General features: G+C 39.9%; 1 protein-coding gene across 1 annotated transcript; it reads right to left on the reverse strand.

Moving 5' to 3' along the window:
* Window positions 1–1,612: 1,612 nt before the first annotated feature.
* NLRP9 (NLR family pyrin domain containing 9) lies at window positions 1,613–28,811 on the reverse strand. The gene is made up of 9 exons (XM_059905391.1): window positions 28,532–28,811; window positions 24,370–25,933; window positions 21,364–21,525; window positions 10,029–10,196; window positions 7,900–8,070; window positions 5,384–5,554; window positions 3,489–3,659; window positions 2,911–3,081; window positions 1,613–1,814 (listed from the first exon to the last, which is right to left on the reverse strand). Exons 1-9 carry the CDS (start codon window positions 28,809–28,811, stop codon window positions 1,613–1,615), a joined length of 3,060 nt encoding a protein of 1,019 aa, XP_059761374.1.
* Between the last annotated feature and the right edge of the window lie 23,239 nt (window positions 28,812–52,050).

The following is a 52,050-nucleotide window of genomic DNA, read 5'->3' on the forward strand; positions in this document are numbered from 1 at the left end:
AGCCATAAATAAATAAATAAATAAATAAAATATTTAAAAAAAAAAAAAAAAAAAAAAAAATCTACAAACAATAAATGCTGGAGAGGGTGTGGAGAAAAGGGAACCCTCTTGCACTGTTAGTGGGAATGTAAATTGATACAGCCTCTATGGAGAACAGTATGGAGGTCCCTTTAAAAACTAAAAAGAGAACTACCATACGATCCAGCAATCCCACTACTGGGCATATACCCTGAGAAAACCATAATTCAAAAAGAGTCATGTACCACAATGTTCATTGCAGCACTATTTACAATAGCCAGGACATGGAAGCAACCTAAGTGTCCATTGATAGATGAATGGATAAAGAAGGTGTGGCACATATATACAATGGAATATTGCTCAGCCATAAAAAGAAACGAAATTGAGTTATTTGTAGTGAGGTGGATGGACCTAGAGTCTGTCCTACAGAGTGAAGTAAGTCAGAAAGACAAAAACAAATACCGTATGCTAACACATATATATGGAGTCTAAAAAAAAAATGGTTCTGAGGAACCTAGGGGCAGGACAGGAATAAAGACACAGACCTAATAGAGAATGGACTTGAGGACACGGGGAGGGGGAAGGGGAAGCTGGGACGAAGTGAGAGAGTGGCATGGACATATATACACTACCAGATGTAAAATAGATAGCTAGTGGGAAGCAGCTGCATAGCACAGGGAGATCAGCTCTGTGCTTTGTGACCACCTAGAGGGGTGGGATAAGGAAGCTGGGAGGGAGATGCAAGAGGGAGGGGATATGAGGATACATGTATACATATAGCTGATTCACTTTGTTATACAGCAGAAACTAGCAGAACACTATAAAGCAATTATACTCCAATAAAGGTGTTTAAAAAAAAGAATGTATATATATGTATAACTGAGTCATTTGCTGGACAGCAGAAATTAATACAACATTGTAAATCAACTACACTTCAATAAAATAAATCTTTAAAATGTATTATACTCAACAAAAATAAAACTCTATATAGGGCCAGTAAGGTATTAATAATTTATTGTAGAGGCAATAGAGAATTAGGTAATGTTTGATTATGACAGTGAGGTATTGATGTGTATTTGAAAAAGAAAACATTGAATTAAACTGTGTAGATACATTTGAAAAATACCAAATTTTTAAAAAAATGGGGTAGCATATGGTAAAGGATAAGTAGAGATCTGGAAATACACTTTTTTACTATACCAGAAAACTGATGAAAACTAAATTTGGACAAACTAAAAATGAAAGGTCCTGTTGGGATGTTAGATGTAGTGAATAAATTCTAAAATCTATAGATACATTCTAGCAGCAGTTCTATGTCAGAAGTGTCAGAGGATCGTGGTTCCTTCAAATCCAAGTTCCTACATCCCCAGACATCCGGTAAGAAAATAAAGTCATGCTTTCCCAAGTGTTTACCCATTTAATGTATTTGTTCTTCTAAACATTGTGAGGCAGGATGGGAACTTTCAAGATGGGGCATAGAGGACTTAGGCACAGACGGCACATCCCACAATCATGTTGCTAGAATACTGTGAAGGAAGAGCTCTGAAATCACCGTCCCCACTGCCCTGGCGAACAATTTACAGGACAGGGTGTGTCAGGGGGAGAAATGCCCATTGCGACCCAGGGGAAGCCTTTGTGAGAAGGTTACTTCAGGACATTCCCCGTCAGCCAAGCACACCCCGATCCTGTGCTCGTAATCAATCCAGAGACTGTGTGAAATGGTCAGCTGGGGGTTCGTCTCTTCTACCTCTGTCAGCAGCATCTGAATTTCCTCATCATATGAAGATTTATTCAGGCTGGGAAAATACAAAAAAAAAAAAAAAAGAGTTTTCTTGACTTGACCCATGATTGTTGGCCTCTCTACACCCCAGTGGCTACTTCCTCTCCACTCTTTCCTAGAAATGGCTGGGAGAGTTGTACTGACTGTGCAAAGAATGCACGAAACTTTCCTAGAGACTAGGAAAGTGGTGAAGAGGGATGTGAACCATTTTGTTTATCCTCTGCAGGTCATCGGGGTCCTGGCAAACGGAAGGCATTCAAATATTCATTCTACGGACATCAGCTACACACACTCTAAATGCAAACATAATGTTCCAAACAATATTAACTGCTACTCTTGCGGAAATGTACTTCTGGGTCAAGACTCCGCTCAGTCCTTTACGGAACCCCTTCCAGCTCTGAGTTAGGGTTACATCTTTGCGGGCAAGGTAAGTAGGAGATGGTGTTTATAGGAAAGCAGTCATTCTTGCCTGGGGGTGATTTTGCCTCTCAGGGGACATTTGACAATGCCAGGAGCCTTTTAAAAAATTTCAGGGAATAGATGTGATAGGCGTTCTTTTTAAAAGTTAGTTAATTAAAATTTCATTGAGTTATAATTGACATACAACATTGTGTTAGGTTAAGGTGTGCAATGCATTGGTTTGATACGTTTACATATTGCAAAATGATTACCACCATAGCGTTAACTAACACATCTTTCATATTGCACAATCTCTCTCTTTTGATTGAACAATTAAAATCTTGCCTATCATCAATTTTGAAGTTTTTTGTTTTGTTTTGTTTTGTTTTTATTGGCCGCGTGGCTTGCAGGATCTCGGTTCCCCGACCAGGGATTGAACCAGTGAAAGCGCAGAGTCCCAACCACTAGACCACCAGGGAAGTCCCTGAAGTTTCCATTTTTGATCATCCATGACTGGAGGGAGGTGTCCCGGGGAATGGAACGTGTGGGCAGAGACCAGAGATACTACCCAACCTCCTGTGATGCACAGCACAGCTCCATATAGCAAAGAAATCTCCAGCCCAAATGTGAACCGTGCCCACGCTGGGCAAACCTATGGCAGTCCAACCTCCCTCTGAGGTCACTCACCACCGGGGGAAACAATGTCCACTCACCCAAGCATCTGCAGGCCACATTCCAGACTGATCAAGGCTTCACACAGCACCACCGCCCCATCACGGTCCAAGCTAATCCATTCCAAGTTCATGCACCTCAGTGATTTGCAGAGAGTGAAAGCCAAGGCCAGGTCCTCACAACAGGCAGAGGTGAGCTCACACATCTCCAACCTGCACGGGGAAACACCACCTTGAAATGCGGATTCCACGCCTCTGAGAGGAGACTTTACAATCTAGACAAGTCCTTCTCCACTGGGGCACATGTGGCAGTGTCTGGAGACATCTGACACACATGAGGATTGCTACTAGCATCTCATGGGTGGAGAGAGGCCAGAGATGCAGCTAAACATCCCACAATGCACGGGACAGCCCGCTTCCCCACACAGCAAAGAACCACCCCGTCCCAGATATCAGCCGTGCCAAGCGTGAGCAAACCCTGGATTCACAGCTGGCATTTTACTTATCAGATTGTTCCAGACACACTTGTTTTTAAACATGCTTCCCCTTCATCCCTTTAATTCTCTAGCTTTTCCTCTTCTTGAAGTAGGTAAGCTTTCCCAACATCAGTGGACACTCACCCAAGAGTCTCTAATTTACACTTAGGATGCTTCAAAGCTTCACATAACTGTTTGACACCAGCATCATATATCTTATTGTTCCCTAGTTTCAGGGTTTTTAGTTTTTCACTGTGAATAAGAACAGCAGCAAGGTCCACACAGCAAACAGAAGTGAAGTAACAGCCTATCAACCTGGAGGAAAAAAAAATACACAAAATTCTCCTAGACACACAAATATATACGATCATGAGGTCCAATCTGGAATGGCTTCACTTATGTTCACTTATTCCTGTAAAGGTAGAAATACTCAAGTACTCCTATGATGATGATGATGGTAGAGATGAAACAACGTCTCCATTTCTCCACTTTCTTCACTCTGCCCAACACCCTGCAGTTCTGCTGCGCTGCCTGGTCTCTCCCCCCAGGGTCTCTGCCCTTGCTGGTTGTAATACTCTTGGTCCAAATATCAGCGGGGCTACCCCCTTACTCCCTCCGAGTCTCTGTACAAATGTCACCTCGCCGAGGACTTCACTGAATATTTCATATAATATCTCCTGTGTATCTCCTGCCCCCAAGCTCATGATGTAGAGCTTCCATATGACCCAGCAATCCCACTCCTGGGCTTATATCTGGAGAAAACCATAGTTCAAAAAGATACATGCAACCCTATGTTCATCTCAGCAACATGGATGGACCTAGAGATTGTCATATTGAGTGAAGTTAGTCAGACAGAGAAAGACAAATAGCATATGATATCGCTTATATGTGGAATCTCAAAAAAGGGTATAAATGAACTTATCTACAAAACAGAAATAGAGTTACAGTTGTAGAAAACTTATGGTTACCAGGGGGAAAAGAGGGGTGAGGGATAAAATGGGAGATTGGGATTGACATATACACACTACTATATATAAAATAGATAACTAATAAGGACCTACTGTCTAGCATAGGACCTCTACTCAATACTCTGTAATGACCTCCATGGGAATAGAATATAAAAAAGAGTGAATATATGTATATGTATAACTGATTCACTTTGCTGTACAGTGGAAACTAGCACAACATTGTAAATCAACTATACTCCAATAAAAATTAATTTAAAATAGTCAGTAGTGCTGATTGAGAAACCATGATAGACACACATATGCACACATACTGGCAACTTCACACTCACAGGTGTGTGCGTGCACGTGTGTGTATGTGTATCTACGTGTGTGCATGCCACTCCATGGAAACAGGGATGACGGAGGGTTTCATTTACCGATTTACCTTATCTGCCCGGTAAAAGGAACGATTGATCCTCATGTTGTGTCTGTCATTCATTGCGTGTTTCGATGGGCCAGCCATTGATAATAGTACTTTATGTGCATTATTCCCAGTGGTTGCCTCCATCTTTTTTTTTTTTAATTGAGGTATAGTTGTTTTACAGTGTTAGTTTTTACTGTACAGAGAAGTGGAGTTCCCTGTGCTCTACAGCAGGTTTTCATTAGTTATCTATTTTATACATAGTAGTGTGTATATGTCAATCCCAATCTCCCAGTTCATCCCGCCACCCCCACCTCCATCTTTTGAGGTGGGAACTATAATTATCCTCATGTTACACTTGGGGAGAGGTGAGGAACCCTCACAAGTTCACACAGCTAGTTTAGGGCACTTGGGACTCCATTTCCACTCTTTCCAAGGACAGAGACCCAACTCCAGAGTAGCAGACCCTACCAAGTCCTGACGAGCCCTATAGTCAAGACACACACCCATCAGCGAGCCCCAGAAATATCACGTGGGGTAAACATGTAGCCTAGTTGTTTTTTTTTTTCTTCAGCAGACTCCATGCTTTTCCCCCCTTCCTGTTTCCTTCCCAGGATGCCAACAGCCAAAAAGGAAACGCTGGCATTCAAGCAAATCACAGCCAGACCTACCACAACTCCTGTAGGTTGCAGTTTGGGTGCTTCAGTGATTCACATAGAGTTATCACTCCATCATCTTCCAGGAAATTTAGCCCCAGATCGAGAAAAGACAGGGATTTGTTGCACAGAAGGACTTGGGAGATGTAGTCGCAGGCTACAGAGGTGAGGCAACAGTACATCAACCTGCAAAGACACACATACTTCATCCGTCAACCTACTTAAGCTCTATAGGGTAATATTTTCATGAAACTCCATGTAAAAACTTTCTTGTACTCTGTGGTCACTTAGAAAAATAGGAGGATTAAAATGTGCAGCAGGTGTGGAAATACAGAAGGATGTGGACCACAGGGTCCCAAACTGGAGAACGGAATCTCGGATCCCAGTTCCAAGTCAGATCACCACCAGCTGGATGAACTTGGACAAAATCATCCCTTCTCTGTGACACAGTGTGCTTATCATTTATAATAGCTGGACAACATCCTATTTCACATTTTTCTTTTAAAATGTTATTTAAAAAAATTTGTGGTTATGAGTTCTTGTCTACTCACTATTGGGAATTTAGAAAATAGAGGGAAGCATACGATACAAGTTGCAACCGGGCAGATCAAGACTGAATGTGACCTCTGAATATAGTTGGTTTAGCTGACATTTCATGCAGAATTCTACACTTCAAGCTATCACACACAAGCCAGATACCTGGAACTCCACAGCAGATGGTTACATGGCAAATAACAGGTGGAAGGGATTAGAAACCCACCTTGGGTGGGGCAGACACGGTCCAGTTCACCTCACTCCCCCAGCTCCCCCATCCACCCACCGACTCCCGTTACCTCCCTGGCCCCTTCAGGGGCATCTCAGAATGTCACCTTTTGCAGGAAGAATGCTCAAGTCTTTGATTAGCAAACACTACTCACTCATGGTGGGTTTTCCCTTTCAGTTTTTGAATTTTTGAAATCAGACAATAGGCAGCTGATTCATACTTTTTTTGATGAAATATGCTTTCTCCAACATTTAAAAAAAATTAAGACTTTATTGGTTGCATAATATAATCTCTGATGGTTCCATGACCCTACAATTATACATTCCCTGAATCTCTGCGTTTGTATTTTTATACTTTCTGCCATTTTCATTTATATGGAATTAACACCCTGCATCAAAAATTTTTGGAAGTTCTGAGGTTTATTATTAATAGACTTTTCATTTGTTTCTTGATTTATTAGCCAACTTATTTTGCAAAAAAAACCTTAGTGCTTTCGATCATACTATAAATTTGCCCATTTTGCAGAATTCTGGCCAAGTGGAATATATTTTTAAAATTTGTACTTTTGTTTAAAAGGGTATTGAACATTTAAATATTAAAAATTTTAACTACTAAAAATAGGTTGAACATTAGGGGATTGGGGTAAGGGCTATAAGAGAATTTTTGTGCTATTTTTCCAACTTTTCTGCAAGTCTAGTTTTTATTTCGAAACTAGTTCAAAATAAAAAGTTTAAAAAAATGGGTTGAACATTTTTTTATTTTAAAACTACTAGTGACTTTCTTGCATCTTTAGTAGTCTTTCATTTTTAAGGAATAAAGATTCAAGTTCAAAAACAAAAATAAAAGTTAAATGATGTATTTTAAAGAACTCTTAGATAAACACAGCCTGTTTAAGTGACCAGTTATTGAATACACTTTAATTCTACTTATTGTATAATATCACGCAGGATTTAATAGCCAAATCCTTTCATCTTCCAATATGTCATTTCTTTTGTACCTCTAAAGATTTTTCGGTCTAATCTTTATAGTGCAGAGTTTCTTCCTTATTTTTTTAATAGTTTGGTTTTAATGTTTAATGTTCCTGGACCTTATTTTAGTTTTGATTTTCTTTGACAGTCTAAAAAGTCATCTCAGTAATAATATTCTCACCTTCTATGGTAAATACCACTTTGGGTGTGTATGTAATACATAGGTCTATATACACATACACACCTGTGCATGCACATACACACAAATAAATGTTTTGTTTCTAGACTATTTACTCGCTTCCATAGACTTAGGTGTTCTTGCACCTGTCCCCTACTTTAAGGCATTTTTAAATTTAGCACTAAGTTTCTCCTGTGGCCTCACTGGGTAAATAGAAAACCCTTTCTCTTGCCCTTAAGAAGGAAGCAGTTTGTTTTATATCTTAGCAACAAGAAAGAAGTGGAGACATGGTTCCCAGCGATAACCTAGAACCTATGCAACCCCACACCGGCAAGTAATCAAGTGAATTCCTTTTTCTTCATTATTTATACTGTCCCCCTCCCCAGCCCCCAGTACACCTACAGAGACATCGTCCTTCTTCATGATAACCAAGATTTATTGGGCTCCAAATTAGATGCCAGGCATCTAAGGGCTAGTCTTACATCTCTTGAATTCAACCTCATGGCTCCTCTGTGGGGCAAATATTTGTATCTGCTCCATTTTGCTGGACCGTTCGGGGTCCATGGGCATGCTCTGCCATCTCCCCCCTCCCCCAGGGCTCCCCTCCCCCACGCTGACTCACAGCAGCGCCTCCAGGGCACAGGCTGGATCCTTCAGGGCGTCACACAACACCCTCACTCCTTCGTCCTTCAGGGGATTATCTACCAAGGAGAGAAGCTTCAGCTTCTTGTTATGGACGAGAACAGAGGCGATGTCTTCGCAGGCTTCATCCGTGATGTCACATTTTCCCAACCTACACGAGAGACAAGTGTGGTGGGATGGTGTATGCACAACCGACCCTGGACCACGTCCTGGCTTCTAATCCCGCACCTGGCAGTTCCAGACTTTGTAAAAGCACGAATGTCATTATATGACTTTCCTCACGAATCCCTTATTGCTTTAGGAAAGCAGTAAGTTAGGAAAACGTCTGAGCCCGTGCTTCTCAACAATGTTTTGGACACAGCAAAGAATGATCTGGACCTCAATAAGTCTGATTATCTGATTATTCATCATCAGTAGTTATAAGGTTGAGAAACCCTGGTCTGAGCCTTAATGCAGCTCAAAAGAACATCTCATGGGCTAGAGCAGGCTTCTCAACCTCAGCACTGTCGACATTGTGGGCTAGATCATTCCTTATTGTGGGGGCTTCCTGTGTGTTGTAGGATGTTGAAGGGAATCCCTGACCTCTACCCACCAGATGTCTAGAGCATCCTTCCCATGTAATCATGACCATCAAAACTGTCTCCACGATTAACAAACACTAGTGACCTAATCATTTAGAACAACTTCCTCCCTAAAGTGCTTTTTCCATTAACTCATCCTTTTTTTGTTTCAGCAGAGTGAGTTCAACTTTCTTTCCTATTGCAATAGTCTTAACTCTCTCCTACTGCAAAATCTTTTTTTTTAATTAAAAAAAATTTTTTTTGATGTGGACCATCTTTAAAGTCTTTATTGAATCTGTTACAATATTACCCCTGTTTTTTATGTTTTTTTGGCTTTTTGGAGCAAGGTATGTGGGATCTTAGCTCCCCAACTAGGGATCGAGCCCACACCCCCCGCATTGGAAGGCGAAGTCTCAACCACTGGACCGCCAGGGAAGTCCCGCGATAATCTTAAATGAAATCTTCCTTGCTATTAAAAAAAAAAAAGTCTCTAGGTATGGACACCTCCTAACAGAGGATGAAACTATCCTCTGTAGAGAATTATTGGGCTGGAGAGAACCTGATTTTGAGGACTTTCTACTCCCAATACCAACTGAAGTCAAGAGCACAGTTGGTCTGCCCCAAAGAAACAAAGATTCTACCTATAAACTGTGTACAACTGACTCCTGGTTTCCTAGATCTGTTACCCAAGTCTTATGCTACCATGTAAAATGAAACACTCTATGCCAATGGCATAATGTGAAACAGGGCAAATACTAAGGAATTTTGTAAGCTCCCCCTGAGTAGAGAGAGCTAGTGTAGAAGAAAAGAATCGTTATGATACGGAAACAGCTAGAACGATAAATAGGGTCAATAGCAAGCCTGTATGTTCAAACAACTCTTATGCATGGACCCTGTCTCTCCTGATGAATCTTGACAGGTGAAATTAACCAAGTGTATGTGACCTATCTATCATATTACTGGTGGTGAGAAGAGTGTATTCTCCTGGTCGGTTTAATGAGTTGTTTTTGTTTATTGCTACTTCTATTACTCCCCTTTGTTCTTCCTGCTGAAAAACGGATTGAACCTGTTTAAGAAATCACCCAATGATGCTAAGCGCATCCCAGATAATTTTCAAGAGGAAGAAATGACTTTGGGCGAATCACTTTCCCTCCAACCTCACGTTATCATCTGCCAGATTACAAGATCACACTTGTGATCATCCATAAGCTTTCTCATTTTAAGTTTCTCTGACTATCTTCAGGAAAAAGAAATTGGAGTTATGGTTTTGGCATGGTCGGTTGAGAGCAGAGCCAAGGAGAATCAGATAAGGTGTCCATGAGAAGTAATTCAACTGAGTACCAAAGAAGGGAAAGATGGGACAGATCTTCTGAGAGGAAGCCTTGCCCTTTAGAATCCATCCATCCTCATCTTACTAGGAGGTCTACCGATACTGAGATGGAAGTGGTGAAATAAGTAAGAGACAAAGACAGGAAAGAAAATGGGCATATTCGAACTGCAAAGTTCACATTGGAAAAAAATATATATCGTGGACAACCCCGAGACTTACAGCAGTGCTTCTATGTTACACACTGGGTGTTTCAGCGTCTCACACAACTGCTTGATGTCCATATTGGAGAGGCCAGTGCCATAGAGGTTCAGGTATTTCAAATGAGGGTTATGAAGAATGGCCTTAAAGAAGTCTAGGCTATTTGCAAGGTTCGAAGCAAAGTTATACCTGCAAAAGATGAGGAAATAAGGTAACTCATGCAATGAAGTCCAAGCACAAAGCAAAATACCTGTTGCACAATTCTTCCTACTTTCCATGCTTAGGCTCCCAAAATTTTTTTTTGGATATCTGGTTACTGCTGCCTATAAATTCTCTCTGGGATCTTCAGACTCCAGATGCTTAGATGTCGCCTGTTTCTGAGAAGCCTTTCCACTTCTGAATACTACCACAGATATTATGAGGGAAGAGAATCAAACTTACCCCATATTAACCTCTAAGCACCATGAGGGGAGAAATACCATGTTTGTACCTCCTTGCATCCTAGGCCTGGCTCGGTGCTTCCCATCCAACAGAGACACACATATTCAAATTACTGTGTGCCAAGCCAGACTCTTCCCCAAGGAAAGGCTCCACTCCTGTTTAAAAACTGAGATTGTTTTTAAAAGGAGACAATTTTTAAAAGCTAAAATAAAAAATAAAATAAATAAAAAGGAGGCAATATATTGGGTCGGCCAAAAAGTTTGCTTGGGTTTTCTGTAAGATGTCCATCAACAGAGGAATGGATAAAGAAGATGTGGTACATATATACAATGGGATATTCCTCAGCCATAAAAAGGAACAAAATAGGGGACTTCCCTGGTGGCACAGTGGTTAAGAATCCACCTGCCAATGCAGGGGACATGAGTTCGAGCCCTGGTCCGGGAAGATCCCACATGCCGCGGAGCAACTAAGCCAGGGCACCACAACTACTGAGCCTGCGCTCTAGAGCCCGTGAGCCACAACTACTGAGCCTGTGCACCACAACTACTGAAGCCCAGGTGCCTAGAGCCTGTGCTCCGCAACAAGAGAAGCCACCGCAATGAGGAGCCCACACACCGCAAAGAAGAGTAGCCCCCGCTCACCGCAACTAGAGAAAGCCCACGAGCAGCAACAAAGACCCAATGCAGCCATAAATAAATAAATAAATAAATAAATTTATTAAAAAAAGAAAAGGAACAAAATAGTGCCATTTGCAGAGACGTGGACAGACCTAGAGACTGTCATACAGAGTGAAGTCAGTCAGAGAGAGAAAAACAAATATTGTATAATATCGCTTGTATGTGGAATCTAGAAAAATGGTACAGATTAACCTATCTGCAAAGCAGAAATAGAGACAGAGATGTAGAGAACAAACATGGTTACCAAGGGGGGAAGTGGGGGTGGGATGAATTGGGAGATTGGGATTGACGTATATACACTAATATGTATAAAATAGATAACTAATAAGAACCTGCTGTAGAGCACAGGGAACTCTACCCAGTGCTCTGTGATGAGCTAAATGGGAAGGAATCCCAAAAAAGAGGGGATATATGTATACGTATGGTTGATACACTTTGCTGTGCGGTAGAAACTAACACAACATTGTAAAGCAACTATACTCCAATACAAATCTTAAAAAATAAATAAATAGAATTACTAGTAGCTAAAAATAGAAAGTAAAAACTTGGGTTGAATTTATATTGAACATATGATCTTACTATTGAAATTCATACTGGAATAAAATTTCTGAGTTTAAAAAAAACCGATTTTTTTTAAAGGAGACAATTTTTAAAAGTTAAAATAAAAAATGAAATAAATAAAAAGGAGACAATATATTGGGTCAGCCAAAAAGTTCGTTCAGGTTTTCTGTAAGATGTTATGGGAGCACCCAAACAAAATTTTTAACCAACCCAATATGTCATGGTTCAAGACTCGGGCTCCTGAGATAGAGAAGACTGCATTAGAATACTTGCTTTTCTCCTGGATATTTTGCAAGGTTGGGCAAATTAACTTAATGGTGGAGTTTCTTCATGAAACAAGTAGACAGGGTCATGATGGTTAAGAAATTACAATTTATTATAGTGCCTCCAACATGATCGGGCTTTGAGTTTTTAGTTTTTCTTTTTTTTTAAAGATTTTTTTTGGACGTGGACCATTTTTTTTCATTATTTTTTATTTGCACTTACTTTATTGATTTACTTATATATGTTTTCACCCATTTGTTTAGTAGGTTGTTTATTATTATCTATTTTTTTAACATCTTTATTGGAGTATAATTGCTTTACAATGCTGTGTTAGTTTCTGCTTTATAACAAAGTGAATCAGCTATACATATACATATGTTCCCATATCTCTTCCCTCTTGCGTCTCCCTCCCTCCCACCCTCCCTATCCCACATTTGTTACAATACTCCTTCTTTTTTATGTTTTGGTTTTTTGGCCGTGAGGCATGTGGGACCTTAGCTCCCTGACCAGGGATAGAACCTGCACCCGCACCCCCTTCACTGGAAGAAGTCTTAACCACTGGACTGCCAGGGAAGTCCCAGGTTTTGATTTTTTTTAATAACATATATTAAATGTATAATATATATATATACTTTTTATAAATTTATATATGATTTATAAATACATGCCACACAGTGTGGCTCTCGGTGTCATGATTTAAGTGTACCCTGACTTCTCCCCTCCTAATCGACTTTGAGAAATAACAAAGTAAATATTCTGCCATGTTCAAACACTAAAATGTGGCCCCCACCTGCCGCAACTAGAGAAAGCCCTCGCACAGAAACGAAGACCCAACACAGCCAGAAATAAATAAATAAAATTAAAATGCGAATTATGCATTGGTCAGAAATAAAAGACAGATGTGAGGGACACAACAGCCTGGAAGACTTGTGGGAATTCCTGGCAGAGTGATGCCCTAAACGTATGAGCAATACCCCAGGCACTTCCTGCCCAGAGATGGATGGAGCCCAGGACAGCAGGGTGGGACTTGTAGGGATTTGATGGAGGGGGTTAGTACAGTCAGGAGAAGACAGGCTGGCCCAGCGAACAAGGAGAAGTGCTACCACGGAAAGACAGGGAATGCCCTTGATATGCTGGCGACACCTGTGAGAAATGGGGACGTCAGCAGGTCCTCTGAGCCACCTCACCACTGAACACACCGTGATCCACAGACCGGGCAGCTGCAGTGAACTCCAACACCAGGCCGGCAGTAAGCGCTGAGTCAGCAGACAAACGGTGGGAAAACAATCACAAGGGTGAACATCTAATCAATAATTGTCACCATCTACATCATCAGCGTGGATCCTCAACCTCCTGGAAAGGAGACAGACTAAAATGGAAGTGTTGACAGGAACGCAGTTTGTTGGGGTGTTTTTGCTTTCCTTAGAGTTAAGGAAAAAGTTAACAAAGCAAAAAGGGGGGTAAGGAGGGGAGGGACAAATGGGAAGATTGGGACTGACACACACACACTACTATATATAAAACAGATAACTAATAAGGACCTACCGTCTAGCACAGGGAACTCTACTCAATACTCTGTAATGGCCTATATGGGAAAAGAATCTAAAAAAAGTGGATATATGTATATATATAACTGATTCACTTTGCTGTACACCTGAAACTAATACAATACTGTAAATCAACTATATGCCAATAAAAATTAAAAAAAAAAAAAAGCAAGAAGAGCAGGATCTCAACCATCAGCAACTTATAATGTTGGTGAACTAAGAACCATGCATCCTTAGAGCCAGGCTGATGGGTTCAACTCCTGGCTCCACCCCTTGCCAATCTGTGTGACCTTGGGCATGTTTCTGAATCCTCCCAGGTGGTGGTTTTCTAGTGTGTACCTGGAGGTACTGAGACTGCCCACCTCATTAAGTAATTAAAGGCATATAATGAGCTAATACTGTGATATACCTGTAATAGTTGCCGGACATGGTGAGTGCTATAGTTAGAGCTAAGTGGACATTTAATCTCTTTGCCTGAGATTTAAAGAGCTCTTATTTTGATGGAGTAAGTGAATCAAACAATGGTTAGTGTAAAAACCTGACGCAATGAATAATCATTGATATAAAAATATTTTATAAGCTTGCTAATCTTCTCCTCACATTTTGTGTCCTAACTCTATAAAAGTCTTAAGTTTATCTTGTTGATGTTAAAAAGGATGGTTTCAAGTTTTACCTCCCTACTGTAACAGAGATAAGCAATCCTGATAGTTTTCCTAAACTTAAACACAAGCCTTCCCCCAAATTATTTTCTTTATTAATCATTTGTCAGTTCTAAGATTGAAAGGGCCCCAGTGAGAACCAGTAAAATTAGGTTAAACAAAATTCCCACAGGGACCCATAATATCGAAATTTGTAAACTATTATGGATAAAGAAGAAACTTAAGCACTACCAAAACCGAGGATTTTTTTAAAAAGATGATCTATAACTGAAGAATGGAAATGATCAATCTCTACATCTGCGAGTGAAATAATTCAGAGAAAGACACTATATGATCTCACTTCTATATGGGATCTTAGAAAAACACTAAACATAAATACTTGGTGGTTGCCAGAGATTGTGGGTTGGGAGGATGAAATGGTAGAAAGTGGTCAAAAGTTATAAGCTTCCAATTATAAGATAAATAAGTCCTGGGGGTCTAATGGTGACTATTGTTAACAACACTGTATTATATATTTGAAAGTTCCTAAGAGAGTAGATCTTAAAAGTTCTCATCCCAAGAAAAAAAAAATTAACTACATATGTAGGGCAATACATGTTAACTAAATAAACTTCTTGTGGTGATCACTGCAATATATACATGTATCAAATCATCACATTGTACCCCTAAAATGAATACAATGTTCTATGTCAATTACCCCTAAAATGAATACAATGTTCTATGTCAATTACACCTTGATAAAAACTGGGAAAAAAATCTACATCTGCAAAGCTGAATTTAAGGAAATTCCCTGGCGGTCCAGTGGTTAGGATTCTGTGCTTTCACTGATGAGGGCCTGGGTTCTATCCCTGGTTGGGGAACTAAAATCCCACAAGCCACATGGTGTGTCCCCCCCAAAAAAATTGTTTTTTTAAAAGAGCTGATAGTTGGAAGCAGCTGCATTGCACGGGGAGATCAGCTTGGTGCTTTGTGACCACCTAGAGGGGTGGGATAGAGAGGGTGGGAGGGAGATGCAAGAGGGAGCGATATGGGGATATATGTATACATATAGCTGATGCACTTTGTTATAGAGCAGAAACTAACACAACATTGTAAAGCAATTATACTCCAATAAAGATGTTCAAAAAAAAGCTGAATTTAAGAAATAAATCAATAGAATTCAAAGAAACAAGGAAAAAAAGGTTTAATATTCAACATGTATTCTCATCATTAAAGGATACAGTTGCAAGGGAGATGTTTTTAGACTCAAGTTTACTCAAACTTTTGACTCAAATTTGCTCCTAGTAGAGACTCTTGGTATAGTGACATAGGATGAACAATGAATTCAGCTGGAAACAATGAGTCACAGAAGCAAGAATAAGCTAAGAAATTAGCAAATGTGTCTAAAAGAGGTACACACTTTTCAGTAACAACCTGATACCACATGGTATCTACATGGGAGATAGATGGTACAAGGTGGGAAGCGGGTAGCAAAAGAAAGGAAAGGCATTCCAAGGGTGCTCCAGGTGAAAGATAGAGCTACTTACTAACTCAAGATCTTCTCACTTCAAAGAGCAATCCTTAATCTCTGCAATCACGCCAAACTACCTGTTCATTCTCTTCGCTGGACAAATACTTAAGTTCCAACTAGATGCCAGGGTGCTGGGTGTATATAGACACGAATATGACAGTCCAGGACCCAGAACCCAGAGCTTACCTTCTGCTTGGACGCAATTACAACAGAAGAGTGGCAATTTCATAACTGATACTGAAATCAAACATAGGATGAGGTTCTAGAGTGGCTGGGCTGGGGGTCCGGGCTGCTTAACTGGGGGGAGGGGTGGTCAGAGAAGGCATTTGGAAGAGCTTGCCTGGTGAAAGTCTAGGCAAAGACTGACCAGAAAGGAAAGCAGCTGGAACAAACATTCTGAGTCAGGAATGAGCTCGGTCAGGGGTTTGAAAGAAAGTTAAGGTCCGTGGGCCACAGCATACGATGGGGAAGCAGATGAAGGATAAACCAGAGAGAAGGAAGGGAAAAGCTCAGATTCTGAATATTATCCTAATGATAGGAAATCATGAAAAAGACTTCAAGGCATAATTTATTATTTAAAAAAAATTTCTCCACCTCCTAGAGTCATGAAAATAAAAACAAAAATAAACAAATGGGATCTAATTAAACTTGAAAGCTTTTGCCCAGCAAAGGAAACCATAAACAAAAAGACAACCCTCAGAATGGGAGAAAATATTTGCAAACGAAGCAACCAACACAGGATTAATCTGCAAAATATACAAACAGCTATACAGCTCAATATCAAAAAAACAAACCACCCAATCAAAAAATGGGTGGAAGATCAAAATAGACATTTCTCCAAAGAAGGCATACAGATGGCCAAGAAACACACGAAAAGATGCTCAACATCACTAATTATTAGAGAAATGCAAATCATAACTACAATGAGGTATCACCTTACACCAGTCAGAATGGCCATCATCAAAAAATCTACAAACAATAAATGCTGGAGATGGTGTGGAGAAAAAGGAACCCTCCTGCACTGTTGGTGGGAATGTAAATTGGTACAGCCACTATGGAGAAGAGTATGGAGGTTCCTTAAAAAACTAAAAATAGATTTACCATATGATCCAGCAATCCCACTACTGGGCATATACCCAGAGAAAACCATAATTCAAAAAGACACATGCACCCCAATGTTCATTGCAGCACTATTTACAATAGCCTGGACATGGAAGCAACCAAAATGTCGATTGAAAGAGGAATGGATAAAGAAGATGTGGTACATATATACAATGGAATATTACTCAGCAATAAAAAAGAACAAAATAATGTCATTTGCAGCAACATGGATGGACCTAGAGATAGTCATATTGAGTGAAGTAAGTCAGACACAGAAAGACAAATATCATATGATATCACTTATATGTGGAATCTTTAAAAAATGATACAAATGAACTTATTTACAAAACAGAAACACAGACTTAGAGAATGAATTTATGGTGACTGGGGGAAAATGTGGGAGTGAGAGATAGATTGGGAGTTTGGGATTGACATGTACACACTACTATGTATAAAATAGATAACTAATAAGAACCTACTGTATAGCACAGGGAGCTCTACTCAATACTCTGTAATGACCTATATGGGAAAATAATCTAAAACAAGAGTGGGTACATGTATATGTATAACTGATTCACTTTGCAGTACACCTGAAACTAACACAGCATTGTGGATTAACTATACCCCAATAAAAATTTTTTAGAACAAAATCTGGTTTGTCTATGGAAAAATGTTTTGACAGAAGGCAAAACAGGATCCAAGGAACAGAGAGGGAGGCTATTAGGAGTAGCAATTCCAGTGGAGTGATGATGGTTTCTGGAAGAAGAGTGGTGGTATGTAGAGATGCAGAAGTCGACTGACTCCCTGGCTCAGGTCGGGGTTGTGACCCAAGGACTCACAGAAATTGGTAGGTTCCCCAATACTACCACTGCCAACATGCCCTAAACCTTAAGCTTAGAGAAGGATTGGAACTGAAGTGGAGGGAATGACCCCAGGCCTCTTGTTCTGTATTCAGCTCAGCAATTACACTTTCATTTTATTTTTTTCTTTATTTTTTTAATGAGTTTTCACTGGAGTCTAGCTGCTTTACAATGTTGTGTTAGTTTCTGCTGTACAGCAAAGTGAATCAGAGATACATATACGTATACCCACTCTTTTTAAGATTTCCTTTCCATTTAGGTCACGACAGAGCATTGAGGAGAGTTCCTTGTGCTACACAGAAGGTTCTCATTCATTATCTGTTTTATACATAGTAATGTATATATGTCAATCCCAATCTCCCAGTTTGTCCCACCCCCCCATCCCCCCTTGGTAACCATAAGTTTGTTCTCTACATCCGTGACTCTATTTCTGCTTTGCAAATAAGTTCATCTGTACCATTTTTCTCTTTTTAATGATTTCCTTTTTTAAAAATTAACGTTTATTTACTTTGGCTGCACCGCACAGCATGTGGGATCTTAGTTCCCCAACCAGAGATCGAACCCTCACCCCTGCAGTGGAAGTGTGGAGTCTTAACCACTGGAGCACCAGAGAAGTCCCAGCACTTACACTTTTTAAAAATCTCATGTGCAAAAAAGAAAAGGAATAATAGTTCCCGATTCTAAGACATATGGCTAGACATCTTGGGGGGATAAATGACTAAATTTACCATCTCTATCTCATCTGGCCAGTTACAAATGAGCCTAATGATTCTTACTAGACACTGAGCTAAAGAACTCTAGATATGATAACAGTGACTGATTTCCATGCACACTGTGAAGAGGAACTGTTTTCCTCATTTTGCAACCTCAAGTTCCTGGGACGGATGTGCACATTTTAACTCATACCTTCACCCAGGTGTCTTGGATACCTGTTCTCCTTTATGCGGTCATCCACCTCATCTAAAATCAATGACAGACCTCTCAATTGTGAGACCGTTGGTCCTCATTTTTCAATAAAATGTATATACTGAGCTCACTTATTAGCTTTATCTTTCACCGAGTTTCCAGAAGACTTTAAAAAAACAAGAGTGCAGTGAGGTCCATTTTTTACTATCCATGTAGGATCTAGAGCAGTTCATTTATGAGTCAGTTTCTTCATGTGAAATGAATAAACCATTTCCAGAATGCAAGGAACCCTTCATTCATTCGACATCAGTTTGACGAGCCCCTGCAAAGCTCTGTATTTTGCTGGCCGGAGATATGGGGGTAAACAAGGGAGATGTCTTTTCTCTCCTCATGGGGGTTAGTCAGAGAAACACTGTGTCCCAAGACCTCTCCCAGCTTTGGTGACTTCCTAGGCTCACAAGTTCTGGTACATAGCCAAGAAGTGACATTTAAGGTGAAGGAGGAGTTAAATTTAACTTGAAATTGACAAGCTTGCGGGATTGAAGACAACAGGATGGCCCAGGGCAAACCAAGGTAATCAAAGTATCAGAGAAGACCATCCTCAAAAAGTCTACAAACAATAAATGCTGGAGAAGGTGTGGAGAGAAGGGAACCCTCCGGCACTGTTGGTGGGAATGTAAATTGATACAGCCACTGTGGAGAACAGTATGGAGGTTCCTTAAAAAACTAAAAACAGAGCTACCATATGACTCAGCAGTCCCACTCCTGGGCATATATTTGGAGAAAACCATAATTCGAAAAGATACATGCACCCCAATGTTCACAGCAGCACTATTTACAATAGCCAAGACATGGAAGCAACCTAAATGTCTATCAACAGAAGAATGGATAAAGAAAATGTAGAACACATATACAGTGGAATATTCCTCAGCCATAAAAAAGAATGAAATAATGCCATTTGCAGCAACATGGATGGACCTAGAGATGATCATACTAAGTGAAGTAAGTCAGATAGAGAAAGACAAATATTATATGTGGAATCTTAAAAAAAATGATACAAATGAACTTATTTACAAAACAGAAACAGACTCACAGATTTCGAAAACAAACTTATGGTTACCAAAGGGGAAAGGTGGTGGGGGGAGGGATAAGTTAAGAGTTTGGGATTAACATATACACACTACTATATATAAAATAGATAACCAACAAGGACCTACTCTATAGCACAGGGAAATCTACTCAGTATTCTGTAATAATCTATATGGGAAAAGAATCTGAAAAAGAATGACTATATGTATATGTATAACAGAATGACTTTGCTGTACACCTGAAACTAACAAAACATTGTGAATCAACTATACTCAAATATAAAATAAAAATTAAATTAAAAAAATTTACATAGAAAAAAAAAAGTATTTCTGTACATAAATGCAGTCTCTCCACTAGAGGAACACCTCCTTTCCCTGACTACCTACCTTTAATAAAAAGCATTCTTTTTACCCTAAAAAAAAAAAAGTATCAGATGTGGTGCTCCAAGGACAATGGTGCTTCAAGGACAAAGCATGACGCTGTCTGAAAAAGTTTCAGCGTTACACCCCCTACTGGACTCTTAATCGCCCTCCCCACCATGTTGCGATGGTTATGAAATTCCTGAGCCCAGCTGGGTGACGCCCACCTGGGCAACAGGACCTGTCCCAAATAAGGAAAGGTATCTGGCCTGTCCCACTCCCACCCTATAGAAGGAAGCTATATGTGCCTCGACCAATCCGTAAACAAAATTTTCACCTCAGACCATTCCTTTGTTTTCTGGCTATAAAAACTGATCAATAGCACATGTTCGGGCTTGACTCTCCCAGACTACTGGGAAGTCCGCCTGCTGTTCTGGTAGCGACCCTTCCCTCTAACAAATTCTGTCTTCTTTACATTCTGCCTTGTGTCTGGACATTCTTTTCCAACCCGCGTTTGGACCACGACATCAGAGAAGGGCTGTGAGCTTCTCTATGCTTCTGGTACATGTTTTGTAAAAAGGTGATGAAAAGATTGTTATGAGGGTTAAAAGACAAAGGAGAAGATGCATATTAAGCAACCATCTCTGTGCCAAAGAAGTGTTCTATACATGTTACCTATTCTCTGTGCTATTCTTCTTATTTTTCTCTTTTATGAACTTAAGGCTCTTTTCCCACCTGTCCTCAGCACCCTCCTCCTGCGTTACCTGGGAAACATCTATTCTCAGTCCATCAGCATCCAAGCAAACATCACCAACTACCAGGACTGTTCCCTCTTAGGTTCCCCAAGCAAGTTTTATTGTACACGTCACTATAGTTAAAACATTTGTGACAGAGAAACCGAAATGGGAGCCACAGTTCAAACACATCCCTACACCAAAACACATGCAGTCTTGTAACCCAAAGGAAAAGCCGATTTCCCTGAAATGCCGATTCTGCTTCTTAAACAAACTTAAGATTTCTCCAAGTCAGCATGAACTTGCAACTCCCCAGCTAACTGGCTGTGCACAAGTGAGCTGATGCCATGGGAAGGAAGGTATAGTTCTAGGGACCACTCACAACAGAAAAAAAAATGTTCTTTCTCATCCAGGCTTTGTAACCTGAGCTGTAGCTGCTGGGAACTGAGCTTCTTGACCACGTTCAGTTTTAAAGTCTCCTTGTTTGTCCACAGTTTGTGTCTCACTCAGTAAAACATTTGAATCAAGGAAAGCACTCAGCATTTTCTTTTGAAACATTGGATTGTAGCTTGGGTTTTCAAAAGAAGCCAGAGTAGAAAGAATGACACCCTGCTACTGACTTAAAGAATAGGTGAAGATCAGACTTACACGAACTTCTGGAGTTTACAGACAGGCTGAGCCAGCGTCCTGCAGAGAATAGCCAGGGAGGCCTCGTCGAACTGACAGTTGTCCAAATCTAACATCTGGAAGTTCTCGCTGGCAGTAAATGCTGAGCAGAGATCCCGCCAGAGGGAGAGCTTCTCGATGGTACTACAGGAAGACAAACACCGTGATTCTCCAGTGGGTCAATTCAACTAGTTCCTTAAAAAACTAAGAACAGAGCTAGCATGTGATCCAGCAATCCCTCTCCTGGACATATATATCTGGAGAAAACCATGGTTCAAAAGGACACAGGCACCCCAGTGTTCATTGCACAATGTTTACAATAGCCAGGACGTGGAAGCAACCTAGATGTCCATTGACAGATGAACGGATAAAGAAGATGTGGTCCAGGGACTTCCCTGGTGGCCCAGTGGGTAAGAATCTGCACCTCTAATGCAGGGCGCTCAGGTTCGATCCCTGGTCAAGGAACTAGATCCCACATGCATGCCACAACTAAGAGTTTGATGCTGCAACTAAGACTCCACATGCCGCAACTAAGAAGCCCACAGGCCACAACTAAAGATCCCACATGCCACAACTAAGACCTGGCACAGCCTAAATAAATAAATAAATATTTTTTTTTAAAAAGCTGTTCATATTAAAAAAAAAAAGATGTGGTCCATATATACAATGGAATATTACTCAGCCATAAAAAAGAATGAAATAATACCATTTGCAGCCACATGGATGGACCTAGAGATGATCATACTAAGTGAAGTAAGTCAAAGAAAGACAAATATCATATGATATCACCTATATGCAGAATCTTTAAAAAATGATACAAATGAACTTATTACAAAACAGAAACAGAAAAAAAACAAAGAGAAACAGACTCAACAGACTTAGAAAACAAACTTATGGTCACCAAAGGGGAAAGGTGGGGAGGGGATAAAGTAGGAGTTTGGGACTGACATATACACACTACTATATATAAAATAGATAACCAGTAAGGACCTACTGCATAGCACAGGGAATTCTGCTCAATATTCTGTAATAACCTAAATGGGAAAAGAATTTGAAAAAGAATAGATACATGTATATGTATAACTGAATCGCTTTGCTGTACACCTGAAACTAACACCATTGTTAATCAACTATACTCCAATACAAAATAAAATTTTTTTAAAAAAAAGAATGCAGGTAAAAAACCCAAAAAAAGACATTTTCAACACAGGAGAACACCATTCCCAGAGGCCCTCAAAGCTGACAGTCAAGCCTGAACAGGGAGAGGAGCAGTCAGGTGCACTGAGTCAACATGCATGGTGGTCAAAGAAGTGAGCCGTGAGGCCAGGGTGACCAGGATCAAGCCCCATCTGAAACACTTGTGGGTTATGTGATGCTGGGCAAGCGTTCAACCTCATTCTGCCTCTGTTTCCTCCTCTTTGGGGTGACAACACTCAATTGTTATGTGGACAAAGGTTGATATTTCGTGACCCATCAGCAAACAAGGAACTGTGTCCAAAAACATGACCGTCCAGGTAGATGTAAAATAAATAAGTCGCAGGGATGTAAAGACCACAGTTAATAATATCAAATTGCATATTTGAAAGCTTCTAAGAGAGTAGATCTCTCTCTCTTGATGTTCTGCATGACTTTTTTTCAGTTTGTTGAACTACAATCGATTTACAATATGATATTGACGTCAGGTGTACAACATAGTGCTTTGATATTTTTATAGGTTACACACTATACTAAGTTAGGATGAAATATTGACTTATGCCCTGCATTGTAGATTACATCCATGTGACTTCTTTATTTCATAATGGCTAATTCATACCTCTTTGTCCCTTTTACCTATTTTTTCCCTCCCCCTCTCCCTCCTCCTCTCCCCTGTGGGAACTGTTTGTTCTCTGTATCTATACTGTTTCTGTTTTCTTATGTTTGCTCATTTGTTTTGTCTTGAATCGATTCCACATGTAAGTGAAAAGGTACAGCATTTGTCTTTCTCTCTCTGACGTATTTCACTAAGCTTAATACCCTCCAGATCCATCCATGTTGTCAAAAATGACAAGATTTCATTCTTTTTTATGGCTGAGTAATATTCCATATATCTAACAATATCTATATATATCACATCTTGTTATCCATTCATCTGTTGATGGACACTTAGGTTCCTTCCATAACTTGGCTATTATAAACAAGGCTGCTATGAACATTGGGGTGTATATAAAAGTCCTCATCACTGGAAAAAAAATTCTGTAACTATGTATGGTGACAGGTGTAACTAGACTTACTATGGTGATCATTCCACAGTATATACAAATATTGAAAATTATGTAGTACACCTGAAACTAATATAATGTTGTATGTTAATTATACTTTTTGTCTCTTTAGCCATGCCATGCAGCATGTGGGATCTTAGTTCGCCAACCAGGGATCAAACCCATGCCCCTGCAGTGGAAGCACGGACTCTTAACCACTGGACCGCCAGGGAATTATACTTCAATTAAAAAAAAAAAAAAGACCATGAAAGGGGGTATGTATTTGAGAGCTGAAGTGTGAGCTGGTAGCCTGAGTCTGATGAAAGAATACAAGCTAAAATCAGCAAAGAGAAAAGACACATGGGCAAAATCCAGAGGAAACTAGGCATAAGCTTCCGAGCGTCCCTTCCCAGTGGATTCACCAGGATATGCTAAAATGCTATGGGAAGGGGAAAAAAGAAGCATAGTCCTGGCAACAATAAAAACTGCTTACCTTTCAACTTGACATTGGCCCTATGAAGACATTTACCCCTGATTATACAGACGGAAATACTTAAGAAACAGTTCATGGCCACACAGCTAGCAAATGGCAGTACAAGAATTCAAATCAATGTCTTTCTGACTGCAAAAGCCATGTTTTTAAGTACAAAAATCCAATGATTTATGAAATACCCATTGGGGGTTGGAGCAAGCTAAATATAAATATGGTGTGGGTGTAGGTTAGAGGGAGAGAATTAATAGACGGACTCACTTTGAGATGGATCCAGATTCATCTGAAAAGACATTTTCTATACACAGGTGAAATTTCTGCAGACTTTGGCAATGTTTCAGACAGAATGCAGATACTGTCAATTCTTCAATGGTACCAATATAAATGTCAATTTCTTTGAAGAAATTCATCACTTGGATTACAAATCCTTGGTCCTGGGTCTCAAACAAACAATTGAACAATTCCTGGAAACTCACCACGATCTCATTGGGGTCACATTGACTTAAAGTTTCAAGGCTTTGGGTTATTTCCTGCTTTATGTCTGTGGACAGTGGAAAACCAAAAGATGTCTCCAGCATGTTTGTTATTTTTTCAGTTGAAAATGCAAACAGGAATATCCCCATCCAAGAAAAGCGGGAATAGGCTTCGCTCATGGCTGCTGTGACAAGCTGGGTCACCTTTCCAATGACTGGGTGAGGATGGTCCTTGGGTCGTTTGAACATATAGAACAGGGCGGCACAAAACTCTTGGATACACGTATGTATGAAGGTCAAGCAGTTGCCGCTCCTTTGAAGAAGTCTCATGTCCACCCACATCAAGGTGTCGGATTCAGACACCCCATTCCTCCTGAGATCCCCAGGGCAAAACAGAAACGTGCGAGCCCACATTCCCTCTGCAGCCAAGGTACACAGGCTTTGTAGTCGGGTTCTGTTCTGCTTAGGTGGACAATTCCCACTTGCTGCTTTGAATACGTTTGTCAAGAAGGACACATACAAACAAGTGATGCTTTCGGAGGCAATCTCCAGGTCTTCTCCTTTCTCCAGCTGCCACTTAAAGCAAGTACAAACCAACCAGCAAACAAACGGACTTTTGCACAAGACAAACAGCGGTCTCTTCTCTCTCACAAAACTGAAGGCTCTGGAGGATTTATTCTTCTCACGGAAGTAATGGGAGAAATACAGCTTCCTTTGGCGTTCAGAGAATCCCGGGAGAAATATGCATTTTGTCTGACACAACAAGAAATAATTTTTTTTCATACCCATCTTTCCTAGGGCGATAAGCAGAGAGGATTCTGGGAGCATCTGTTTGTGCAGCAAACTGCTCAGGACAATCTGCGTTGGCCGTTGCTGTTCCCAGTCACCGCACAGGTCAGCGTCAAGTGTCAAGTCAAATTTCAGTTCCTCCAAGCCATCCAGGATGAACAGGATTCTCTCTGGCTGGGAAAAAATGTCTCCGATGGGCTCTGAAGACTCAGGCCAGTCCCTGGAGATGAGCTCCACTAGGCTCGTGTCTGTGATACTGTTCATTTCACTGCCTTTGAGGAAGAAGACAAATGAGAACCTGTCCCTCCACAGGTTTCCCTCCGCCCATTCCAGCATCGCTTTTCTCAAAAGGGTTGTTTTTCCAACTCCTTCAGGACCTTGCAAGATCACAGTGGGTGAGGGATTTCCAGGCTTGTCCGCAGTAAGGTAGACAGCATTCAGTTGTTCATATTCATTCTTTGTGGTTTCTCTGTAGAAATCCTCAGGAACTTGAAGGCAGGTCTCCTTTTCCCATATGACTCGGAATTTTTTCTTCATGTGGTTTCTATATGGGTTTAGCTTATCTGAGTTAACAGGGACAGAATACAAGACGATTAAAAAATACACTCCAGGGCTTCCCTGGTGGCGCAGTGGTTAAGAATCCGCCTGCCAATGCAGGGGACACGGGTTCGAGCCCTAGTCCGGGAAGATCCCACATACCGCGCAGCAACTAAGCCCGTGTGCCACAACTACTAAGCCTGTGCTCTAGAGCCCACGAGCCACAACTACTGGACCTGCATGCCACAACTACTGAAGCCCACGTGCCTAGAACCCGTGCTCCACAACAAGAGAAGCCACCGCAATGAGAAGCCCGTGCACCGCAATGAAGAGTAGCCCTCGCTTGCCGCAACTAGAGAAAAGCCCGCGCGCAGCAATGAAGACCCAACGCAGCCAAAAATAAAATAAATATAAATAAATTTTTTTAAAAAAGTAAAATAAACATATGCATGTATGCACATGCTCGGCCATGAAAATAAACAGTAACTCAAAGCCCTTATTAAAAAAAAAAAAATACACTCCATCTTTGGGACTCAGAATGACCCCTACAGATTTACTCAGACACACGTGCAAAGACTGATGTATATGCCCACGTGGGACCAGGCTCATGAACTCAGTTTTGTTGAGACCAAAATCTATCTGAATTCATGTCCGTGGAAACACCTGATAAGATTGGAAGCCCATCTCAGAGCTACAGGCTACACAAAGTGTGAATACTTGGGGATTACATTTCAAACTAGAAGAGGGGTGCTAGCTCCCCAGTCAAGAATTCATAAGCACTACTATTTATTTACTGAGGGCCAGCCAGGAATCGGGGCTGAGAAAGTTGTCACTGGTACTTCATCTTCCATCTCTTCAACAACCCATTAAGATTCATTCTATGCCCATTTTACAGAAAAGTGTTGAGAGTTTATGTTACTTGGCTAATTTGGTTAATGAACAGATATTAGGGTCAGGTATTTGTCTCAGTTGTCTGACTTGAAATCATAAGGTCTAGACTATTTCTGTTAAGACCATGCTGATTGCAAGTTAATTTCAGAAATGCACCCTAGAACCGTCATTCTTTCAACCTGCCCTTATTATGTACCTTCCATGTTCAAGGCTACGCACTAGGGGAGATAAACAAATTACAAATATAGACAAGGACCATACCCTGCATTGAAGAAATATGAACTACGGTAGGTGAGGCCTTTCTGCATGTCTTCTGAGCAAAGGGCATTGCTAGTTTTGTTTAAGTATGTGTGACTAGGAAAAGAGCCTTGGAAATTAGGGAGCCTTTCTCTCTCTGGGACAGAGGAAGATTTGTTTATAAAAATGGGTGAATTCAGGGAGGGGGAGGGATAAATTAGGAGTTTGGGGTTAACATATGCACACTGCTATATATAAAATAAATAACCAGCAAGGACCTACTGTATAGTACTGGAAACTATACTCAATATTTTGTAATAACCTATAAGGGAAAAGAATATGAAAAAGAATATATATATGTGTATGTGTATATATATATATATATACACATATATGAATGACTGAATCACTTTGCTGTACACCTGAAACTAACACAACATTATAAATCAACTATACTTCAATTTAAAAAAATCATAATAAAGCCATGAAAACAGATGAGAGAGAGAATCTTGAGAGCAGAAATATTAAATACATAGAAATGCCAGGAGAGCTTCTATGGTCATGAACTCCAGTTTGAGGTGAAACACTCAAAAATAACTAAGAACATATATAAAGAGAAAAAAAATTTAATGAATGATTTGTCTCATATTTTGTCACTTTTTATTTGCCAGGATTTACAACTCAGCTGATCTTATTTTCTGAGGGGAGACAAAACGGTGTATCCACCCAGAGCATGATGTCAAGCAATCAATGTGCCAAAAATAACTGGTTTGGGTCAGCTCTGTCCCTTTTGGAAAAGTCATCTAACATGAGGAGACACCGTTTGATCTGCATTTTTTTCACTTGTAAACCTCAGAGTCGTGGTAAGAATGAAAAGACATTATGCATAAAAAGTTCTTCCTATAGCACCAGGGGCATATGTTCTCTATAATTATTTCCTCATCTTAGGACTCTGCCCAGTCTCTTGTGCAAGTCTGGTCAAAAGGATGTGACCTACATGGGGAAGGAATCTAAAAAAGAGGGGATATGTGTATATATTACTGATTCACTTTGCTGTACAGCAGAAACTAACACAACATTGTAAATCAACTATACTCCAATAAAAAAATGTTTGAATAAATTTCTTAAAAAAGGATGGGCAACAACCATAATGGAATTCCATCTCAGCAGTCCTGGTTGTGCAGACACTAAGTCCCAGGTCATCTCCTGGAATAGCATTGACTCAGTTTGGAACAGAAAAATGGGGAGCAGACACTTAGATGAATGATTTGTCTCGGGACACGACTCATCCACAGTCCATCACTGGCCCATGAATGACCAGAGTTGGCTTGCAATTCTTCTACTATTTCCAAGCGTCCTACTGACCTATACACATTCTCAACTGATGGAGGCATGGCCACTAACACAATAACAATGTGACCTTCATTATTAGAAGCTCCCAGGAAACCAACCTTCCCCCAAGGGTCCCTGCTCTGCATCCCTTTCATGACACTTACGTCTGATCTCGTCCCGAGCCTTCGTCCAGAGATCTCCCCGGTTGATCAGTAGAAAGAGACTCAGGGTCACATCCCATGCCAGTTTTCCTGGGTAATGCTTGCTCAACAGCTTTGATAGATTTTCTCGTGAAGCCTTCTTTAGCTCGGTCCACGGGATTGGCTTGAGTTCGAATTTCAGAGGTTCTTGCTTGAGCAACTCCTTAAATTTCCAGAACTCTTCCTTTTTGAGCTCCTCCAGGTACCACAACAAACCAAAGTCAGAAAAAAAAGATTCAGCCATCTCGTCACAGGATTGTGGAGCTTGGACTTCTCCAGTGGAGTGCAGGGGGGGTGGGGAGGATCCTCAAAAACAAGGACTAAGTGATACCTGGGGAAGAATGATGTCATTATGGAGTTAAATCTCAGCAGTGTAAAGGGGCTTAAAATGATGGATATCATGCATTTCTTGTTTAAAACCTATCTTCCCAGCTTCACTTGGGGAAGGTACCCCATCCTTTCTCAACATTCCAAAATCATGTATGTGAATTCAGTGCTAGCAACTAAAAATGTGGTTTATACTAAATCAAATGTCAGGGAGCATTCTAACTACCTAAAATCATAATAAAGCTTTGAGGTTTGTCAGTGTGGCCAGGCAAGGAAAAATTACAGTATTTCTAACCTTGTGTCCCTACTGTGTATTGCGGGCACTTCTGAGAAGAATTGACTATTGACCTTGTGTTCTCATGGGACAGTCTATCTAAAGTTCAAAAGCCCATGTTATACTGAACACTCCCTGAAGGAAAACAGTTTCTGGTCTAGCTTGACTAACTTTTGAAGACTTAAAAAAAAAAGAAATCAAAAGCCTAAAGATATGTCTTTGGTACATGAAAGTTTTGATGAATCCCTGAAAGATGGAAAGCAGAGAGCGGTGCCTGGAAAAATAAATTCAAAATTTCAAAATGAGCACAGGAAAAGACAAATCCAAGGGCACACCAGCTTACATACTGTGGTCCTAGACAGAAAGAAGGAACTCTGAACAGCCATCTCAAAGATGGGTCATGGAAGTACGTTTCAAAGAGCATGGCCAACTCAGCACTCAGTGCAAAGAGAAGCGATGAAAAATGTTAATAGTTCCAGAAATTCCAACATCCATCTCATTGACGTTCCAAACAAACAAACAAAAACAAAAAAAACCCAGAGGGAATAGAGGGAAGGAAATAATTCATGGAAGAAAGCTTTCCAGATTTGAAGAAAAGACTTGCATCTTCAGAATAAAAGACCTTGCCGAGTGTTAAGGAAAATGAAAGATAAAAGATCACGTGATATTTAACTTTCATAATTTCAAAAATAAAGAAAGTCCTGAGTATAGAGGAGTACTGTCCAATATAATGTGAGCCATGTTTGTAATTTTAAATTTTTGAGTAACCACATTAAAGAATTTAAGCAAACAGGGGAAATTCATTTTAATATTATATTATTTAACTTAGTCTATTTAAAACACCAATTCAACATGTAAACAATATTTTTTTAAAAATCAATGAAATGTTTTACTTTTTTTAATATTGTCTTCAAAATCCACTGTGTATTTTACACTTACAGAATATCTTATTTCAGAAGCTAAATTGTCATTGGAAATACTTGATCTCTATTTAGATTTTATAAAATACCCATTGGGAAAAGTAAACTCTCATACTCATTATTTAATACATACATAAACCTTCTAAAAACTGAATTGAGTATCAGTTTTAAAGTCAAAATTTGCATTAATGAAAATTAAAAATTCAGTTCCTCAGTCTCACTGGACACATTGCGGTACTCAGTTACCACATGTGACTAGTGGCTACTATATTAGACAGTGTAGGTCTAGACTCCTAGAAATGTAAGCAGTTTACCAACAAGAAGTGGTGATATTCAAATTATATAATGATTTAATATTGAATAATCACTCACGTTCCCAAAAATGCACTGAATATCATTTTTTGTCTACAAGAGGATAAGAATCCATTTGTGAGAATCCTTTCTGACAACCCTGAATATAAGTTAGCAGTACAAAGAAAGAATCTGCAAACAATTTAGAGTGGAGAGTTGCTGACCTCGACATCTCTGCTGGGTGATATCTTCCATTCAAACGCAAGAGAAAAGTAAACCATTTCAGACATGAAGATATTCACAGTTTATCATGCAAAAATCTTCTCTGACTCAGCAGAGGATATATTCAGAGAAAGTAAAAAAATTAATCAAAAAGGTGGTAACACACTAGGGACATATCTGCTAAGATCAGTTTTCACAGTATGTATATATATAATTATTAGGTTGTATACCTAAAACTAATACAATATTAGATTGTCAATTATATCTCAGTAAAAATGTTTTTAATTCACTAAGGTATCAGGACATGAAATTAAATACAGAAATTATTAGTCTTCATATAGACAAACAATACCCACTCAGAGGATTTAATGTTAGAGGAAAAACCCTTTATAATATCAACAAAGAAAATAAAATGCCTATGAGTAAATTCAACAGGAAATGTACAAATCCATATGAGAAAAACTTTAAAACACTCATAACAATGAGGAACACTGAAAAACTGCGAAGTAGAAAGAGGTTACCCTGCCAGCTATTAGAACACACTCTTAATGTATCTATAATTAAAGCATAGTGGTCCTCACAAATGAATAGACAGACCAGTGGAAAAGAATACAAAGAAATAAACCAAGTCACATATGGACATTAGTAATTGATAAAGCAGGTATTTCAAACCACGAATGCAAAGATGGACTTTTTGATAAATAGTTCAGGAACTTGTTAGCCAGTTAGAAAGACCTAAACTTAAATGTAAACCTCATCTACCATGCAAGAATACAGCACAAAAGGATCCAGGATCTAAGTGTAGAAACTGAAAAATTGCAGGTATTAAGAGAATCACGTGTGAATTCTCTGGTAACCAGATGTAGGAAGAATTTCCTAATTATGACTTAAAATTCAGATACAATAAAATGATTAAAAAAATTTTTTTATATATAAATTTATTTATTTTATTTTATTTATTTTTGGCTATGTTGGGTCTTCGTTGCTGCATGCGGGCTTTCTCTAGTTGCGGCGAGCGGGGGCTACACTTCATTGCGGTGCGCGGGCTTCTCATTGCGGTGGTTTCTCTTGTGGAGCACGGGCTCTAGGTGCGTGGGCTTCAGTAGTTGAGGCCCACGGGCTCAGTAGTTGTGGTGCAGGGGCTCTAGAGCACAGGCTCAGTAGTTGTGGCACACAGGCTTAGCTGCTCTGCGGCAAGTGGGATCTTCCTGGACCAGGGCTCGAACCCGTGTCTCCTTCGTTGGCAGGCGGATTCTTTTTTTTTTTTTTTTAAAGAAATTCACGTTCTTTTATTCATTTATTTATGACTGTGTTGAGTCTTCGTTTCTGTGTGAGGGCTTTCTCTAGTTGCGGCAAGTGGGGACCACTCTTCATCGCGGTGCGCGGGCCTCTCACCATCGCAGCCTCTCTTGTTGCAGAGCACAGGCTCCAGACGCCCAGGCTCAGTAATTGTGGCTCACGGGCCCAGTTGCTCCGTGGCATGTGGGATCTTCCCAGACCAGGGCTCGAACCCGTGTCCCCTGCATTGGCAGGCGGATTCTTAACCACTGCGCCACCAGGGAAGTCCCAAATGATTTTTTAAAAGAAGGTTCATATGGAATACAACAAATAGTGGAGAACAAAGGAACAAAAATAATAGAGTAGCTTCTGTTTAACTTTGTAAGCTGTAAAACACCATAAATAAAAAAGTGTATAAAACAAACTTATAGTTTATTAAACTTAAAGCAAATCCAATGTAACCACAACCAGGTCAAGAAGGAAATCATGTCCCATGTTCTCCTTGCCAAGTAGCTATACCCTCCTCCTGAAAGATTACAACTATTCTCACATTAATTTGCAAGTTTTGCTCTATGATTTTAAAACCTAGATATGCATTTTTAACAATATAGCTTGATGGCATATGCTTATTCTCGGTAAATGGAATGATGAAGTATTTTCTATCTGGCCTCTTTTGGTTGGCATTATATTTGTAACATTCATCTATGTTGTTACATGTAGCTATAAGTGGTTCATTTATATTGGTGTATAGTATTACACTGATGATATTCCCACAGTTTAATAATGCTACAATTGGAATTCCCTGGCAGTCCAGTGGTTAGGACTCCATGCTTCCACTGCGGGGGGCATGGGTTCAATCCTTGGTCAGGGAACTGTTTTATAACCTAAGTGATGCTTCTATGTACAAACTTTCACAAACACCCTAGTGACAATAAGTACACATTTCTCTAGGTTTTATCATTTTGAACAAGCTTTCACGTGTAGCTTTGTGTAATCAAGCATGTATGTCTCTAGTTTTGTAATTACAGGTCATAACATACGGATCATCATGTTTACTGCATAATGTTCAATGGATGAATGGATAAACGACATGTAGTATGGACATGCAATGGAATATTATTCACCCATAAAAGGAATGAAATTCTGACACATGCTACAAGAAGAATGAGCTTTGAAAATATTATGCTACGTGAAAGAAGACACAATAGGACAAACATTGTATGAGTCCACTTATATGAGATACCTAAAATAGTCAAATTCATAGAGAGAGAAAGTAGAATAGAGAATAGAGATGCTGGGGCAGGGAGGACAGGAGTTGTTTAGTGGGTATACAGTTTCATTTGGGGGATGAAAAAGTTCTGGAGATGGATAGTGGTGATGGTTGCACAACAGTGTGAATACTTAATGCCATGAAACTGGCATGCAAGCAACCTAAGTGTTCATCGACAGAGGAATGGATAAAGAAGATGTGGTACTTACATACAATGGAATATTACTCAGCCATAAAAAGTAATGAAATTGGGTCATTTGTAGAGATGTGGATGGACCTAGAGACTGTCCTATAGAGTGAAGTCAGAAAGAGAAAAACAAATATTGTATATTAACGCATATATGTGGAATCTAGAAAAATGGTACAGATGAACCGGTTTGCAAGGCAGAAATAGAGACACGGATGTAGAGAACAAACCTAGAGAACAAGGGGGGAAAGTGGGGGGGGGGGTGAATTGGGAGATTGGGATTGACATATATACACTAATATGTATAAAATATATAACTAATAAGAACCTGCTGTATAAAAAACAAATAAATAAAATTAAATTAAAAAAAAACCAAGAGGAATGAAATAATGCCATTTGCAGCAACATGGATGGACCCAGAGATTATCATGCTAAGTGAAGTAAGACAAAAAGAGAAAGACAAATATATGATATCACTCATAGGTAGAATCTAATTTTTTTTAATGATATAAATAAACTTATTTACAAAACAGAAACAGACTCACAGATTTCAAAAACAAACTTATGGCTACCAAAGGGGGAACCTGGTGCGGGCGGGGTGGGGGGGGTATATTAGGAGCTTGGGATTAAGATACACACACAACTATGTATAAATAGATAACCAACAAGGACCTACTATATAACACAGGGAACTCTACTCAATATTCTGTAATAACCTATATGAGAAAAGAATCTGAAAAAGGGGCTCCCCTGGTGACGCAGTGGTTAAGAATCCGCCTGCCAATGCAAGGGACACGGGTTTGAGCCCTGGTCCGGGAAGATCCCACATGCCGCGGAGCAACGAAGTCTGTGCGCCACAACTACTGAGCCTGTGCTCTAGAGCCCACGAGCCACAACCACTGAGCCCGCGTGTCACAACTACTGAAGCTCGCGCGCCTAGAGCCCGTGCTCTGCAACAAGAGAAGCCACCACAATGAGAAGCCCGTGCACCGCAACGAAGAGTAGCCCCCGCTCACCGCAACTAGAGAAAGCCTGCACGCAGCAACGAAGACCCAACGCAGCCAAAAATAAAATAAATAAAATAAATAAATTTTTAAAAATGAATCTGAAAAAGAATAAACATATGTATATGTATAACTGAAAAAAAGTTGCACTTTTTATTTAAAAAAACGACCAGGCAAATTATATAAAACAATAGAAAACAGTCCTCTATTCTTGCCAGTAAATCTGATCATTAAAATAAACTACTTTCAAATGTGTAAAAAAAATGGTTAAAAGAGTAAATTTTGGAATTCCCTGGCGGTCCAGTGGTTAGGACTCCGTGCTTCCACTGCAGGGGGCATGGGTTTGATCCCTGGTCAGGGAACCAACATCCTGCATGCTGCACGGTGTGGCCAAAAAAAAAAAAAAGTAAATTTTGTTTTATGGATATTTTACAATTAAAGAAAACCCCTCGTGTGTTCTAAACATTTTCTCTAAACATTCTTTCCTCATTCCCTCTCTAGCTGAAAGCTTCTCCTGAAGATAGTGATCCCTGAAGCCCTTTCAAATGTTGGCCACTTAATCATCCTTTCCCTCCTGCTACAGGATCCAGCTGTGGGGTTGGTATCCTCACCAACACTCCCTAACACCTCACCGACTTTCATCAGGCAGACTTGAGGCTCCGTCACCCATTATGTTTTCATGTTGCAGGTACCCATGGTCTGTGGCACAGCCTGCCTTATTCCTCACAAATTGTATCACCTGGCTCACTCCCACTCTAATACGACTTCTATGGTCATACAGAACAAACATTAGGGACAAAGTATTTACATACAATTTAGCATAAAATTAGGACATCCTAGAAACTTCTGGATGGTAATCGATTTGCTCAAAGCCAATCGATCAAGTTACCATAACAATAGGTCCCAAACTGAACTCTTCCATTTGCCTGTTGTTTGCCTTCTCCCTTTCAGAGTTTCCCATCGCCAAAACTTCTGTTTTTCGTTTGTCTCCCCAGGTTACATGAATCTCACAATCAGAACCAATAGACCAGCCAAGTCAGAAACAGCTCTTCGACTTTTGGTTTTTTCATTATTTCTCTTTAGTTCTCCAATATCCAAGGTCCTCGAATTTTCTATATCTCTGATTCAAATTTTTTTTTTTTTTGAGGTGGATCATTTTTAAAGTCTTTATTGAATTTGTTACAATATTGCTTCTGTTTTATGTTTTGGTTTTTTGGCTGCGAGGCATGTGGGATCTTAGCTCCCAGACCAGGGATTGAACCCTCAACCCCTGCACTGGAAGGCAAAGTCTTAACCACTGGACCACCAGGGAAGTCCCCTCCGATTCAATTTTAGAAAAATAGGGAGCCCCAGTTCAGCCTGGAAGAGTCCCGTTCTCTTAAAAGTTGAGAAACATGGAGATTTAATGAGGGAAAGTGCTGGATACACAACCTCTCTGTGAATTTAAATGCTTTTCACTGTAGTACATCCTTGCCAAAACAAAGGGGAAGACTTGACCATTTCTGATACCCCTCTCTCTTGTTCTTTAAGCACCCCAGACCTGTAGTAAGCTCTGAGAGGGGGAAATGAAGAAACAGAAAGATCAGTGATAAGACTTCCTCACCCAGTCTGGTCCCTGGTCCTCCTGGCTGGTCCCCATCAAAGAACAGCTGTAGAAACTGAGACTTAAAGGCTGTGCCTGCCCCTTGATTGGCCATAGAATTTCTCCCTTCCCATTGGCTGGCGTGACTCTTGATTGACTAGTCTCAGAAGGTCATGTGAAACTGTTTGGGCTTGTTTTTCCACCTCAGGTGTGAATGATCTTCCTTCATACATCAGTGAATAATTCCTTCAGGAGTTGCTGACTCCTGGATAGTCCCACAATGCTATTCATAGCTCTCTCTCTATCATATCATCACCGGGCTTCTATGAACAATGTTCTCCCACTACCATTGAGGGATAATTTGGAGACTGGTAACGGGAACCTTCGGCTTGTCATCTGAATATCTGACTTCTCCGATACTGTCCGCTTCCCAAGGGAGACTATCTTATGCATCTTCTCACCTTTCATAGCAGCACCTAAAATGAAGCATTCATATATCAGGAAATCAATGAATATTCCCGAATAACTAGCTCTGGATGGAAAGGGCAGAAGTTAGAATTTGAAAATGCCTTTTTTTTATTGTGATAAGAACACTTAACATGAGACCTATACTCTTACATGTTTGTGTTCAATACAGTAGTATTAACTATAGTCACGATTGCACAGCAGAACTCTAGAACTTAACCATCTTCCATAATCAAAAGTTTATACCCATTGAACAGTAACCCCGTCTTCCCCCTCCCTCCAGCCCTTGGAAACCACCATTCTATTCTGGTTCTATGAGTCTGGCTATTTTAGATACTTCATATGAGTGGAATCATGCAGTATTTGTCCTTCTGTGGCTGGTTTATTTCACTGAGGATACTATCTTCCAGGTCCATCCGTGCTGTTGCATATGGCAGGATTTTCTTCAAAGGCTGAGTAATGTTCCACGGCAGGTGTCTCTTAATACCCCATTACTGTCATCATTGAAACTTGTGTGAACTCTGCCCCATCGTCACTCTAATCACCATCACCCACCATTGACTCTCCTAATTGTCTCCACCACCCCAAACATTCACTGGATGCTAATGATGTAAGAGCCCTCCAGGTAAGGGCGTTTCATACAAGATCTGATTGTCTTCAGCCTTCTGAAGTAGGTGGTATTATCACCCCCCTTTTCAAAGATACTCGAGGCCATAGGGTGGAGGCCAGAGTTGAGAACATCCCTACTTAGCCCAAATTTTAACCTTTCTGCTGAGCTGCCTCTTAGGCAGCAACAATCGCAGTGGGGTTTGGCGAGGGCTAGGTTGGATCAGTGGGCAGGTGTGACTTAGTGTTGCTTAATGAGACTGAGCTAAGAGACTAATTGGTTTTTTTCTCTCCTAGGTCTTAATTATTGGTTAACCCAGACACCCTCCACCAAAATTCTGACCTGACATCTTCATGCTGATTGTCTAAACCATCCTTGGCTGGACCACAGCTCACACATTAGAGAACTGTGTCTTGATTTCCTTTTGGGGGGATTTTCTGATAGCTGTCTCAGGATCTGAAGGTTAAAATTTGTTAAGTACTTGAGTTTCAACACTCATTCATCCAGGCTCTCTGTGTGGCCATGGGCAACTATCTTAACTTCTCTGTTATTTCCCTCCTCTGTAAAATGGAGATGGTGATGAAGATGGTGATGGTAGTGAAGATGATTGTTGACAATGATTGTTGAGGATCTAAAAAAATATATACAATCAGCTTCAACAATAGTCATGATTACACTGTTCAGTAGACATTCAATGAATACCAACTTTTCACATGAAACTCACAATGATCTCTTTTTTACATTTCTAATTGAAATATAATGTGCAAGTTTCAGATGTACAGTGTGTTGATTTGATACATTTATATATCACACAGTATGTTTATCGCTGTAACATTAGCTAACATCTCTATCACACCACATATGTATCTTTTTATGTACAGTGGGAAGAATTAAGATCTACTCTTTAGAAAATTTGAAATTTATAATACAGTATTGTTGAATATAATCACTATGCTGTGCATTAGCTCTCCAGGACTGATTTATCTACTCCTTCCCAGTTTATACCCCTAAAAAACATATCTCCAGTTTCCTACCTACCAGCCTCTAGTAACCACCATTTTACTCTGTTTTTATGAGTTTGGTTTTTTTATACTCCACAGATAAATGATATTATACTGTACTTGTCTTGATTCATCTGATTCATTTCACTTAGCTGAATGTTCTCCAGGTTTGCCTATTTTGTCCCAAATGGCAGGATTCCCTTCATTCTCATGGCTGAATAATATTCCATTGTGTATTCCACAACTTCTGTATCCATTTGTCTGTTGATGGGCACTTAGGTTGTTTCCATACTTTGACTATCGTTAATAATGCTGCAATAAACATGGGAGTGCAGATAGCCCTTCAAGCTCCTGGTTTCGTTTCCTTTAGATATATAACCAGATGCAGAAATTGCTGCATCATATGGTGGTTCTATTTTTAATTTTGTGAAGAAACGCCATATTGTTTTCCATAGTGGCTGCACTAATTTACATTCACACCAACAGTGTATAAGGGTTCCATTTTCTTCACATCCCCACCAACACTTATTATCTTTTTCTTCTTGATTATAACCATTCTAAGAAGCGTGAAGTAATATTTATGTACCTGTTGGCCAATTGGTAGTCTTCTTAGTAAAAAGGTCTATTCTGTTTCTCCTCCCATTTTTATATTGGATTGTTTGTTGTTGTTGTTATGGAGTTGTATGAGTTCTTTGTATATTTTGGCTATTAGCCCATTATCAGATACATGATTAGCAATTATTTTCTCCCATTCATTAGGCTGCCTTTTAATTTTGTTGTTGATTTCCTTCACTTTGCAGAAGCTTTTTAGTTTGACGTGGTCCCACCTGTTGAGTTTTGCTTTTGTTGCTTTTGCTTTTGGTGTCAGGTCTTGGCAATGATTTTTGAATCTATGTCAAGGAGATTACCACCTATGTTTTCTTCTAGGAGTTTTAGTTTCAAGTCTTACAATCAAGTCTTTAATCCATTTTAAATTAGTTTTTGTGTGTTGTGGAATAGAGGTGGAGTCTCATTCTTTTGCATGTGGCCATCCAGTTTATCCAGCACAATTTATTGAAGGTACTGTCCTTTTCCTGTTATATATTCTTGGCTCATGTACCATACATTTATTGACATATTTGTGTGGGCTTATTTCTGGGCTGTCTCTTCTATTCCACTGATCTATGTTTCTGTCTTTTTGTTGACATTATACTGTTTTAATTACTATAGCTTTCTAAGATAGTTTGAAATCAGGGAGGGCAATGCCTCCAGCTAACTCTTATTTCTCAAGATTGCTTTGGCTATTTGGCGTCTTTTCTGGTTTCTTACAAATTTTAGGTTTATTTGTTCTACTTCTGTGAAAAATGCCATTGGACTTTTGATAGGGATTGCTCTGAAAGAAAGTTATTTTTTAAATTATTGATTTGAATTAATTTCAAATACTAATACTTTTATCACTTACCCAGTTACCCCAACCGTTAACACTTTACTGCATGTGATCTATCAACCAATTTCTCTATATATTTTATCTCATTATCACCAGATTTTTTCTGAACCGCGTGAGAGCAATTGCCTGACGAGCTTCACACTATCCCTAAATTCTCTAGTGTGATCTTCTCTGCAACGAAGACACTCTCCTATATAATAAACACACTGCTCTTCGATTTAGTAAACTAATGTAGATATAACACAACTGCTATGTTCTTGTTCAAGTGACCATAATATGTTCCTCCAAGTTAAAAAATTACCCATTTGTTTATCATTGTCATTAAAGCATAAAAGTGTACACTGAGCTACCTGAGATCTTGTGTTCCTAATATTAACTCAACCAAACAATCAGCTGGATCCTTTCACCATGTTTATTTCTTTCATGAGTTCAGTAACAGGTAAGATAATTATTAGAAGAAAATTAAACAAAAATATTGGAAGTCACTTGCAAGTTTAGGAACGAGATCTAGGTTATGAAAGTTAACCAACGTCTAAAAGAAGAGGTCAATTCCAGTATTTAATACTCATCAATTAACACATCAAAAATTAGTTTTGGATTATTAAAATTCTGATTTATAGTCTCTAAGAGGATCCATATTTTTCTTTTTTTAATTTGTATTTTATATTGGACTATAGTTGATTTACAATATGTGTTAGTTTCAGGTGTACAGCAGTGTGATTCAGTTATACATATACATGTATCTATTCTTTTTCAAATTCTTTTCCCATTTAGAATATTGAGCAGAGTTCCCTGTGCTATACAGTAGGTCCTTGTTGGTTATCTACTGATATTTTAAGAGGATCCATATTTTTCTATTCTAACATTTTAAAATGTGTGAACACAAAACAAATCTCACTAGCCACGAGGACCCATAATTGACTCCTATGTGCATTTTTGGGTTTTTTTGTTTGTTTTTTTGTTTTAATATTTTTAAAGATTTTTGATGTGGACCATTTTTAAAGTCTTTATTGAATGTGTTACAATACTGCTTCTGCTTTGTGTTTTGGTTTTTTGGCCAAGAGGCATGTGAGATCTTAGGTCCCCAACCAGGGATTGAACCCACATCCCCTGCATCGGAAGGCGAAGTCTTAACCACTGGACCATCAGGGAAGTCCCCTATATTCATTTTTGGAGGACAAAAGTTATTTTTGGTCTCCAGGAGATTTTAGAGAAATTGGAGTACCTCAATTCCTCAGGGAAGAGACATTTAGGGAGAGTTCATCACCATTAGTTGATCTGAAGAAACAAAGAATGAGCACAGTGGCTTAGAACTCAAAATGTGGGTAAATGTGAAGATATGGAATCCAGTGATAATGTCAATAAAAGAAAGGTCTCCAATGTCCAAGGCAGAAAAATCCCAGAAATCTGCAGTATTCAAGAGCTCCCCAGGTAACTCTATTTCTGTGAATGTGGACAAGGAATATTTCCCAGAGCTCAAGCCCCCCAGGTAAAGGGTGGTAAAGGTGCATGTGGTTGTGTGTAGATTTTACTTAATTAATTTTTATTGGAGTATGGCTGATTTACAATGTTGTGTTAGTTTCTGCTGTACAGCAAAGTGAATCAGTTATACATATACATAAATCCACTCTTTCTTAGATTCTTTTCCCATATAGGTCATTACAGAGTATTGAGTAGAGTTGCCTGTGCTATACAGTAGGTCCTTATTAGTTATCTGTTTTATATATAGTAGTGTGTATATGTCAATCCCAATCTCCCAACTTATCTCTCCCCCTACCTTTCCCCTTTGGTAACCATAAGTTTGATTGCTACATCTGTGAGTCTATTTCTGTTTTGTAAATAGGTTCATTTGTACCATTTTTTAAGATATATAAGCGATAAGCATATAAATGCATATAAGCGATATCATATGATACTTGTCTTTCAATGTCTGACTTACTTCACTTTATATTATAATCTCTAGGTCCATCCATGTTGCTGCAAATGGCATTACTTTGTTCTTTTTTATGGCTGAGTAGTATTCCATTGTATATATGTACCACATCTTCTTTATCCATTCATCTGTTGATGGACATTTAGGTTGCTTCAATGTCCTGGCTATTGTTAAGTAGTGCTGCCGTGAACGAAGGCCAGTGTGTGTAGATTTAAGTCCTGTGGAGACTCTGAGCCTGAGGGCTACAGCATGTACTTCCCTCCCTGACCTGAACTCAGGGAAATAATGCCTGATGCAGACCCCAACCGTCAGAGCTCAGCTACACGTCTAACGTGCTGAAGTCTGGATGTCAGACCAGACCTCCCAAGCTCACTGGAGGGTGACCAGTGCTTGCTCCGTATGCCTCTCTTCCTGGGAGCTCTTCTGACGGGCCATGTAATCAGCGGTGGATGCCTCGGGTGTGAATGGGGTGCCATGAGTGTGCTTCGGAGGGCATTCTAGTCTGCAACTTCATTGTGAGAGAAAACGAGTCCCTTGTTTTCCAAGTGAGTTCACTTTTTGAGAGAGCAAGGTCCCATAATGAAGTAATTTGTTAATTCAGCAAGTGCCGTCTGAGGCCGACTCAACGCCAGGCACAGTGCGCGCACTTAGGGACCCTGCCCTGAATATCTGCCCTGAGAGCCGTAGGCTGCCTTGGGTTTACGGGACACGGCTGGAGGAATGACTGCCTTTTCATTTTCTGTATTCATTACGGCTTCACAGGCTGCATAAATGGTGAGTTCTCCCCCCGCTGACTTGTTGAACCTCTCAGGTTCCGCCAAGCTTTTACCACAGGTGGGTCTGTTACTGAGTCCAAGCTCGCTCAGCTCGACGCACGACAGGCCAATAAATAGGAGACGAGGTGTTGAGGCGGGGAATACGACTTTATTTAGAAAGCTGGCAGACCAAGAAGATGGCGGACTAGTGTCTCAAAATAACCATCTTATAGGGGTTTGGGTGCCAGTTTCTCTTATAGCACAGAGACGGGGAGGAGATGAAGAAGTGAAGTGAAAAGGCCATAAGGTTTGCAAATATCTCCTGGAATGGCCAGCCTGGGGAGGGGATGTGTTAATTTCTTCTTTCTTGCAGCCATCCACAGGTGAAACAGGGTCCTGCTGTTTCCCTGAACAAAGGCACTTCGGTTTAACCTTCAGGCACAGGGCAGGTTTCCCCGAGGCAGGCCATTATTTATAGACAGTATCCTTTCAGTGAATAAAAAGCAGCAGAAAGCAAAGGTTAAAGTAAAAGAAACAGATCCGATATGTAGTCAGGTTTGGCTCTTCCCTATTACAGGTCTAGCTGGGGCAGATGAAGAACTTCTGAGTCTAGACCTGCAATGTCCAACAGAAATAGAACATGACCCCCAGATATAATTATAAATCTTCCTGCAGTCACAGTAAAGAAAATGAAGGGAAAAAAACCTCTAGCTTATTTTAATATCCTAAATCTTGTCATTTCAAGCTGTAATCGACTCTGAATAGTTCTTGACAAGAGAGTTTACATCCTCTCTGTCTTACTACATTTTTGAAATCCACTATGTATGTTATACCCACCACATCTCTCAGTTCAGACGAGCCCATTTCAGGAGCTCAATAGCCACAAGGGACGGGAGGCTTCCACAATGGACAGCCCACATCTACACCCTTTCACCAGCTCAGCTAAAAGTCTCGTGATGAATCATGTCCTTCATAGAACCAGCATTTCAAATATCAGAACCAAGGACATGAGTATTTCTGTTTGGACCTTTGTTACCTAGTGCTAGGGATGGCACATAGTAGGTCCACAGTCTCTCTCTGTGTTTAAATGCGTGGGGACAGATCTACATGATTAATAATCATTCAACACATTGAAATCATTATCATGCACATTTTTCCCAAGCGGGGGCCGTGGTTGCACAATTTAAATAAGTAGTAGCTGACCTATCTGCCTGGCTTATCTTGAAAAACCCATGTACCTGAAATGTGGACTTGTCTGGTGCCCTCAGTGCATCAGTTTGCTGCAAAAGGAAACTGATGGGAAGATTTATGTGTCCTTTCTTCTCTATAGTCTAAGAGAAAAATTGCATCAGGCCCATTTGCCAGCTGATGAAGTTTGTTTCAAATATTCAATTATCAATTGAAATATCTAAATATAAATTGATTAATTCAATGTCAAATTTAAAGAATTCTAGTATGTCTCTATATTTCTTAATCAATGCTTCTTCCTAACCCCTGTCTGTATGTCCAGGAATGCTTCTTTCCAGCATTAATTGCCCAGAACACAGGGAGAGGCTGGTGGTCCAATGAGAGACTCAAGGAGAGAGATCCATGTGTGTCTTAGAGACCTGAGGGTTCTGAGGAGGGAAACACTGCCTTCAAATGGGGTATTTTCCAGATTAAACGGACCCGAGGCCATAAATTGAAAGGATTATGGAACTTAAACTCAAGGGAAAGGCCAGCCTCCAGATCATATGCTGATGATGAGTGTGAACAAACTTTGGAACAGTTTGGAAAAGTGAGATCGTGAAGGAAAATGCCCAACGAGAAACATAGTGAAGGGGGCCCCTGGTGCACCTTGAGTGTCCCCTCCCCCCAATTATGACTTTCACTCTAAACTTGGATTCTCCCACAGGGAACACAGAAAACTTTCCTGACCTCTGCTCAGCTGCTCATGTAGATTTCAGTAATTACCAGGAGTTGTCACTAATCCCCAGACGTGGATGAGGGTGAGGAGCCCTGGGGATAAGATTTACTCCTCATTGGAGACGCCCCAGACTCTCCATGCAGACAGTGTCACCTCCACTACAGATGACATGATAATGGCACCTCTGTGGGGAGATCGGGTCCAGGCACCCTGTCCCTATAACTATGGCCCATCCTGATTGACCCTTCCCTGCACAGAGTTCTGGAGCCAGGTCCAGGCAGATGAGTGCTTCCTTGTGTTCAATCTCAGGGCAGAAAACAGGAGAGAAGGGCTCTCCAACAGGAGAGGAACTCAGAGCTGTGCTGTCAGCACAATTGGGCAGGGCAGGTGCTCACCCTGCCTTGTCCTGAGCTGCCCCATTCATGCCCTGGCTGGGCAGGTAGAAGTTGAAAATATATTGTGTATGTTTCAGAGTGGTACCAGAATCATGAGGTTCCCTGAAAGTCCTTGTGCCCTGGAGCCCCCAATGATGAGGGAAAGAGGGATGGGGTCACTTTGGAATTTGTGCCAAGCCATTCAAAGCCACTGAGATCCTCAACCATGTATAAAAGCGTCCACTGATTTTCTCAGACCTAACAGATTAGCTTTACGTGTGAATATAAAAGGACACGTGGATGTGCAGAGTTTGGGTTGGGACTTAAAAGTCCTGAAACATGAATTAAGATCCAGTGACAGACATATACCATACACATAGAAACAGAAATACACAGAGAGAAATACACTGCCCTAAAATGACATACATTTTTATTTTCTGATAATCTACTTCAGTAGATTTCAGTTCTAATTTCTGTCCAGATCTTCTGTGTCATTCTTCTGTGTGTTTGCTGTGTTTGTATATGAAAGTGTTCCTACTATTTTTATCTCTTTATGGAAAATGCTCCTCTATCCTTCCTTAACCTTAGTCAACAGGGGGAAGAAAAAATAACGTGTAGTAAGTTGAAACACAGTTAATTTTTCAGGTCTGCGAAATCCTGTTACTCTTGACAAAGTTAAAAATGCATGATTTTTTAAAATTGGAGTTAGGAATTAAAACAATACTCTCTGTGGTATACACTTTTGCATTTTATACTTGGAAATACAGTGGAATGTACCTTGCACCGTGCTATGATCTAAAGGTCCCTCTGGCATTCATATATTGAAATCATAACTCCTAAAGATGATGGTAAAGGAGGTGAGGGTTCAGTCTTCTATTCAGTGAAGATGGTTTCAACACCTTAGTCTCTCAAGGCTGTGCCCTTGAAAACAGCTCCAGCAATGGGAAATGTGGGTAGAATGTATCTTCCAAGGACGGGGGACTGGGTGAGGAGCCTCTGATTGCCCAGGTCAAGATCTTGTGTCAACCAGTGGTCACATCCTCTCCATGACCTCTGCCAACAGCAGGGACTAGGCACTGGCCACGAACCAGGAAGAAGGCTCTCACCAAATGTGGGCCATGCTGCAGCCTTGAACTTGGACTTGCAACCTCCAGAAATGTGAGCTATAAGTTTCTGTTGTTTATAAGCCTCCCAGTGGGCGATATTTTGTTATAGCAGCCTAAACACTAAGGACAATATTGAAAAGAACTCCAGGTGGTACTGATGGCTAAGACCAAGACACCAGCAGAGGAAAGTTTCAGTGATTCTACACTGGAAGCAAAGGACTTGCATCCTCCCCAACTTTCCCTGTGTCCCTCTATCCAGGGCCTTGTTTCCAACCCCTTTGTCCATTGCTCTAGGCACATGATGAGCTCTCTTAGCGGGACTTTCTCATCCTCTCTTTTTTGTTAATTCAATTTTTAAAATTAATTTTTATTGGAGTATAGTCGCTCTACAGTGTTGTGTTAGTTTCTGCTGTACAGCAAAGTAATTCAGTTATACGTATACATATATCCAATCTTTTTTAGATTCCCTTCCCATTTAGGTCACCACAGAGCACTGAGTAGGGTTCCCTGTGCTACACAGTAGGTTCTCGTTAGTTATCTATTTTATACATAGTAGTGTATATATGTCAATCCCCACCTCCCAGTTCATCCCAACTCCCCTTCCCCCCTTGGTAACCATAAGTTTGTTTCCTACATCTGTGTCTCTATTTCTGCTTTGCAAACAAGTTCATTTGTACCATTTTTCTAGATTCCACATATAAGCGATATTATACAGTATTTGTCTTTCTCTCTCTGACTTACTTCACTCTGTATGACAATCTCTAGGTCTCACGACCTCTCTTGAAAGGTCTACACACCAGCCCTGACTTCTGTGCTCACCTGTGAGGAGGTACACACCCTGCTGCTTCCACTGCACCGTGTGGAACACAGTTATAAAATCCCAGCAGGTATGAGGAAGATAGGGGAGCAACTATCTTCCTTAAATTTTGTTGGTTCTCATCCACAAGCGCATCCAGGTGATGGTAATCCACAGCGAGTGTAGGCAGTCACTACATGAATGATCTACTCCAGTGCCCGGGCCCCCAGGCAAAGGGTGGTCTAAGTGCATTGGTCGCCATTGCTGTGAGCTTAGGTCCAGTTACGGTCTCCGGACCTCAGCACTGCAGCATATGCTTCCCTCACTGGCTGACCTTTACAACAGGAAATCATTCCTAATTCAAAGCACATGTTAACTCTGTATTACGTTTGTGATGGGGCGTTAAGAAAGGTCCACAGCTAATGTGCATTATGTGAGCACAGCTGCATATGTAATGCACTAAAATCAAGATTCCAGACCAGAGCCTACCAGATTCCCAGACCAGTCTCCCTGGATGCACCAAGTCCGCCTTGTTCTCTCTCTCTTCTCTGTGCCTCTTCTAATAGGTAATAGAATCAGTGGTGGCCCTGCTGGGATGAGTACAATGTATGTTTTGGCACATAATCCAATCCACAATGTCTCTTGTGATATTAGAATTTCCTCCATGCCAACCTGGGCTTGGGATTGTGAAATGTGATCTAGATGTTTTTGTAATCGGCAACCCTTCTTAGATTGTCAGACACAACCCAGCATCTTCCATTGAGCTGAGTCATGAGGGAGTTTTGGTGAATTAATTGGTTCTTGTATCAGAGGGTTCCCTTCTGAGGCTCCTATTGGCTCCACCCTCAAGGTCTCTTTAGGACAAGCAGACTGTCCCCTGACCTGATAGTCAAGATAGCTGGAGGTGGTGGCATCCAGAAAACCTTTCATATTCAAGTTTCACCCTTCCTTTGAGGACTACCCCCATTCAAGTCCTGGGTCCACGTTGCCGCCGACAGCCAATCACGGCTGGTTCCATATCCAACTCCCTGTGATGGAGCCAAAGGTAAATGAAGGGAAGCCAAGGGCACATAATTCAAAGCTGAACCTCTCATCATGCTTTTTCTGAATCTGCTTGATACGTTCACATCACAAGCTCCTCGGGTCATCAGAAATGATGAGATGAGCATTGGCCATGCCACATCCAAGGTCACATCCATGGTGGAGAAAAAGTAAGTCCTTTCGCAAATGGACAGACCACATGGCCCAAATAGCCCTTTTTCATTTTAGTTGGTTTATTACTGCTCTTTCTGCAGACATTAAAACTTTCACACACAAATCTTCCTAAACTTCCCAACTAGGATTAAATTAATGACTCACATGAACACAGATCCTGCTTCATCATAGTTAACTAATTAATTAGTAAACATTTCGACAGAAGACAGGAAGCAATACAAAGTATGTGACAGAATTATTTTTGAAATATTGAACTTATTTTTCCCCTCTGTACTGCCCAATCACCATTTCCCAAATCAACCACATAGCCATCAATTAGAATTACAAGGATTTTTGCTTTATATTTATGAATCTAAGAAAAAAATGGAGATTGTGTTAGGTACCTTGTGAGCAAATCAAGAACAGACACAGAAGTCCATCCTCCTGTCTGCAAAAATGAACCTTCAGGCTTGGGCACGGGAAAGGGAGAACGGTGATGGGGCAGCAACTGAGAACCCGGAGGGGATGGGACAGCACTCGATGGGAAACACTGGATAGCGAGAGTGTCTCTGCTTTGGACGTGAAATGATGAGAGGATCCAGAAAATTCCATCAAATGACTAATGTGGAAATGAAATGAAAGCCATGGTAATGTAATCACCTCAATCTAATCTAAACCCTTCCACCCTGACACCCATCCCACAGTCTCCCAATTTTACATTCTACCACTTAAACCGTCATCACTAATGAGTCACCCAAAATCTCAGGGAACAGTTTTTGAAATTTTTTTTTTTTTTTGGCCGAGCCACGCAGCATGCAGAATCTTAGTTCCCCGACCAGGGATCGAACCCATGCCCCCTCCAGTGGAAGCACAGAGTCCTAACCACTGGACCGCCGGTGAAGTCCCTTGAATATTTTTTAAAAGAAATTTATCTCAGTTCATATATATTGTGAAGTAACAAAAACAGTAATATTACATAGTAGCTTGCAACTGTTCTTATTTATTTTGTAACTAACATAGCCAGCCATGAAGGTCCTATTCTAATTGTCAGGGAACAGTTTTGAGGTTTGTTTACCAAACTTCTAAGCAAGCATCTTCACACTAATGGAGAAAACACTCTTTTGAAGAAATGACTGTGGTCTAGGGAGTTCGATTTTAGGGACGATTCCTAAGTAGTTTAATTAATTATCTTAATCAAAATGGGAGATTTTACTTCAAAGATCAAGGAGGGGATATATGTATGCGTAAAGCTGATTCACTTTGCAGTACAGCAGAAGCTAACACACCATTGTAAAGCAACTCTACTCCAATAAAAATTTTAAAAAAATAAAAATAAAAAAATAAATTAAAACTAGTCCATTTGTTTTAGGATTAATCATGATGGCAATGTTCTATTAATTTCAACCCTAATTCCAATTCTTATCATCAACAGACAGAATACTCGAGATCTAAACTAGATGATAATATGGCAAAATTAGTTTAAAAATAACACTTTCAAGATACAATTATCTCTTGTGTGTGTGTTAATCTCTTTATGACTGGAGGGGAAAAAATCTCACTAATGCCAGAATTAAATCACAACCTGATTGGATTAATGAAGAGAGGCAGGATGGGAGTGAGATGGGAGGGGCCGCCTCTAGAAAAAGCCCCTTTCGGTGGATCTCACTCCAGAACTGAGCTGTCAGGGGAAGCAGCTGGACCTAGTTGAGCAGAGGTGAGCCTGTCTTATGGGATTTTGTTTTTACTTCTCAATTTTCTACAAAAGGCAAATATAAGAAAGCAAGGTATCAGGAATGGAGTGATTTATTAATTCAGCAAGTGTTATCTGAGGCCAACTCAACCCAAGCACAGCATGTGCACCTGGAGACACAAGGACCTCTGATGGGAGAATAGGCAGAACTTAGATGGTCAATACTCGGGTTGGAGAAATAATAACATCTTCATTATCCTGAGTCTAATCAGGGTTTGGCAGACTCTGTGAGAGATGAAAGAAGTTTCAGCCACAGACTTATTCCACCTCTCAAGTTCTGCTGTGAGTTTTTGCCACATGCAGGTTGGACAGGTGGGGAGTTGGAGGGTGTGTGGGTCTAGACCAGCGCTGTCCAGGAGAAATACAAGGTGACCCACAAATGTGATTATAAATTCATTTCCTAGTATCCACATAAACAAAGGAGAATCAAACTAATCAATTTTAAAAGGCAAAATGTAATCATTGCAACATCAGCTTTCTTATTTTAAAAGACAAACTAGTCTTTATTTACTTGCATTGATACCAACATCCTCATTACAGTTATTTTTTATTGAAGAATAGTTGATTTTCAATATTGTGTTACTTTGAGGTACAGCATAGTAATTCAGTATTTTTGCAGATTATTCTCCATTATAGGTTATTACAAGATAATGGGTGTATATCCCTGTGCTATACAATATATCCTTGTTGTTTTATAAATTTTACATATAGTAATTTCTATCTGTTAATCGCATAGCACTGCCCTCCACTGTGCCCTCTGCCCTTTGGTTACCACACAATTGTTTTCTATATCTGCAAGCCTGTTTCTATTTTGCATAAACATTCATTTGTATTATTTTTTACATTCCACATATAAGTGCTATACAGTATATGTCTTTCTCTGTCTGACGTATTTCACTATGCATAATAATCTCTAGGTCCATTGACATTAATGCAAATGGCAGTATTTTTCTCTTTTTTATTGAGTGGAGTCCATTATATTAGATATATTCACATCTTCTTAATCCAGTCATCTGTTGATGGGCACTTAGGTTGCACCCATGTCTTGGCTATTTTAAATAATGCTTCTATTAACATTGGTGTGCATGTATCTTTTCAAATTAGAGTTTTCATTTTTTCTGGATATATATCCAGGAGTGGGGTTGCTGCATCATATGGTAGCTCTATTTTTAGTTTTTTAAGGAACCTCCATACTGTTCTCCACAGTGGCTGCACCAATTTACATTCCCACTAACAGTGTACAAGTATTGTCTTTTCTCCACATCCTCTCCAACATTTGTTATTTGTAGACTTTTTGGTTATGGCCATTCTGACTGGTATAAGGTGATATCTTGTTGCAGTTTTGATTTTCATTTCTCTGATTAGCTATGTTGAGCATCTTTTCATGTTCTGGATGTCCATCTGTATATCTTCTTTGGAAAGTATCTATTCAGATCATCTGCCCATTTTTGATTGGGTTTTTTTGGATTTTGATATTGTGTTATATAACCTGTTGTATATTTTGGATATTAACCCCTTGTCAGTTGCATCATTTACAAACATTTTCTCCCATTCCTTATGTTGTCTTTTTATTTTGTTGATTGTTTCCTTTGCTGTACAAAAGCTTTTAAGTTTAATTAGGTCCCATTTCTTTATTTTTGCTTTTATTTCTTTTGCCTTGGGAAACTGATCCAAGAAAATGTTGCTACAATTTATGTCAAAGAATATTTTGCCTATGTTCAATTCTAGGAGTTTTATGGTTTCAGGTCTTATATTCAAGTCTTTAAAGCGTTTTGAGTTTATTTTTGTGTATGGTGTGAGGGAATGTTCTAATCTCATTGTTTTATGTGCAGCTGTCTAGTTTTCCCAGCACCACTTGTTGAAGAGACTGTCTTTTCTCTATTGTATATTCCTTCCTCCTTTGTAGTAGATTAACTGGCCAGGGGTGTGTAGGTCTTTTTCTGGGCTCTCTATTTTGCTCCATTGATCTCTGTATCTGTTTTTGTGCCAGTACCATGGTGCTTTGATTACTGTAGCTTTGTAGTATAGTCTGAAGTCTGGGAGGGTTATGCCCCCAACTTTATCTTTTTTCTCAAGATTGCTTTTGCAATTTCAGGTCTTTTATGGTTCCATAAAATTTTAGAATTATATGTTCTAGTTCTGTGAAAAGTATCAAGGGTATTTTATAAAGATTTCATTAAATCTGTAGGTTGCATTTAGTAATATGGCCATTTTAATAATATTAATTCTTGCAGTACAAGAGCTTTGGATATCTTGCCATTCCTTTGAATCACCTTCAATTTCCTTCATCAGTGTTTTATAGGTTTCAGAGTATAGGTCTGTCACCTCCTTGGTTAAGATTATTTCCAGGTATTTTGTTTTGTTTTGCTGTTAATAACTCTTTTCTTCCTTCTTTTTTTTTAATTGAAGTATAGTTGATTTACAATGTTGTGTTAGTTTCAGGTGTGCAGCAAAGTGATTCAGTTATACATACATATATATCTATTTTTTTCAGATTCTTTTCCCTTATAGATTATTACAGAATATTGAGTATAGTTCCCTGTGCTATGCAGTAGGTCCTTGTTGGTTATCTATTTTATATATAGTAGTGTGTATATGTTAATCCCAAATTCCTAATTTATCCCTCCCCCCTTTCCCCTTTGATAACCATAAGTTTGTTTTCTATGTCTGTGGGTCTATTTCTATTTTGTATATAAGTTCATTTATACTATTTTTCCCCCAAGTATTTTTTTTGATGGATTTTAAATGGGATTGTTTTTTTACTTCTTCTTCCTGATAGTTCATTATTAGTGTATAAGCACACAACAGATTCCTG

The sequence above is a fragment of the Balaenoptera ricei genome, chromosome 19 (assembly GCF_028023285.1).
Source record: "Balaenoptera ricei isolate mBalRic1 chromosome 19, mBalRic1.hap2, whole genome shotgun sequence".
NCBI classification, from domain to species: Eukaryota; Metazoa; Chordata; class Mammalia; order Artiodactyla; family Balaenopteridae; genus Balaenoptera; species Balaenoptera ricei.

Bases quoted from the DNA above. Each gene is read 5' to 3' on its own strand.
- NLRP9 (XM_059905391.1), bottom strand. From the start codon at position 28,811: ATGGCTGAATCTTTTTTTTCTGACTTTGGTTTGTTGTGGTACCTGGAG. The intron at 25,934-28,531 runs GTAAGTGTCATG...CTGTTAACTCAG, and splicing joins GGCTCGGGACGAGATCAGAC to ATAAGCTAAACCCATATAGA. The intron at 21,526-24,369 runs GTGAGTCCGTCT...GTCTTCCTGTAG, and splicing joins GAATCTGGATCCATCTCAAA to TACCATCGAGAAGCTCTCCC.